This window comes from Electrophorus electricus, chromosome 8 (assembly GCF_041902795.1).
Source record: "Electrophorus electricus isolate QZ-2024a chromosome 8, ASM4190279v1, whole genome shotgun sequence".
Taxonomy (NCBI): Eukaryota; Metazoa; Chordata; class Actinopteri; order Gymnotiformes; family Gymnotidae; genus Electrophorus; species Electrophorus electricus.
Window position 1 is genome coordinate 21,289,090 of NC_137504.1, and position 72,089 is coordinate 21,361,178.

General features: G+C 44.7%; 3 protein-coding genes across 30 annotated transcripts in view; 1 reads left to right on the plus strand and 2 right to left on the minus strand.

Moving 5' to 3' along the window:
* Window positions 1-25,822: 25,822 nt before the first annotated feature.
* Window positions 25,823-33,371, minus strand: ca4a (carbonic anhydrase IV a). The gene is made up of 8 exons (XM_027010256.3): window positions 33,116-33,371; window positions 31,527-31,574; window positions 31,169-31,333; window positions 29,082-29,227; window positions 28,799-28,891; window positions 28,337-28,403; window positions 28,064-28,227; window positions 25,823-27,897 (listed from the first exon to the last, which is right to left on the minus strand). Exons 1-8 carry the CDS (start codon window positions 33,174-33,176, stop codon window positions 27,712-27,714), a joined length of 930 nt encoding a protein of 309 aa, XP_026866057.2. The 5' UTR covers window positions 33,177-33,371; the 3' UTR covers window positions 25,823-27,711.
* Window positions 33,372-35,340: 1,969 nt separating this feature from the next.
* Window positions 35,341-36,709, plus strand: LOC145659011 (lysophosphatidic acid receptor 3-like). Its single transcript, XM_081719622.1, has one exon. It carries the CDS (start codon window positions 35,341-35,343, stop codon window positions 36,307-36,309), a length of 969 nt encoding a protein of 322 aa, XP_081575748.1. The 3' UTR covers window positions 36,310-36,709.
* An 8,058-nt stretch (window positions 36,710-44,767) lies between these two features.
* mtmr4 (myotubularin related protein 4) overlaps window positions 44,768-72,089 on the minus strand; it is a 52,083-nt gene continuing 24,761 nt past the window's right edge. For 10 of the 28 annotated variants that reach the window (XM_081718732.1, XM_081718743.1, XM_081718742.1 and 7 more), the window contains 18 exons: window positions 65,653-65,742; window positions 60,221-60,376; window positions 58,974-59,003; window positions 58,307-58,389; window positions 57,535-57,701; window positions 57,253-57,349; window positions 55,734-55,847; window positions 55,377-55,567; window positions 54,049-54,177; window positions 53,694-53,805; window positions 50,408-50,603; window positions 50,112-50,297; window positions 49,781-49,951; window positions 49,172-49,326; window positions 47,619-48,963; window positions 47,390-47,527; window positions 46,915-47,003; window positions 44,768-46,742 (listed from right to left, as the gene is read on the minus strand). In XM_081718732.1, coding sequence (XP_081574858.1) covers window positions 46,565-46,742; window positions 46,915-47,003; window positions 47,390-47,527; window positions 47,619-48,963; window positions 49,172-49,326; window positions 49,781-49,951; window positions 50,112-50,297; window positions 50,408-50,603; window positions 53,694-53,805; window positions 54,049-54,177; window positions 55,377-55,567; window positions 55,734-55,847; window positions 57,253-57,349; window positions 57,535-57,701; window positions 58,307-58,389; window positions 58,974-59,003; window positions 60,221-60,376; window positions 65,653-65,742 — 3,627 coding nt within the window. In that variant the 3' untranslated portion in view covers window positions 44,768-46,564. Of the gene's footprint in view, window positions 46,743-46,914; window positions 47,004-47,389; window positions 47,528-47,618; window positions 48,964-49,171; window positions 49,327-49,780; window positions 49,952-50,111; window positions 50,298-50,407; window positions 50,604-53,693; window positions 53,806-54,048; window positions 54,178-55,376; window positions 55,568-55,733; window positions 55,848-57,252; window positions 57,350-57,534; window positions 57,702-58,306; window positions 58,390-58,973; window positions 59,004-60,168; window positions 60,377-65,652; window positions 65,743-72,089 lie in introns of all 28 variants that reach the window. The other 18 variants (XM_081718735.1, XM_081718749.1, XM_081718750.1 and 15 more) reach the window with 12 other exon arrangements.

The following is a 72,089-nucleotide window of genomic DNA, read 5'->3' on the forward strand; positions in this document are numbered from 1 at the left end:
TACAAGATATACGTTAAGAGAAACTGACCACGTCGATCATGTCCTGATCATGGAGCTGCTTGGTGTCTGAGTAGCGAGCAGCAGCACATGAGCTGGTTACAACTACTTTAGTGTTACCGTCTTTTGTGTTGTGTGTACATGACCTGGAGTGAGTAACTGATGTTTGTCTAATTAATATATGCCAGTTAAACACTGTATATCACTAGTTAAACGTTTATTAGCCTATGATGCGTGATCTGGTATTAAAAGTTTGATACTAGTATCAGTGTTTCCAGTAGTATTTCTATGTATAATTGGTTTAGTATTAATCTGCTCATAATTGAAACAATCCATAAATGTGAATTTATGTTTGCTGGTATTAGTTTTTAAGCTAAGTGATATGCTACTAATACTAAGCTAAGGTAATGATGTTCTTTCCTGTATTATTTCAGACCACAACACGATTCAGTTGTCACTAGCTTGTCTGAGAATCATATGGTGCTTCAAGCCTAGTAAATTTCCAAGTTTACTCTGAAACATCTGCATTAGTTAATGGGGCTGGTTTATTTATAAAATTATCGAATATGTTTTATTAACGCGATATCAGTATTTTATTTTTGTGAATATCGTGGTGACTGTCAGTACCACTATATTGCAACACATTCCAAAATATTAAGAAAGTGGCAACGTCAAGAAAGAAAGAAACTGCATCACAAACACCACCAAATAGAAGCTGTTTAGACAACACCACACTCCAAACACCACCACATAGAAGCTATCTAGACAACACCACACTCCAAACACCACCACATAGAAACTGTTTAGGCAACACCACACTCCAAACACCACCACATAGAAGCTATCTAGACAACACCACACTCCAAACACCACCACATAGAAACTGTTTAGGCAACACCACACTCCAAACACCACCAAATAGAAGTTATCTAGACAACACCACACTCCAAACACCACCACATAGGAGCCCTAAGTAGAGCACCATCAACATACATCTAAACTCACTAACAGTATTAGGACACTAAATAAAGGGCTCTCCATTCTGCAGCAGTCATTTGTAGATTTTAAACAGCATTACACATTAACAAACAGCAAGCAACAACCAGCCAGCCGATGAACTCTTTACTATGTCAAAAATAGACGAGACTGAAGAACTCTATCAGACCATGAGAGAGTTTGAAAGGAACAACTGGTTAAGGGAGATAGTCCTTGACACTATCACCCTTGGATTGCTCACTGGAGGCTTGGGCTCGGACATTTGTGAAGCTGCTTTGTGACAACAACTGTTGCAAATCAATTTGACTTTGACTTTGACTCTTTGTGGATGTCATTTACATTTATCTTTAGTGGATGCTCTTATCCAAAGAGGCAAAAATGCTTTAGTTGTCTAATTAAAGAAGAGTTTTGATGCTTGTCTTCCATAAATCACAACGGCTTGTGGGTCAAGTCTGGCTGTAGTTGAAACTCAAAGGGATCAAGGCATAGATTGGGTTTTTGACCTTTGCCTTCAAGTAGGAGAGAGCAGGTCCATTTTTGGCGTTGTAGGCCCATCAGAGTTTTAAATCTGATACGAGAAGCTACAGGAAGCCACCAAAGTGAACGCAAAAGTGTAGTGACATGGTCGCAGTATTCTTGATCAGTTATCTAACACCATGGGAAGACAAGGCAACAGTGAGTAGCAGTAATCAACCTGGAGTGGAGAAACCTCCTTGGTACCTGGCTGTGTTGCTATGCAGTATCTGGGATGAGTTGCAGCTGTGCATTTGTTTGTTTAGACTGAGTGAGTCCTTTAAGTCCTGTTATGATGTAAAACTGTATACTTAAGGTTTTTTGCTATTACCTTTGCTCTGGCATAGGTGGACGTTTGTCATACAGGTGTTTGTGGAAGATTTGTCCACTGACACAAAACTACCGTTTTTTTATGTGTGTTCTTTAACAAAAGACAACTGCCCCTTAGTACTTTATTTTTACAGGCAACTTTAGTTTGGGAGAGGCATTATAAAACTTGTTATTGATGCTTTATATGCACATGATTTAATATTTGCACTCTACTGTGTCCTACAGAACAAGGCATTCATTAAGATATGAATGTTACGGTTGGTTGCCCGGCTAGCAGGAGGGACACGCGCACCCCTGCTAGGGATCAAACCTCTTACCTGCCCAGCTCACAGTCTCCAGAATACTGATTAGGTTCACCTGTTCCCTAATTGCTTTCCCCTTTATTTGAACCCACAGATTCCAGGAGAAGGGGCTGCACATTAGTGGTCCTACGACTCTTCAGTTAAGAGGTCTCCGTGTTCCCATTAAAGGAAGATTGTTGTTTTTGTTAAGTGCATCCATCACTGAAAGTCCAATGGAGAATAAAGAGCATTACTTTGCAACCCTGCCTCTCGCTAACTCTGAGCTGCCAATGTCACAGTCGTTACAGAATGTGCAGCCGCCTGGACACGAGGCGAGTAGCCCGATTGGGCTCACCTGCTGGCTGCCCAGATGGCGGCTATGGAGCAGCAGAAGCAGGAGATAGGGGAAATACGTTCGCTGGTTATGAACCTCGGGCAGTATGTTAATCGCCTGACCACGAGGCCGGAGCAGCGAGCAACCCCACCCACTACCCCACCTGTACCAGAAGGAATAAAGTGCTTAATCGCTACTACTGAGACGTACGGAGGAGAACCAGAGGAGTGTGAGGGCTTCGTCGTTCAGTTTGGCCTTTTTTTTGGATACCAACCCCAACTGCCTGATCATGCCAAAGTGTCTTTCGTGATCACCAGGCTGACTGGGAAAGCCCGTACCTGGGGAGCTGCACTCGTGACCAATGCCTCCCAGCTACTGGATGATTACGCAGGTTTTATTCAGGAGCTTAAGGCGGTATTTTACCATACACGTCAGGGAAGGCTATGCGGACAATTCTTGCTACGCCTAAGACAAGGACTCAGATCCGCGGCGGATTATGCCATGGAGTTCTGGACATTAGCTGTGGGAACCTGCTGGAATGAGCCTGCCTTAGTCGACGCATTTATTCATGGTCTGAGAGCGGATCTGCAGGCGGAATTAATGTGCAAACCAGAGGTTTGCTCGGTGAACGAGGTGGTACCCTTAGCTATCACATATGACTGCCTCTTGCAGGAGCGACACAGGCAGGGCTGCCACAGTGGGAGGAAGTACCCGCGATCGGGCAAGTGGAAGCCTTGGTGGAGCCAAAGCAGCTAGGTGTAGCAGGGATGCGAGGCAAACCAGGAAACCGAGGGAGGCGCCATAATTTGGTGACTCATTTCCCGACCCTTTCTATGTGTAGACTATCTGTTAAGGTTATACATCAGGGTCGTTGGCGCTAGTTGACTCAGGTGCAGCGGGTAACTTAATGGACTGGGGCTTCGCAAGGAGGTTAGGGATAAGAGCCATCCCCCTCCCCGCTCCGTGAAGTGTGTGGGCGCTCGACAGAGGACCCGTGGGGTCGGGGTTCGTAACTCCTGTTACTCCCTCTGTGTTCTTCTCAAGGCTGGAGGGGAGCGTGTGGAGCAGGTTGCCTTTTACCTCCCTTTCTCATTCAGTCACACTAGGACTCCCATGGCTAAGGGCACATAACCCCCATTTGCAATGGACAGAGAACTGTATCCTCGAATGGGCATCCACCTGCAGAGGACAGTGCTCACCTCCGGACGATGCCTCTTCAGTCCACGTCCATCAAAAGCCCAGAAGCAGGGGACGAACTCGCCGCGCCCCAAGAGTATAGCGACCTAGCGCAGGTTTTTAGCCCCACGAAAGCCGCACAGCTTCCTTCACATCGTGACTGGGATGTCATCACTCTTAACGAAGGTGCTGTTCCACCCAGGTGTAGGGTTTACCCTCTCTCCCAGGAGGAGGAATGCACGATGGGGCAGTACATCAAAGAGGCTCTACAACAAGGTTACATTCGACCCTCTACATATCCGGCGTCCGCAAGTGTCTTTTTCGTGAAGAAAAATGGATGGAGACTATAGGGGGCTCAATGAGTTGTTGGTGCAGTACCTATACCCACTCCCCCTAGCCCCAGCAGCGCTCGAGCAGCTAAGGGGAGCCCGGTTGTTCACTAAGTTAGACCTACGCAGCGCGAATAACCTCACAGGGATCAGGGAGGGCGATGAATGGAAAACTGCTTTTAACACATCCTCTGGACATTGAGTATCCAGTCCTGCCATATGGCCTAGCCACTGGCCCTTCCATCTTTCAGGCCTACGTCAATGACGTCCTGCGAGAGTTCTTGGGTAGATCGCTCGTCGCATATATCAATGACATCCTGATCTGTTCCTCCTCCCTGGACCAACATGTGCGTGACGTACGGGCTGTCCTCCGCACCCTCCTGCAGAACCACCTCTACTGCAAACTAGAGAAGTGTAAGTTTCATCGCAAAGAGGTGAGCTTCTTGGGATATGTCATCTGCGAAGGCAGTGTGCGTATGCAACCATGCAAGGTGGAGGCAGTGACAGGCTGGCCTAGACCACAAACTCGCATCAGACGTGGGCGTAGGTGCGGTGTTGTCCCAACACAAAGGAGAAGCGGGACAGCTAAAGCCCATTGCCTACTTCTCAAAAAAAACTAAGCCCAGCAGAGAAGAATTATGGCATGGGGGATTGCGAACTCCTCGGGAAGAAACTAGCATTTGAGGAGTGGAGGCACTGGTTGGAAGCAGCGCGATGCCCCTTTCTGGTCATTACAGACCATAAAAATTTGGAATATCTCCGAGCTGCAAAGAGGCTTAACTCCCGACAAGCTCATTGGTCGCTATTCTTTACAAGGTTTCATTTCCGTGTTACCTATAGACCAGGAGGGAAAAACAGGAGGGCGGACATGCTCTCCCGGCAACACCATGCAGAGGCCCGGTCAACCAGCCAGGAGCCAATTCTTCCACCTACCCATTTCCTGGCCACACTAAGATGGAACCTAGACCGGGAGATAGAGGCAGCGAACCCACACCTGCACTGCCCACCAATCCGTCCCTTTTGCCGATCTGCCACCGTCAAGCTCTTATCGCGTGGGCGCACACCTCCGTGGGGACAGGCCACCCCGGATCTACCCGCACGGCGCAGCTACTGAGTGCTCGCTATTGGTGGCCTGCCGTGAACAAGGAGGTCGTCAGGTACGTTGCGTCTTGCGCCGAGTGTGACCGCAGCAAAACTCCATGCACGCCCCCTGCAGGTAAGCGGCTTCCATTACCCACACCCTCCAATGTCACAGTCGTTACAATGAGCCTATGAACAGAATACTGTAACTGTACTTGGACCTTAGACATTAACAAACATGAATATTTACAATAATCAATCCAAAATTAGGATTTTTTTGAAAAAACACTACAGAAAAAATTCCACTTTTGTGAGGTTTGGGGTGGGGGCACACTACAACATACAGTAAAATGGAAATCAGTTCTCCAGGACTTCCTGAGGCCATACCGTTAAACACTGAACGTGTTTAGCCTGCAAATCAAACAATGTTTAACTCTGTAATAAAGCCCACCCTGTTAAAAGACAATGAGGTAGGAGGCCCAATAATTACTCAAGAAGACACGGCATGAGACACAAATCCCATAGAAAAATTTCACCTTGAATTTTAGAAGCTGAGATACTTGATGAATTCTGATCTGCAGACCAAGATCAACCCTTTTTTCCTATGAAGACCATATAAAGCAACAGCTCTATGTCACGGGACGCCCCCCCCCCGAGTCACGTGGTAGGGCCTGCTGCATGCAGGGGGTTCACCCTCGTTTGACACACACCTGCATGGGGTTTAACGAGTGTTTGTCAGTGTGTGTTAGTGCACGCCTCATTGTTGGTCATTGTTGATGTTAGTGTCGATGTCGTGTGCTTACGTCTCTGTTAGTGTTAGCTGTGAATGCCACTGCCACTGTTAGCGTTTAAACTGTTTGTGTGTTCATGCTCACCGTTGTTACTGTGTGTGAGTGCCGCTGTTGTAGTTCATGTTTTATGTCATTAAATGTTTTACTACGCCAAGGGAGTCTGTGCGTCCTGCTCTGAGCCCCGCTGCGCTCGGCCGTTACACACTAGTAGTTTACTTGCACTGAACGCAAGCAGGTCATGAGTAGTAGCATCACAAAGAAACAAATCCACCCTCTGAAAGACGTAAAAGAACCATTTAACGTTGACAATACCACAAATTTCACCCTTATAAAACTAGTACTTAAGGTGTTTGACATCAGCATTATGTATAACAGACAGAACACACTAGCAAATATGAAAAGCAAAGAAAGACAAATGGTTTTTAACAGTTTATATGCCCATAACCCTGAGGCTGAGAAGGGCTGACATTAGAAACACCAGAGAAGAGAGAACATGTAGTTGCTGCAGGCTTTTATCTTGTTCTAAATAATAATACAGGCGAAATGTTTTTAATCCACTAAATATGTATCTCCCACTACCTGAAGAAATGTTTAGAAAATGAGGACAGGTAGTACATGTGTTGTGGAGAAATTACAAAGGATGTAAAGCCATCAGTATATAATTGCTGCACCCTATGGTACAGCATAAAAAAAACAACAAACAAAACAAAAGCACAAACCAATCCTGTAACAAATATGTGTGAGTGTATGCAAATGGTTGTTGTCTCCGTAATCGCATTACCGCTAATCATAGAGGTATCGTCTTCAGTGATTTGACAACAGCTGTGATCCACAATTCATGCCAAAAAAAGCTTAGCTTGGTAAATTATTTCCTCATATCTGCAATTGGGATTGCAGTGAGCTAGAAATGAAAATGATCATTCCTCCCTGAGCGAGCACTTTGATGTGCCTTCCTGTATGATGGCGCACGTAGACATGTTTTGTTTCCAGATGTGACTGCCGAAACTTTTGAAGTAGATCAAAAGACTTCCGGAGGGAAAGGTGGCCAATTTCAGCACAGAAGTGTTACGGATCGAAAGACTGCACACACAGCAGTCTCATGCACACCTACATCAGATAAGACGCTCCACTCCTTAAAAACATAAACTAAACCTGTAGGACTGACATAATGAGGGCAGGTTATTAACATCACTGTAGCAACAGGAGGTGGGGATTCTTGTTGAAGTTATATTTATAAAGTGCCTTTCAAGGAACCCCATTTCACTTTACAATTAACACACACTCAGCTTGTACATCCACTTACACACCAGTGAGAAGCAGCAGCCAACTGCACACAGCGTACTCTCAACTAGAAACCTCAGGTGCAGGGAGGACACAGGATGACACCCAGGACAGAGCACCATCCACCACTGGGCATGCCCATGCACAAGAGTAATATATTTGGGATAGTCAGTTCACCTAACCTCCTTGTTTTTTGACTGTGGGAGAAAACCTCAGAGGATACCCACACAGACACAGGGAAACTCCACCCAGATAGAGACATGAACCCAAGACCCTGGTGCTGAGGCAAAAACACGAACGACCAAGCCACTGTGCCATCCTCACAGTTCTTCCTGAGCTGACACCAGAATCTGTTAAACACGACACGCTTGATAAACCATTTCAACATTACACAGGAACGTTCTGTGTAAACAGTGCAGATCAGGCCATACTAGGTTAAGTGAGGCTCACCCTGCCTGCCTTCTCTGTAGGCTGGATCCAAACAACCTGGCCACTATAGAGTCTTATGTTGTGATTTGGAAGTCAAACAAAGCCCGGCAGTTCCCGGCAAGGGAATCTTGACCTGTTTGACTACTGGATGAGAGCATGTTGAAGAACCTGTTAATGTACTTGAGTACAATCAACAATTCAAGTACAATCAGACAAAATCTGTGGTTGGTGTGGCTGCACCAGTGATTGTTGGTGTGCTGGTGTGTTTTGCTCCTGACCTGAGACCAGTTTTCCAAGGTCATCTTAATGGTTAGGATCACGAGAAGCTATAGCTACACACCCCTAGTGGACAGAGTGGTTCAGATCCTGAAGACAGCAGTGACTCTGAGGTTAACACCACTGGCAGTTAGTGTGACGCTACCTGCTCCCTGCAAACTTAACTTAAAAGTTCAATTCAAACTTAATTTACTGTTTTACAGTTTTTTTTTTGCAGTGTCTCTCGAGCAAAGGCAAATTCACCTGCACAGGACACAGGGGATATGGCTGGTCGTGGGCCCCAGGTATAACACAACACAACACAACACAACCCAACACAACACAGTGCAATGCAATGCAACTCAACACTCAAGGTTACTCGAAATGTCACTCTTGATATGCATCTGAGAGACTCTTCCTTGATGGATAGCAGATCACAGTTTATTTTTAACTAATGAGAGTTAGTTACTCACGGTACTGATGTTTGACACAGGCTGAGTGGGGCACAGACATAGCACAGTGGCAAAACTGGGGGAAAGCAAATGAAGGTTCCTACACTCTGAGGAGATGATTTCCAGGAGCATTCATGCCATACACACAGACAAATTCTCTGAATCGTATGAAGCTTTGCCATAAACAATAATGTTGACAAAAAGCAGATGCAATCCAGGGGCCCCAACAGCCAGTCAGTGCATCAAACTGCTCCTGCCCTTGGGTGCCCGAGGTGCTTGCCTCTCAGCACCTCAGGTGAAAGAGGTTTGTCTGCATCTCCAGGATTGTTCTTTACATGCTGCCTTCAGATCACCTGCCCATCTTCCTCAGTGCCTTTTCTTGTCTTTGTAGTGCCTTTTTGCCTCTTTCTGGTTGAGCTTTGAAACTGGAAAATGGGATATGTAACTCACACACAGTACATATATGGTGGCATTTTTAATACCGGTTAAAATGGCTTAACTCTGACCTCAAAGGCTTGAGTGCTACATGAATTCAGAAAAAAAAAGACATGGCATTCAATGGCGTGACATTCAGTGACATGACATACAATGATGTTAAGTTTGAAAAATACAAACCAACAAAAAACTAAACCCTGACATTTCACAAGCAAGAGGAGTGGGATAGCAAAATAAAGGAGGTAAGCTGTATGAAAACTCCAGCGCAATTTGAACTTCAGCCAGTGAAACAAAAATAGCTCAACGGAAAGACCTAGAAACAATTAGCTATTTATATTTATGGGTGAGCAGCTGGGCAGCCTGCCCTCACCCCTGTATGTTAGGTACTGATCCAGGACCAGCCTCTCCCTCCCAGAGCCTAACTTCTAGCATTAAGGGCCGTCTTTGTCACACTGATTTGAGGGCAGTCTAAAATAGCAAATTTTACTGCTACTGCTACTTGTCTTTTGGAATGCAGTGGTGCGCCAGATCATTCATGCACACACACACACACACACACACACACACACACACACACACACACTCACGCACACATTCATGCACACACACACACACTCACGCACACATTCATGCACTCTCACACACACACACACACACACACACACACACTCACACTCACGCACACATTCATGCACACACACACACACACACACACACACACACTCACGCACACATTCATGCACACACACACACACACACACACACACACGCACACACACACACACACTCACGCACACATTCATGCACTCTCACACACACACACACACACACACACACACACACTCACACTCACGCACACATTCATGCACACACACACACACACACACAGACACACGGTCACACTCACGCACACATTTATGCACACACACACACACACACACACACACTCACGCACACATTCATGCACACACACACACACTCACGCACACATTCATGCACTCTCTCACACACACACACACACACACACACACCCACTCACACTCACGCACACATTCATGCACACACACACACACACACACACACACACACTCACGCACACATTCATGCACACACACACACACACACACACACACACACACACACACACACACACACTCACGCACACATTCATGCACTCTCACACACACACACACACACACTCACACTCATGCACACACACACACACACACACACACACACACTCACGCACACATTCATGCACACACACACACACACACACACACACACACACGCACATGCTCCCACAGTGCTATACTGCAAGGCTAGAGGTGAACCTGATAAATATTGATGGACTGAATGATTTAAGGATTCAGACTGCGTGAAGATTTTATTTTATTGTCACTTCTCACTGCAATTGGAAGTGCCGAGTTTTTAGTGACTTACACGTTACATCATTAGATCTGTTAATTATTTAACTCTATTTATCTATGAACTCTGTTGTAATTCGGTTGCAGGGTGAAGACTTGGGATAATTGACACTAATTATCTGGGGTTAATTAGTTCATTATTGGGGTTATTTATGGACATTGGGGACAGGTCAAGGACATTTAGCTGTGATTCAGGAGGCTGCTTTGTACATAACACATTTATTTTGAAAAGTCCTTGCACCAAATGTCTTTATTTGGTGCAAGGGCATCAGCATAGATTAGACTTTCAGTTCAACAGGCAAAGTGGCCCCCTTTTAAAAGTTTCATAACCTCAGTGCAGCATGGTAGGGAGAATGGTACCATGGTACCATTCTTGTAGGTCACAATTACACCCAGTCTGCATCAGACAGATCAGCTGAGTGGAATTTGGAACAGTTGGAGAACCTGAAACTAATGCAACACCCCAGTGATGGCTAATGCTGTTGTTGTCTCAAGGAAAATCTTCAGGCAAATCTTGAACAAACTAATTAAATTAGTTTGGATGCCACATGTTTGAGCCCTTTGATTGGATTGAGGTCCACAAGAATTCCTGACTACTAATGTGAGGAATTTTGTTTTTTCCCCTCTGTTTCTGGCAATGCTGTAGGGCTGGGTTCAAATGTTTTCATAACTAAAGCTCTTATGTAAGTTTCTTCAGGATATAAACCTTTTTTTTCAGGCTTTTCTGGGCCGTAGCTTAAAACCCTTCCGGGCTTTGTGTGATCAGCACATGACCCAGGGCTAATGTGTAGGTTCTTTAGGCTGCTCATTATATATTGAGGCATGTGAAATCAAAGGAGTCCTGGAGAAAGACAGCTGATGCAGCGTGGAGATGAGGTGGGGAGTTTAGGCACTTGATGCTGGAACTCATTCTTCACACCCATCCTTCTGCACCACCCTCCCCCCACCCTTCTCACTCCCCCCGTTTGGGTATAGCACGACGCAACTGTTAACACACTCCTGTGTTGCCCTTCTCAGTAGGGTGATCAGTTATCCTAACGGCTCGTGCTGGGAAGGAGAGAGCCAAAGATGTAGGCCAGCCAGCAGACTTAAGCAACAAGTGTTTGTAGGCAGAGAACAAAAAAACACTGGAGACAGTGGAAAGAGCTACTGTTTGGGATCCGCCCAGTCTAGTCTTAACTAAACTTGCAAGGCTATCCATTCAATCTGGGTCAGTGTGAAGGACTCCTGTCTGGAAAACAGCGTCACTAGAGGTGGCGGATATGATAAGGTCCTGTATCAGTGCTGTTCCAGTCACTGGTCACTGTGGGGTCAGTACAAAAGGAAAATTAATCTTGCCCTGCTAGAAATATCTTAAAGAAGACTTTTAATAAATTGTGATGGGATCAAATTACCATGTGATGCCAATGTTCAAATAGCTGATTTATCTGTCTCCATGGGACACAGCAGTTTAGCCATTGCAACGATGCCAAAACGCATCTGTGATTGATTGTGTTTTGATTACAGTTCCTCTTAAGCATATTTATGTGTAAGTTATGTGTTTGGACATTGGTGCTTAGAGGTGTGTTTGAGTTCATGAGAGCATCTATTTTTGATTTGCCACTTCAGACGATTAGCCTCGTGTTCCCTTTGAAACTTGACAGCTGCTCTAATTCAGTGCTAAATTTATTTAGTTGGACTAGATACCAGATGTGCTTACAGGAGAGAAGGACCGCCTCGTCTCAACAACCACAGCGCAACACACACACACACACACACACGGGTTCTGTCGCTTTATCCTACGTATGGAGCAGTCCTCAATGGATACTGCGTGTGTCATCTGATCTCTGCTGCTTGTTTAAAATCCAAAATTCTGTACAACTTATAATTACTGTATACATTTGTTGTGTTTGTAATCTTAGTTAAACTTTATTCAAAGGATTTATATGAACCTAGCAGAGGGTTATTGTTGTTTTCTAAGTATAAGTGTAAAGCCTGACATATTTTAGACTACCCCTGGTCTGGGAGCTATGGTAGGATATTTCAACACAATAAAACAAATGGAAATAACACCGTCACACCTAGCTCAATCCAACCACCGTCAGCAGGATGAGACTCATTTCCGGATGGACAGAACAGTACAAGAATCATTTCTGTTGTCAATTCTTTATTATGGAAATAAGCACGGACAAACACTACAATAGTACAAATGACTATTTGTAGAAGATTTCCTACTTATGGCATTCTATACATGGCGTTTATATTATCTGCTGCTGTCTTTTTTTGCTTTCCTATCGCCGTACATGGCAAACACTTTCTGCTATGTTTTATCGCTGTTATTGTGCCCCCTTCTACCGTTCATTAAACCTCCTGACGTGCATTCTTGGTACCACCTGGGGTAAGCTATCATAGCTTCCCTGGGGAGGCCCGTGACTGATTGGTCATCACTGCAAAACAAACCAATGAGGTTAAAGTTTCCCTGTTACACTTAATAGTCCCACAACTAGCCCCCAAACCACCAGCGCTAATTATAATGTTAATAAGAAGAACTGCAAAACTGATCTCAGTTCATCATAGATGTGCGATCTTTGCATCAAAGAAAATCGAGGTGAATGATCGTATAAGAGATGATCCACTTTGGCTTCCTTTTTCCTGTAATCAAAATGTTAACCTCTGTGTGCATGGACTCTCTCTAGAAGAATGTTTAGATACAATTATATTCTGCTAGATTTCAGGCGGGACCCAGTGCCGGTGAATGATATGTGCAATGTGCATGTTTAAATGCCACTTGCCACTGAGTTTTCTCTACATACTCTTTGTGTTCAGGTAAGAGGAAGTAAATCTGAAGGTAGTCTGATGCGCAGTCTGTAGTCTGATATACAGTCTGTAGTCTGATATACTGTTATGTCTTCATTTTGGTTTTTAGGTAATTTACTCCCGCTCCCCACCAAAGCTAAATATGAGTGAAAGATGTTTTCTGTGTTGTGAGCTGATGTGATGGAACAGAATGGTGAGCGGTCACTCAGGGGACTGTTGTGGATAAAGCGCTCTCTGTCAGTATGCGTTCAGGATCTGTCTCTCCGCGGTGTAAGGAACTTACACGGAACTGGATAAAGCATTTTAAAGTTTGTTTTTTTTTTCTCCACTGTGTATGTCATTAATAATATACATATATGTTTATGCCCAATACCAAATACAGAAGATAGAAACTCTCCAAAAGTCTTAAGACTGACAGAAGACTTTCCAAAGTCACTTATAAATTGTTAGTCATGCATAGAAAACAGCCACGTGATTTATGATTTCTCACTTTGTTATACTCAAATTGTAAAAGCAATTTGAACATACACCCTTCAAGTAGAAAAACGACCATGTTATTTGTGCTATTCAAGAAAAAAGAACAATAACAACCTGTCAAGGTTTATTGATGCATTCTTGACAATATGAACAATTCAGCTACATTTAACATCCCATGTCTGTTCATTTACTCCAAGTTATGTCCTTCCATTTATTCCTTACAGGCCTTTATTTCTTTATTCCTTTTTTGACACCTAATAGTTTGAGAAGCTTTTTTGGTAGCGTGAGTTACAGAGACAGTTGCTATGTTACAGTATCACATTGTGTGTTATAGCTACACTGCACTGAAATATCCGCTCACTCATACAATTAGACTCAATGTTTTTATCAGACCAGGAACAAGCTGATTTTTTCAGTACCTAATGACGGGGAAATACAATGTGTTTAACAATGATGTATAGATTTGCCTGGGAGACTGAAGGGCGGACGCAAATGCTGAGAAGAGCAGTCCAAGGTTGAAATGCCAGCAGAGTCAGTAAGGGAAACAACACAGGAGTATATTTTGCACATGTAATACCAAGAAACCACGAAAACTAAACACGGGAATCCAGAGTAAAACTAAACAGACAAGCAAGGCAGCGCATATAACACAGAGGCAAAACATGGCATGATACATTTAAAAATCAATGACCAGTAACGCAACATGGGAAACACAGGGTTTAAGTAATAAAACTAATGAGGTCGAACCAAGAAAAAGATGAAAGTGAAGATAGGCGGTGACTGGAGCCGAAAATAGCAAAACTGGAAGCAAAGAAAAACAAAGCCACGAGACAGGTAACCAAAGGGACCGCGAGGCTCTGCTCGAAATAGCCTGCAACATACTGTATACTGCATACTGCACTCAGTATATACTATACACTGGAAACTATATTCTATGAGTAAATGACAAAGCACTTTTGTAAGTCGCTCTGGATAAGAGCGTCTGCTAAATGCTGTAAATGTTCATTTTGGTCGCACACAGCATACTGATTTGGGGCCCATTCAGTATGCGAGTAGTATACAGCAGTCTATTTCGAACATGACCAGAGTGTGCGCTGCTGCCGTTTAGCCATGGCTTTTAGTAAGAGTTCATAAGTGAACTTTAAAAACTGCTCGGATCCTTCCTCAAGAGCATTGCCACTTGTTCCTTCAAAAGTCGCATGTTCAGGTTTCTTGGGAGAGACTGGATAGGAGAAATAAATATTACTAATATTACTGCTAAAAGATAAGAAACCATCACTATTCTTCCATATTGTTATGTTTCTGGACTGCGACAAGATGCTTCTGCTAACTTTCCCACTAAACATGTTGGGAAGAAAAAATGCCTACAATGGGGTGTGCTGTGGACTCACACCAGGAGGACGTGTATGTCCTGTGTGTGGATTGTCTGTGGCGTTTGTGGTGTTTTTTGGCATTTTTCATCCTTTCAGTAGTGCCTATGTATGGTTGCACACTTATTTTTGTATGCGCATACAAATGTGCATGTGTGTGTTTGTGTGTGTACAAGAGAAAGACGGCATACAGTATGCATCCAAATGCTTGCTTGTCTGAGATCTCTCTGGGTCATGGCCATTCACACATAGTGGCAGCACAAAATCATTGTTATCTGCATGTCATCCTTTGGCCCAATAATTCACATGGTAAGATTAGCAAAGAATGAAGAATGAGTGCCCTTCTTCTTCCTTAACCGCTCTTGTGTCTAAAAACACAATCCCATACTGAGAGTGAGAGAGACTAGGAATGTGAGAATCTGGTCTGGGAATGTTAAGCCGCAGGTGGAGCATGTGTTAGATTGGCTCAGAAAGAAAAGAGCATGTGTTAGATTGGCTCAGCAAGACACCATTTCAGAATAGAAAACTTGTGTCCGCCAATGCACCTCTCTTGATAAATGTGTACATGGGATATGCTCCTTCCTGACCAAATGTTAATAGTATTGAGCCACTAATACACTTTAAACGTCTTGCATTTGACAATGAGTTGATAAGATTTGTGTAACCCTGTGCTTTTAACTACTAGAAGCACAGGGTAAATCTAGATCTAGTTTATGTAGATTGGTTCTTTAAGGATTTTGGCTTTAAAGATTCTATAATCTTAATTAATCTAATCCAATGTACTATAGCATAATACATACAATATATCAATACGTCATACATTTTTGTAAAATAGTAACAATATTAGTGATGTCTAACACACTATTATCACTATTAGGTTTTTCTTGTAAGACAGTTGAGTGGTTTGTGTTACCTTGTAAAAGCTTTCAACTAAATGCCATTAATACCCAGCAAGACCAAGAAAACACTAGAGCAGTTGCTTCAGTGGATGACTGTCTTGAAGGATGTTTCATCTCTTTGTCGTCAGTTGTCATTAGTCATTTCAGGTATAGACTCTTGGCCAGAGAGAGTGAATTCAGGTATCAAAGAGACATCTAACACAAGTGACTCAACATGAGCGGGAGGTTCTGACAGCTCAAGTCCACCTAAGAGAGGTAAGTGATGCAGCATATAGCAGCATCTTCCATTCAGCAAGCACCCTTTAAGATAATCAGCTCTCTTTCTCTCCCTCAAGAAATCGTCATCTTCCTGAGGAGGTTCTTGAGGCTATCACAGCCCATCTGTGCCTTCGTTGGCTTGTCCAGCTCTATACTTGTTGGGGAGCTGGTATGTTAACAGAGCTACTAGACAATGGTGTCCAGCTGCATCTAGCTTTGCAGAAGTCAGCACATATGTAATATAGCTAATTGTAATGCCAAACATACCTATTTGTGAGCAGGATAATTGCTCTCACTCTTAGATAATCCCATGCTGGCGTAGGATATTAATCTATTTCTGGCTTGCTCTTGGTAAGGTGCTGCACCTCACCACTTTTGATGGACATCACGCCAAATGATACTGAGCTGATGTAATTTCTCAATGAGAGTTCTGAAAGCAGTCTCATACGTAGGGGTCCACTCCTTACAAAATAGCAAGATAGAGGTCATGGGGCCCTTTAGATATTAATTCTTATAGGTTTTCCCAGTAAGGTAGAACAGTGGTTTACTTATCTTTGAATAGCCTTCAACAAAATAGCAATAATACCCAACAAAGCCAAGAATACATGTGAGCTCCTTTTGTTTGGTGGGGCAAGGCCAATATATCTCCTATGCGTTAGTGTGGACTCCACTAGCATAAACAATATGCCCTATGTATTTAGCTGATGTTTTGAAGAAATGAAACTTATCTGATGGCAAATTCAACCTATATTCCTTTAGTCAATTCAGTCTCTGAATATCTCTCTAATGTCTCTGAAAAAATCAGAAGAAATCAAGAAATACAAGAACTTCATTTAAGTGCAACTCTCCAGTGCATTTCTCCATTAGGTGCCGGAATGTCCGTGTCTTGTGTTTGTCCTCATCATCTTCCTCTGCTTGATAACTCAAAGACCTCAGATCCATGACAGAACTATTTTGTGCCACTGAGACATAAGGATGTCTTTTGTTTGTTAAGACGCATATCCATCTCTGAAGGTATGTATATTCAGCATCCTATAACCAACACGCAGCCTAAATTTCCTCGGTCTTTCATTCTGTATTCTAATTTGAGGCTTCTCTGCAGTGGTCTGACCAAATGACTATTTACCAACTTCAGGTATGGAATTTAGATGACTAATGACAAGCCTTGTCCGCTCCTCAAGAATTACTGAATCAACAAGCTCAAAGGTACGATTCTTCTGTAGATCAGAGACAAAACCTGATGAGTACTGTCTGCCTAATGGCATGCCACAAAGAGCAAAAAACATCTCAGCAATCACTGAGAACAACTGGGATCTTACGTGAAGCTTTATGTAGAATATTTTTGAGAGCTGCTTCAAGAAAGTCTACCAGACAGTGGAAAAGATTCAGATGAATTGATAACGAAACATGTGGAAGGGCTAATCTTATTTGCTCTAATTTGACCAAAACACAGGTCATCTGCTGGGATGTGATCTGCATGGAATCAGACTTGCATGTAGTCTGACATGACAAGTCTGGTCATTGAACCCACGAGCGACATCCTGAAAGAGTAGCATGTACCCAATGCAGACATCGTCTATTAAGAACTTTGGTTCTCACATTCGACACCAGGCTGTTAGAATCTGTTTGAGATGTTTGTCCCTATTAAAAATGGAATTTGCCTGCTGAAGTGACAGAAATGTCTAGTGCTATTAATGCTGACTTTATGCTAGTGGCTAAGGAATCTAGGGATTTAAATGAGGATTTGGATGTATCCAAAGCAAGGAACATATCATTCCCCACCACCTTCTACTTCAAACAAAACATTTATATGTTGTATGGGGAGAGAAGACACAGTATTAGAGAAGCTATCTGCAATGTGTCCATCCTCACCACACTCAAAGCAGAACCATGGTCTGATGGACTGTGAAACAGATAGCATTCCAGATGTTATTACATTGACATCTTGGCAGCTGGTTTTCACACTAGCACCCTGAGGAGTTTCACTGGTCTTTCATCAGTGACAGAAAAGTGACTTATCTCTGCAGCCCAGTAACGTCTTTTATAAGATTTCATCAGTTTTCTTCTTTGATTCAGAGACTGTTGTGTTCACAAGTTTAAGTGGAGTGCCATATACCATGTGTACAGAAACAGAAGCACTGGAGCTTCCCAAGTGTTTTTCTATCCTGTCCATTTTAACAGATCGCCAATCCTCTTCTGGTCTAATTAACAACAAATGTTCAGCAAATTATGGTGGACCACTCTCATCTCCAACTGCAGGCCCATAAGTAATACCCGATGGCAGCAGAAATTGTCTCAAGGATTCTGTGCAAGGACTCTGCTGCTAGAAATGACTTTAGTAAGAGTTTGAGTCTCCGAAAACATACAGAAGTTTTTTGACATGCATTTTGGTTGGGGGTAAGAAATGTAGCAAAGAGTTCTTCCCCCAACTTCTGCCATGCCAAGTGCAGACTCGAGCTGGGCAAGGTAAGAAGTATGGCCTGGTAGACTGCTTACACTGGTGGGGTTTAGTCTTGAAATCAATCTCCCAGATTCGTAGTTTATCAGCACTCTACCTTGTGGCTGATATGGCTCACCAGGAACCCAGATTATTTTTGAAATATCTCCTTTAACCGAAAAGGTTTGCATGATGGACTTTAAAGTGGCGGCAGTGGTCCATTTTGAGTTCAGTTTATAAAGGGAAATATTAAAATGTACTGAAAAATATTAAACGCAGTAATTAATAACAGTGCTGTTATGAGTATTTCAGTAGTAAAAGCAGTAGTTTAGTAGTGCAACTCTGTATATAACAGTTTCAATAAGTCATACAATATGCTATTATTTTGTAATGAAAAAAAAAACTATTTGGGGTGAAGAAAATGGTTTATAGAAGCACAGGATAAATTGAAAACTTCTTTATCTAGTTAGGATATTTAAGGAGAGTGGCTGACACAAAAAATATCCCCTTCACCCTAAGGATGACTCAAGATCTTGAAAATTTGATAGCTGTGTATTTGTTGTGTGTGTGTGTTTATCTGTAATTAACTCTAAAATCTAAACTCTAATCTAATAATTTAATGTGATAATCAAATCTAATTTAATATTGCACAATACATATAGTATATCAATGTATCATAAATCTTTGTAGAATACTAACAATATTAGTGATGTGTAATAATAAGATCATATTATTGATCTGTACTAGCCATCTTATATTTATGAAAATAACAGTAGTAAGAACGTGACATTGTGTGAATTCAGGGGAGCGAGACACAAGTAGAGGAGGATTTGGCTTTATTTAAGCAAAACAAGCTGAAGGTAAATCAGGAATGAAAGGCTAAGTGAACAGAAACAAAATTACAGCTGAACACAGAATGAAGCATAGCAGGAATAGTGTAGAGTAACAGCATTGTAGGGAAGGACCTATGATTTAAAATAGGCAGAGGTCAATTAGAGACGGGTGCGTGAGGTTAGTGATAATATTCTTGTGAAGGGGAACGGTGACATGAAGGGAGTAAATGGGTGGTGTGTCATGACGTGGTGATTAGTGTTCGTAAGGGTGTGTGTGTGTGTGTGTGTTGACACTGCTTTGTGTTTGGGTGCCAGGTGGTATATGACAAAAATATCTAAAATCATTAATAATGCAATTGTTTTTGCTCCTGTTGTTAGTTAGACACAACAACAAAAAAACAATCAAACAAAAAATCAGCCAAATACAACTCTCAAAGTATAAATTATTATTGCTTATCAAAATTCTATCAAAATAAGCTTTAGTATTGTTGTTCTGCTTCACAAAGGCCAGTCGTACACACACACACACACACACACACACACACACACACACACACACACACACACACACACACACACACACACACACACACACACACACACACACATACATGCACACACGCACGCAGACTGTTTGAGACTCAGGTAAGTATAGGTACTGCTGCACTGCTCTGCATGTTCAGTGGAAGGTCATTTGGGAGTACTTTTTGAGAATACATATTCAATATACTGCACTGTATGAAATGTACTGGCTCAGATAAATAATGGAATCACTCTGTGGTGTAATACTCCTTAATTAAGGAATCACTCTCATTGAAGTAAAAATCTTTAATTAAGGGAATCATTCTCTGTGGAGTAATACTCTTTAATTAAGGGAATCATTCTCTGTGGAGTAATACTCTTTAATTAAGGGAATCATTCTCTGTGGAGTAATACTCTATTTAAGGGACTCATTCTCTGTGGAGTAATATTCTTTAATTAAGGGAATCATTCTCTGTGGAGTAATACTCCTTAATTAAGGGAATCATTCTCTGTGAAGTAATACTCTTTAATTAAGGGAATCATTCTCTGTGGAGTAATACTCTATTTAAGGGACTCATTCTCTGTGGAGTAATATTCTTTAATTAAGGGAATCATTCTCTGTGGAGTAATACTCCTTAATTAAGGGAATCATTCTCTGTGGAGTAATACTCCTTAATTAAGGGTAATACTCTAGATGCAGTCCTTTAAAGCTTTAAAGACATGACACATTGAGATCTGGAAAAGTGGAGATAAGTGGAGATACACAAGGAGATAAATGTATCTAACCTATATGTTTATCCAGCAGCAGTGGAAATGTTGAAAATAAATTTAATAGCAATTTGTTGTCAATTGCTAGATAAATGCATTTTCCCACAAACATTGCTCAATTCAATTTACTCCTGTGAAATCTGAAATCGCTTGAGCATGGAAGGGTGGGACTGAATGATGTTTGCAGGGTAGTGGAGGTGTGGGATACTGGTAGCGCGAAGCAGTTCCTGGAATTTGGAGGAGCTGGCCCTCCAAGAACCATCCTCACAGAGCTCTATAATGAGGCATCAGCTTTACTTATTGAACTACACTGACCACAATGACTGAGGAACCTGTGCATATGTCAGTGTCTAGAGTATTTATCCTTACACCCTGCAGGATTAGCGTTTGTTTAAATACGTTTGGAAGAAATGGATCATTTCTTGGCATTTGAAGATAGTGAGGGACAGTCAGGAGTGGTTTATTTCACCATCTGGGTGCAAGGACAGAGCAGCTTTATGCTTGTCTTCTATGAATGGGTCAAGCCACTGCATCGGGATTTGACCTCAGATAGGGAAGGGTCTGGTCCACTTTTGGTATTGCAGGCAAACATCAGGGTACTGAATCTAATGTGGGCAGCTACAGGAAGCCAGTGAAGGGAATGCAGCAGTGAGTGAACTTTGAAAGACGAGTCGTCCTGCTGAGTTCTGGATCAGTAGCAAGGGCATGATTGTATACATAACAAGACCAGTCAAGAGTTTCAGTAGTCCAGTCTCAACATGCATCTGGGTGACCTCTATAAAGAAGTCAAATCCCCTGAATTTTTGCAGGAACAATATGCATGACCAAGTCAGATTGGCAACATCAACCCATAATGATAACTGGTCATCCCCAATTACACAGAGGCCTTGTGTATCCTCAGAAAGGGTGATCATGACATTCTCAAAGGGAAGATGACAACAAGTACCTGTAGTTTATATGTATGTATACGAGCTGCATCTTGCTGGGCTTGACCTTTATTTGGTGGGCCGCCCTAATGAGATGCTGGAAGACATGCTGAGATTAGACTGGAATCAAGAGTGTCTGAAGTTGAGCGAGAATTAATTGTGTGGCATCAGCAAAGCAATGGTAGAGGAAGCCATTACCAAGAGAATGAATATAAGCAAAGAAGAGTAAAGGGCCCCAGACTGAGCCTTGAGGGATGCCAGTAGAGATTCTGCATGAAAGGCATGAGGATGAACAAGCTATTACAAGATTGAGGGAGTGGACCAAGGTTGTGGTTAACTTTGTCAAAGACAGCAGATATGTCATGGCAATAATGAAACTATCCAAAATAGGATGAGGATCCTGAGAAACCTGTGCTTGTTAATGTCCAGTACAATTTCCCATGACCTTCCCATGTCTTTGTGACATCGTGCTCCTTGAGTGCGCTTTTGTTCTGGTGAAAGTGGGCCATCGTTCAGACCTCAGAGACTGTTGGTGGGGCTCCAAGGGTCATTCATGGAGCTCATATTCCTTAGTTTACTTCTGAATCTGCATTGCTCACATTCATGTAGAACTGGCTTGACCTTAGTCATGCAGCATCCACAGCCATGATTTCTAAAGTACAAGCCTGGTCTCAGAACAGTAGAAAAGACAATTGGTTGGTACTCTCTACTGTATAAACTCAGATTCAGGTCTCTTTCTGTTTATTTAAGTATCATTAGGTCACCATGGCAATTGGACACATATTGCCAACACACAGCGGTGTGTTGCAGGTCACCTTTAATGCACGGGTGTGCGCATGCTTGTGTTCAGCATGGCAGTATCAGTGTGTCCGGTGTGGACGTGACACATGAGACGTGAGTGGGAGGCAAGATCACACAAATGATTCTGGCCTGAAGTCCAGTGGCTATAACAGTCAGCCTTGCAGCTTCAGATCCCTAAGGGTTTTGCTCCTTACTTTTCACTCTCTTTCTACACATCTTGTCTTTTCTTATTCTTGTGCCTTATTATTTGTTTCATTCTTTTACTCTATTGTGATCCCACTTTCTCTCTCTCTCTCTCTCTCTCTCTCTCTCTCTCTCTCTCTCTCTCTCTCACACACACAAACTTTCTCAGGTCCTGGCTCCACCTCCTTATTTCACTTTGCTTTGTGGCATCTCTGCTCAAATTTCATCATTATTACAGAGCTGAAGAAACCCCAACTGAAGTCTTCTTTCCTTACTAGCCCAAGAATGTGTGCTGGATCAATTTCATTCTCAATTTCAGCTCCGTCTGTGTGTCACTACAGAAAAGCAGCTCCTTTCTAATTTCAGCTGATCTGAGAAGAGGTTCTTCCACTTAAAGCTTGTCTATTACCCTATAAGCGGGGTCACAATGGTGACCGTGGTTCACCAGACACGGGTCACCTCAACCAACAACTTTTAATCTGGATCGCTTTACCTGAATCTGCACTTTCTTCTGGGATTAAAGTTGTTATTTTTGTTGTTTTAATTGACTTGGAGCAACTTCAATTCACTTCAAGACCATCAACTTCTCTGCTTTGCAAGAGGAGGGATAGGTGGAATGCCATATTTATGTAAACAAGGAAAAATGAAGCAATCTTTTTGTTTGTTTTTACAGTAGTCTATGAGACTGTTATTCTGTATTTCCTCATAAGTGTAAACTAAAGTCATTTACTGGGAGTAGTCACCTACCTTATCTCTCTCACTATCTCTTCAGTATCAAACTATGATTTATTATACTGGCATCCCTGTGATTAAGACCAGAATTTGTCTGCGAATCAGCTGAATGATCTGTAAACCACATGTAGGGAAAGCATTCATTTAATGAAGGAAGACTGTGTTGACATTTGGATCTCTTCCCCTGTGTTGTGTACAGATCTTATACTTTGTTCTTGACCTCACAGTGTTCGGTAAAAGTGAGTTAAAGTCACTGATTTTGAACACTGTGCCTTATCACGTTGGCTGACCTTGCAGCCCTTGGAAAAGTACTCCTATCACCTTACTCTTACACCTGTGAATCCACATGGTGCTGGTAATAACTGTGTGCGTGTGTGTGCACGTGTGTGTATGTGCGCGTGCATGCATGCGTGCATGCATGCGTGTGTGTATGTGTGTGTGAATGTTGAGGCCACAGCATTTAACAGGTTTATAAATATCTCAGAGTTCAGAGAAGGGTTAGAAAGCTCTTCTGAATTTGTTTCTCAAATCTCAGTTGCAGGTCAAAGATCATAGGTCAGTGCCCTGACTTTTGCACACTATGCCTTGTGGTAATTCCTTTCCTACTGTTTTTCATTTAAGACTTTTTCCATTTTTCTGTTTTCCATTTTCTGTCCATTTTAGTTGGATAGGCTGTAATGCCCAGTATTCCTAAAGCTGTAAAAAAAAATAAAAAAAATAAAAAATAAAAAAAATCTAATAATACTGTATTGTCTCTTTTACTTGTGTTCTTAAAAATAATACATATTACTCTTTTGCTGCTGATCTCAGACTGGTTTTGCCATTTCTATTATGATGGGCAATGGCAGGGATTTGTGGGGTGGAAAGTTAGATCGGGACAGAATGAAAGCCTTTAAGGGCAACTTGTTTTGAATAAACACAAAGAAAAAACCTTGGCATTTTCAAAGCTCCAAGTAGACCAGACATTTGTTGTGCCTCCCCGCCAAAAAAAAACAACCAAAAAACAAAAAACAAACTCTTTTATCTGATTGGCATGTCTCACTAACGACAGAAAAGGGACAGAACGGCATGACAGTGGAGAGAACTGAGCTGAGTGGGAGGCTGGAGCAGAATATGACGCTGGGAATGCGACACGTGTTTCTGGGATCAGAATGACAGTCAAAGCAGCACACAACCTTTATGTGGTTCAAGCAAATGCTGACCCTCCACATGCACTCCAGCTTACTATTACAAGCAGGACCCACGCAGACAGACAGACTGCAGCTGAGAGAGAGAGAGAGAGAGAGAGAGAGAGAGAGAGGAGAGAGAGAGAGAGAGAGAGAGGAGAGAGAGAGAGAGAGAGAGAGAGGAGAGGAGAGAGAGAGAGAGAGAGAGAGAGAGAGAGAGAGAGAGAGAGAGAGAGAGGAGAGGAGAGCGAGAGAGAGAGGAGAGGAGAGAGAGAGAGGAGAGGAGAGCGAGAGAGAGAGAGAGAGAGAGAGAGGAGAGAGAGAGAGAGAGAGAGGAGAGGAGAGAGAGAGAGAGAGAGAGAGAGAGAGAGAGGAGAGGAGAGCGAGAGAGAGAGGAGAGAGAGAGAGAGAGAGAGGAGAGGAGAGAGAGAGAGAGAGGAGAGGAGAGAGAGAGAGGAGAGGAGAGAGAGAGAGAGAGAGAGAGAGAGAGAGAGAGAGAGAGAGAGAGAGAGGAGAGAGAGAGAGAGAGAGAGAGAGAGGAGAGGAGAGCGAGAGAGAGAGGAGAGAGAGAGAGAGAGAGAGAGGAGAGAGAGAGAGAGAGAGAGAGAGAGAGAGAGAGAGAGAGAGAGAGAGAGAGAGAGATATCTCGGTTTCACCATCCGCCCTTTTACCCCTCTCTTTGAGAGAGCTCTTGCTTTTTCTGCTGTTTTCTCTGCACAAAAAAGGCTTTTGATACCAGTACAACTTCTGCTGGAAGAAGGAAGAAAAGAGGATTGTCTCCAGGGGCATGGATGGGCTTTCCTGTGTTTCAAAGTCCAGGAAAGTTCCAGGTGCATTAGACCTCTGAGAGACCCATGAAAGGCAGAGGCTTCTGTTCACTTGGTGTGCATGAGAGCTGAAGTGCAGCACCAGAGACGCTGTTGTTGTCTTGCACCACTACTCTTAAAATGCAGAATAAGGCATATGAGGCCTTTCTAAATGCAAATCATAAATCATAGATTATAAAACAAATAGCTATTATTTAAGATTCCCGTGTAAAGAATTATTTAACTCCGAATTATAGCAATGGCTGCTTCTCAGTAAAAGCATCAGTAAAAGCATCTTCTGGGGTATTAAGAAGATGTATTGAACAAGCTGAACATGCGTCTGAAGTGTTAAGTGTTACGAGTTAAATGCTGCCCATTGTTTAGGGCCCACAGCACTCAGTAAGAGTCAATTAGAAAAGGATCGGTGCATGATCCGTGTCACTGAGCATCAGACGTAATGGAGATTTGTGCAGAAATGTGAGACGCACGTGCATGTGCGTAAGAATATCCGAACGAATATATCCACTACGCTAAATACAATCACTATTCCTAGTTAACTAGTTTCATTAATTTGAAAGGATACATCAATTAATCAGTTCTAAAAAGGCGGTTCGGTATTTTAATACTGTATTCAAGGCATTCTCTATATCTCTTTTTGCAGTGATTTGGAATCATCTGCACAAACAGCATAAAAATTCTGTTGATAAAGAAAAAATATAAACGCAAATAATTCTTCCATCAATACTTTTGGCTTTTATTTATTTTCATGCAATCCAGTTTCTAATATAATACTTAGAATTTCATTTAAAATGTTCAAGCATCTGTACAAATAACAAGACATAATAGTGTCATATATAAACTTAACACAGGCATAAATACATTCAGTGTGTACAAAGGACACAATATGGGTTTTAAAAAAATAGACAATAACGTGTGCCGTACATTCTTAATTTCTGATTTGGTCTGATTTGTACTATTTCCACCAACACCAACCCCCACAGCCAGATTAAAATACAGGTCATAGATACACAATAAAATCACATTCAGTGCTTCCGAGACCCATAGTGACCCATAGAGACCTACAGAGTAAATTAGAGACTAATAGATCACCATAGAGTTCCTTAGAGATCCAAGGATGCCCAGAGACCCATAAGAGCTCCATCGAGACCTATAGAGGTCCATAGAGACACCAAGTTTGTTAGGGAGCTATAGAGGCCTGTAAAACCAACCATTTATGCAGAATATCAAAGCAGGTTAAGTGTTTCTGTCATCACCCCTAAACAGATGGACCAGTTGTTACATGTTTTTGCTAGCCTAGACTGATGGGGAGTTGTAGAACCATGTGAATAAGTGTTCCTCAATCCAATTCTCAGAACCCACCAGATGGTCTTCATTTTTTCTCTGTCCCAGCTCCCGACACACCTAAATCAGGCCAAGAAGCATCGTTCGGCGACTTTCCTGCTGTGCTGGACTCCAGCCTGCCCCTGCAATAGGAAGACTAAATACTTGGGACAAGTGTAGTGGGATTTGGGTTAGACACGTGGGCCTTGTGGTGTGCCCTGAGGACTGGCTTGACAAGGCCCACTACGAGAGAATGGAAGGTGGAGGTCTGCTTTGATCTTGTGTGAAATGTGGATTATTTTACAGTTTCTTCACACCATTAAAGGTCTTTACAGCTAACAGTGCATTTCAGTAAGTAATACATCTATTTGCGTTGAATCTGATCATATGTGCTTTTGCTTCTTGAGGTTTCACAGAAAGGAGTGTGTGTGTGTGTGTGTGTGTGTGTGTGTGTGTGTGTGTGTGTGTGTGTGTGTGTGTGTGTGTGAATGATTGTAAAATGATCTGTTCTCAGCAGCAGGAGTAGAAAGACCTCATGCTTGACCTTTATTTCTGCATCATTGTCTGCAATATTTGAGTGATGACAATAAAACATCCCAGTAAGGTGTGTGCAGTGAAGGAAATTGCAGTAAGGGGTGTGCACAAGGACTTTGTTGTTTGTGTGTCTCTTTGTAAATGCATCAAACACTAAAATGCCTCTACCCTATAAACAGGACATAGAAGAGTGACAACAGAAGAGAGATCACATGCCTGATCCTTCTGTGTGTGCGCACGTGTGTGTGTGTGTGTGTGTGTGTGTGTGTGTGTGTGTGTGTGTGTGTGTGTGTGTGTGTGTGAGGTCCCTGACTTGGTTATACCTCAGACAGATAAAGGCCATGCATTTATAACCTCCCTGGCTCTCCATGGGGGCTTAGTCCTGTAGCTATTGATAGCTTAGAGACCAATTCCTATTTCTGTCAAACCTTGTAAAATACTGCCATATCATGAGCTATTCCCTTATGTAAAACCAAAGGCTCATCTGCAAGACAGTGACCAAGAACAACCAAAAAAACCCAAAAAACCCCTCAAACAAACGAAAAAGAAACAAAGAAGAGAAAAGGGGATTTGCTGTGATGTCTACAGGAATCTGTGAAAGGACCTGCTTCACTTGATTCCTCCATTTGGCCTTTGTTTGTTGGCTTCTTGATTGGATCGGAAATCGTCTTCGTGTGTTGTGGTGGAGGTAGGCGTGGCTCGTTGCGTTCATGCACGGTGGAGGTGGGCGGGGCTTGGAGCGGGACATGGCCTGCCCTAGTTGAGCTGAGACAAGCCCAGAGCTGCACTAACAGACACCAGGAGGGGAGCCAAGCTGCCGACAGCTACGGAGCTGCTGGAACAGGAGCGGTATACGGGGCGCCCTCTACGTGGCTGCACTGGCCTGAATGTTTTCACCATGGGCATGCCATCAGAGTACTTTAAGGACGAGAATGCTAAGAGCTATACAAGGAGACAGACATAAATGGCAGAGTTAGAATGAATCCCCAAACTGTTTAATAGCTTATTACCATTAATCGCATGCTCTTAGAGTAAGACTATTGCAGAAGTGCAGTTGTCAGTAGGCAGTTGTCATGTTCACAAGCATCCTCTGGGTAGTCAGTCTCACCTGGTCTCTGCCAAGGGGTATAGGATGTTCAAACACAGTCCATATCACTGCCTCGGAGCAGGTGGGTGTGGTGAGAGACCCGTCGTAACGGAAATACTGGGTCATATTCGCCTCAGACAGTATGAGATTGTGCAAGGAGATTTCACTGTTGGTTGTAGCTGTCCCTAGGAAAAATAAAGATTTGGGTACATTCACACATAACACAAATATATAAATAGTACATTGAAACAATTCAAATAGTAATGACGATGCTAGAAAATACACATTACTCACTATCATTTTCCATAGCCTTCAGAGCGTGTATGAACGCATCGTACTTTCGGTTAGGACTTTTTGATTCCTGTCACGAGACATTTAAAAAGCTCATTTCGTGGGGAAAAACAACAGAACTTCATTAAACAGAACATACAGGCTTATTTGTATGACCGGTACTGTAATACTGGCTTTACTTTTTGAAGACAATATACTCATGGAAGACAATGTACTTATTCATCATCTGAAAATATGTTGAAATATTATGCTATTGGTCGAAGATGTGAATTTGATGCAAAGTTTCGCTTGTGAAAGTCTACAGCACAAAATTGCTCACTGTGGCAAATTCCACTTAATATGAAATTAATATGATTTCGCCCAACGTGACATGACATGACTTGATGAAATTCCGTGGCAGCTCCTGAAATGTAGTTCAATTTCCTCATCCTTCATAAGGTTATAATAAAAACCGAAGAGCGCTACCTCATAGAAGAACCCCAGAACAGCCACTCCACTTGGGTCCTTTATTGCTTCATCCAAAGAGGAGAAATCATTTCGCATGTGCACAATATGCAACTGGAGAAAAAGAAAAAGAAAGTAAGAATATCACCATTTTTGTTATTTTAGCAAAGATAATCCAGTATCATTAGTGTAAACAACACTTCGTCGTATCTTCTTTGAATTCTAAAGTCTTTAGAGGAGTTGACATGAACGGAAGCAGTGTGCAGAGCCAGGGAGCTTGTTTTGGAGTGGAAGCTCATTTCACCTCCATGGGGTACTGCTCCCCGTCAAGTGTGTGCTCAGAGCCTGGGCCACCTTTTTCTCCCCAGTGGAAGTGGAACTGCACAGCATTGTAAATGCCTTGGAGATTCCCCCCGCTCACCGAGGACCCATGGGGCAAAGTTACCTTTACTGTGGAAGAGAAGAAAAGGGGTGGGGCTGAAACAGGGTCCGCCTCTGGGTGGAGCATGCATTCCTATGTACTCAAGCATTCTAAGCAGCTCACTTGGAGGGTTGAACTGTGATTTACTGGAATCTGGGCTTGATCGGGTCATTTGCAGGTAAGGGGGGGGGGGGGGGCGAATGCACAGTGCAGAGGATCAAAACTCACTTATGTAGGAGTTTTCCAGATTAATTGTCTCACACACACAAGAAAATATGTATACTCGCAAGAAAAGGTTAAAAACAAAGCTGTAAATGACCACAGTAGTAATCCAGTAGTGATTTTTAAAATTTGGACTAAAGATATACAAGTGTAGTTGAGCCTAGGTCTGCGAAACCGCTTGGACCACTCTCAGTCTAAGAATGAGTAAACTGCTAATGAATTTAAAATGGTAGCCCTTCCCACACAGATCTGCGTCATACCATGAAATCAACATAGGGTGACAAACACAAATAATAAACATATGGTTATCACAACAATACATGCGCAGTCCTCATCAATATCATGGCCATTTCCAATGACATAAGCATGCACACTTGTCTCACATAAACATATGTCTAATATAATAATAAATGAAAAGCCAGCATGATGTCTTTTCTCTTTTACAGGTATTTTACAATGTTCCTCCCCTTAGATCACAATAGACCCTTCTGGACCTGGAAATGAATGGGATCAACAATGCCGCCTTTCCTCCCACACGGCAAGTAAAAGTCTCTTTATTTTCTTTGAGTGTTTTTAAATAATAAGAGTCTCTTTGAGGCGTGAGGTGCTACAACAATGCTGATAACATGTTAGGCGGTCCTAAAATCATCGCAGGGCTTAGGCCCACAGCAGCCTGCCAAACCGTGGACGGTTCCTCCTTCCCCTTGCCTTGTGAAGGCCATGTGGCTTTGCCTTTTCTCTGGAGACGGTTAGCCTACATCTCCAGTGTTACCCTCTGGGTGCTATTCTAAGGTTGTCTGTCATCTACACAGCTGCTAGTTGACCCCCTGCCTCACGCAAATGTGAGTTGCTGGGGGTTGGGGTGGGGTGGGGCGGCTGAGGGGTCTGTAGTGCAATAAATACTGCAGGAGGGAGCCTGTGGAAGAAAGATTTTGCTCTCGTTCCCATGGGTGCTGGGTTCATCTTCCATCCATCATTCCAAATGAAGACTAACTTTGGTGTTGGGACAGGTGCTGCATGGTGGGGGGTGAGTTGGTCCAGCAGGACTGATAAACTCTGCTATAAGAAGATTCTGACTATGCCATTAATGGCCCTTCATGAGCTTTAAAAAAACTGCGTACCACGGGGTTCAATACAACAGGCTGAAATTAACGTCCACTATACTGATATCATTCTTTAAAAACATCTTCTAAAACTGTATATAAAATGGGTACATCATTTGACATATGGTGGAATGTCATATATCCTTAGCTGGGTGCTAAGCTACGGCACTTGATCAGACAAAGAAGGAAGCTGGTCTGTGCGCTCATTCTCATCTTACCCTTCCATGTGTGCTGAAGCTAACGCAGCCACCGTGACCCTGTCTCCAGCAAATTTCAACGGTGCTTTTAAGAGGTCAAGGGAGAGCCAAGAAGATCTGATCATGTCATGGAAACAAGGAAACCTAACTTTTGTAACTTGCTCTGGATAAGCGCATCTGCTTCTAGAACACTCCAACCCAGCATGCACGGGGAAGGTGGTCCTGCCATAACCACAAAGAACATAAGCATCTGAAGCCTAGATACTCTCCCATAGGACTCAACATGTTCGTGCATTATGTTAAAATCTGCTGTCACATTGCTGTACAGACAGAGGCCTTTCATGTTGTGGTTTAAGATAAAATGCACCACAAGCATTTTGTCACGAGACTATTGCAGAAACAGTATCTGTCAATGGTGTTTACTGATGCTTCCCTGTTGCAATCTTACCAGAGTGGCCGTCGTTTCTGAGCACGGCTCTGAAGGCTTTCTGGTAGCCGGTGAATACGAGTGGTGTGAGCCGGGTGTCCGGCCTTGAGCTCTTGGTCACGATGTTGATGGGAGACTGCCGGTGGCTGTTGCAGTCCTTATGCACTTTGTACCAGATGTCTGGCCCTGCACACAGCGCGCGCAGAGTTAGTGAAGAATGCAAAGACCGGCACATTTAGCTGGCTGGGTTCTAGTAGCACGTGAGTGTGTTCACAAAACGAATGTCCTTGTTTTGAAAAACCCCTTTATCTCTTCATTCTCCCTAAACGTCTTACAAGCGTGTGTGCACACATGTAAAAAGCTCAAACATTGTCCTTACCTTTGCACGTTGAATTGCAATTCACCTGGGCCTGGTAGCACCAATCACCTGGAAGAGTGAGATTAATCATATCAGAGTACAGGTTATAGGAGACTATTATTCTGATATTTTTGGGTCATGAAAGCATGTCTAAACCATTGTAACCATATTCATTTTTAACTTGTCACATTGGATTCTGTTTCTTTATATACAGCATGTCTCCAACCTGCTGTGTCACTTAGGCAATATTTCAATACACATCGTGAAGAAAGAATTAGTGTAGCGTCAGTTACTCAATTCGTGATGCGGTCCTATTTCCCGCCAAGTAGCTTCCTGCCCTGTTAGGTAACCGCTAGTACAAAAGCCATCTCCTCGCTGCTCTAGATGTGCTGAGACTGTCAAAGACAAGGTGACTGCCGTTGTCGAGCGAAACACGGATAATTCGCATCTATAGTTTAGGAATTAACCAGATACTTCAATCAGCACGAAAACTAAAATATATATCTTGCAGGGCTTTTTTTCCCCCCATATTAATGACATTTATCAACTATTAAAGAATGCATTCAGTGTCAAAATGATATGGGCTTAAGTTCTATTACAAGCACAGGTAGTTATCACTGATGATGATTATCATGATTACAAAAGTCTGTGACACGTCGGTCAGTCTGTCATCCGCGTTACATCATCCATTTTATTTGAGCGTTAAGCGCAAATGCCGTAATCGCAAAGAAATGAGCGTAGCATTTTGTGAAATCCAGGGCTGGATTCGGATGAATGACAGGACACTTTCAAGTAGCTCGATGAATGTGCCCTGCTGGAGAGCTGTTGGCTGTGAGCGGCACTGGCTTATATTAGAGGCAGCTACGCACGCATCTTCACACGACCTACAACCGTAAAGCTCCCCTATTGGATCCTATAGGGAGGTGTGAAGGATCGCCGAAGTGCATGGATACGGTGTATAACATTTCGGTGGCTCTTTTCTTACTGCGCTGTTTTTCGGTGGGGCTGCGTAATGCAGACCGTTGTATCTCTCTTTTTTTTGCACTTTTCAAATGGCTGAGAAAAGTTTTCAGTACAGTTTCGCTGAAACGAAAACCCGTTATATAGGGATCCTTAGCAGAGGAGTCTCGGATATGTATGTCCTAAGAATGAGCAGGGGGAAATTTGCTAGATAGACGGTCGCAGGTGTCTCAAGCTTTACGCATATACAATGATGCATATACAATGCATTATAATAATGATGTAGAAGTCGCACATGGAAGTGAGAGGTTTGACTTCGTACAAAAGTTATTACTCTCATACTATAGCGTACTGTGCCCCACTGATCAATAAATCAATGGCGATATCAGTTTGCTGAATTCCTTTAAATGATAAATTAATCTGTGTGGTTTGAGAAAGCCAAGTAACGCATGCACTGAACTAGTGAACCGCCAACATCTAAGGAAAGTAAAACACTGAACTGGTTCACTTGTATCTGGACAATTAAGCGGTATTGATATAAAGTGCGGCTTGATATTTTGGGACATTCGTCAAACAAACGTTGTAAAATAAACCCAGACTATTATAACAGCCTGAAATAGATTGCTACATAACAGGGGAAAAACACTCACCTACACCGGTGCATATTTTCAAAATCGATGCCAGGAGAAATGACGAAACGAGACACAGCATTCTTGAGCTTATCCGATTCGCAGCGACACCCGACTCACTTGGACCGTTTTGAATGTGACCGTCTTCTTTGAGTGGTCTCACACTTATTTAGCACCCGTTGGTGTGATATCAGTGGCGCCTCCCTTTTGGGCTTACCTCAGTTACAACTGCTAATAGCATCACCTCGAACCATGTACATGCACAGCTCTGATCGCATTTTGTTTGCGATTAAGACCGACAGAAGAAGGAAAGCAGACTATATATAACAATGTGAAGGCACGCATTAAAGTATAAACTATACCTTCCCTATCCAAACAGACGCAACCTGTTCACTTTAGGATAACCTCCTTCAAGAAAGTAGTCCCCCCCCCCCCCTCTCTCTGGCGCAAGAGTGTAACAATATTAATTATTTGTCTCCTAATGAGATAAACGGGTGGGTGGGTTTAACTGACTTACAGCTAAACACTACTCTACTCGTTTATCCAATGAAAACCCATAACTATTTCTACATATATGCTATGGTATCCTGTTTCTGGGAACCCTTTTTGGGGGGAAAATGTTAGGACGTTTGTAATATGTGATCTCCAAAGCTTTCATATTTTAGTGAGATGTCAGATCACGCTGAATTACGTGATTTGGACATCAGATGCAGATATTCTAAAGTCCTTAGAAAAAACCCGATTTGATTTGGTTGAAATGTGTGGATTTTTGTTAGGTACTGTGATAAAATAAAACAATTATAATGGGTAAAACAGTAAAACTACATGTAGACCTTTCAGCTGTATCTGTTAATTCTCATGGAGTCTGCATCATCTTTCAATATAATATGCAGTCTGAAATATAATGAAAACAATTTAATTACCAAATATAAAAATGTATATTGTATACTGTGCTGTTTCCTCCTTTAACATTTCACATTTTTTGGTTTAATGTGATTCTTACCTCTGCTCATTCATAGCAGTTTAAAGGCAGAATACACATTTGGTAAGCATGTGGTATTTTTTGATAATTAGGGTAATACTGTGTACAGTAAAAAGACTTCCGCTTATTTTTCACAGCCACATAAATATATTCATTGCACCAAGTAACTATATTTCATGTACTATTACAATTTACATTTACTATTGCTAAGCATTCACAAATCATTTCGCACAAAAAGCGGAGGTTCCCTTAATTCCGTTCTTCCACACTTTTTTTTATTTAAAGGGAAAAAAAACAAGGGTATTTAAAGTTTCTGTATTTTTGTTCCTTGAGGGGATATACGTTCTTAAAATTCTCAAAACCACTCCGTTTAAATCAGCTTTACAGTCATATAATACATATTACGCAGTGGGGGTGTATTGAATAAAAAATGTCTGAACTATATAAAAGTTGTGACCACAGCTTTTAATAAGGTCACAACTTTGCCACTTGCATGAGTAAGGCTTTGCGCTCCTGTTGTTACTCTTTGTTCACTCCTGCAACTTTGTGTACTGCAGTGATGCCTCCTTGCTCAGCACTTCACTCCAGTTTAAATGTGTGGCCTTCAGTTACGACTCCAGACTAACCAATAACGCTCGAGAAACCATTACACTCTCAGTCCACAAACTCTCAGTCCACAAACTCTTAGTTAAATAGCCTATAGACTCCCTGTACACGTGCTTTGCATCACGTCTCTGCGACTCCCCCTTCGATCTGTATTCAATTGTATGCCTTGTCACTTCCTGGAAAGTTGTCCTTTTGAGAATGTACAATCTCTTTAGCAACTAGCATTGCTGCCATCTACGGTCCGACCATAGACATTGCCGCTGTTGTGGAGTGAAATCTAACTACTGACGATTGTCAATTACCACTGACCATAGGAAATAAATGTTTGTGTTGTTGTTGTTTTTCATTTTTAATTTTATTCAATAGACTGGTAGTTGCGTGAATTCGCCTAGGTCTTTAGCATTTAGCCCCGCAAAAAAACCAAAACCGTCTTGATTGTTTTATACCGATACTCTTATGTAAGCTAAGCCGTTTTACGGATAAAGTGCTCTATCAGGCAGACAACGGAGGCACGCGCACCATTCTTATCGTGGTTAAATATTTGGTGAAAGCATGTGACCCACTGGCATTTAAAGAAATGTTACAAACACGTTTTCAGTTTTGTGTAACACTCTATCGCGTCATCCATAGATCACCGGCTTCAGCAGTCAATACTGTAATGGACTGTCTTGTGGAACTAAATGTAACAAATGGAAGCACTTGGGATCTCAACATGATTGTCGTCCTAGAGGAACTTCTGATTACTGCCAGCTTTATATCGCTGATCCTCAACGCGTTTGTGATCATTATTCTGATTTACGCGCGACAGTATCGCCGGCCCTTCACAGTACTTCTCTGCAGTCTTGCAGTCTCCGATCTGATTACAAGCTCCACTTCTGTCTTCGTCAGTATCCAAACCACGCTGCATCCAAGTAACTCCGTCGTCACCACCGACGTCCCGCTTCCAGTCTATGCGCTTCTCACAACAGGTATTTTGTCGGGTACATACGACATGTTGACAATCGGCGTAGAGCGATACCTGACGGTCTGCGATATACGAAAGCGGCGGATTCAACTTAAGAAACGGATTTTGAAGATCTTAGGGGTCAGTTGGACACTGGCCTTCGTTTTGGGTAGCCTGCCTCTGTTTGGCTGGAATTGCGCGGACAGTGGAGAGACTTCAACGTTATATGGTCCCCTGTGTATGAACTACCTACTGTTTGTGGTGGTTCCCAATACTGCAATTATATTTTCTGTTCTCCTAATAACGTACACAGCAATGATTTTGAAGCTGCGTGAACTGAATTCAGCCACGTCATTACATGCCATTTCATACGCACAGACCGAGTCTCGCGTAACCAGGACAGCGTTAACAATTTGGGTTTTAGCGTTAGCGTCGTACACTCCTTTTTTGGCCGGAGTCCTCTGGGATGCGTCTCACCGTTCCTGCCCAGAGAAACTTAAAACAAGTTTGATTGTCTACAAAAATGTGGCGTATGCTTTTCTAGTTTTAAACTCTATTGGAAACCCAGTGGTGTACACATTTAACATTCCAAACGTCTGGCGTTTAATAAGGCTAATCCGCAGAAAAAGGACGAACAGGGTGAATATCGGTATTAACACCGTGACAGAACGTCGCATGTTTTAGAGACTTTGACATAAAGTCGTGAGACTACTCATGATTTAATTGGAAATGATTTGCACATGCCCCAGTTTTCATCTTGGCTATGTAAAGTACAGAGCGAGAAAGTTTTAGCAGGTTGTGTGTGTATTTCAGCACCTTGGCCAGGGACCATGGGAGCTTCGTGCACGCGCAGTATTTCTTTTTTTCAGTTACGTACCAGAGTTGTCTCAGTTTTAATCCACATCTCTGTCTGAAGAGCGTGACTGTAAATCTGAGATTTTAATAAGAGGTGCACATATGTAACCATATTACAATGTTCATTTCTGCAGTTACTATCAGTATTTTCTGTGCTTTCTAGATCGTACGTGGTGTACAGATTCATTTCTCACACTAAACTCTTTCCACTACAACATGAAAGAAAAAAATAAATAAAACAACAGAAGACAGTTTGCTTTAGTATTTGAACATAATAAATATTAATTCACAACAGGCCTCACACCTATGCATCGCCTGAGAACACAACACCTAGTCTGATAGCACATCAGAAGAATTGCTTTAATGTAACGGTGAGCGGTAAGGAGGCGGACGCATGTACGGAGAAGAGCAAGATTTATTAAGGGCAAATCCAGAGTCGTAGTAGGGTCATTTTACCAATATGGAGATTATGGGAATACATGATGAACCAAAAACACAAGTACACGAAGGCAAACAGAGGAAGCAGGCAACAACAGAAACTAGGAAACAGCACACGGGCTAACAAACGCAGGCTCCGAAAAACAGACGGGCTTTCTAACACATCCAAACACAAATACACCCATTCAAATAATGAACAGCAAAACTCAAAGGGCACCAGACAGGGTTAAAATACTTGAACTAATGAACACTAAAAAACAATTCTGCTTTTCTTTTCTGTATTCATGTATCATAAGCAACAGTTTATAAACTCAACGCGCATCCAAAAATTTTAAAGGTGGTATAAATCCAGACCATGTGGTATAATTTACATATACTAATGAATTAACTTTGTTAAGAAACATATGTTGCAAATATGCCCAGCTTTATTAAAATAATTTAATGCGTGTAGTAATAATTGGATGCGTGTAGACTTTTATCAGTTATCTAATTGTCACAGATTAGGAGTCACCAGTACTTGTTTAATTTTTTGACTTGCAAATATCATTACAACAAATTGGTCAATTGCTTATTCTATTTAGCTTCTGTTTGGCTCAGAATTCATTGTGTTTGTGTCTGGGCGAGGCTGATTGTGTTCATGCGTGGTGGAGGTGGGCGGAGCTTCCTGTGTTCATGCATGGTGGAGGTGGGCGGGGTTTGGAATAGGCTGGGGCCTGCTCTAGTTAGATTGGGACAGGACCAGAGCTGCACAAACAGACACCAGGAGGGGAGCCAAGCTGCCGACGGCCACGGCGCTGCTGGAACAGGAGCGGTATACGGGGCGCCCTCTACGTGGCTGCACTAGCCTGAATGTTTTCACGATGGGGACACCAGCCCTGAACTTTAGACTGGAGAATGCTGCAAGCTATACAAGTCAATAGTAACAGAGAGATGACTGGATAGATGTCTGGCTGCCCTAAAATACTGAAACATATTGCCAACAGCTGCAGCTAAAATGTGGTATGGGCTATGTTTTTAAAAGAGCTCTGAATAAACATTTGGCCTTTGAGTCTCTCGTCTCACTTGCTTTTCACTGAGTGGAATGTAGTGCTTGATCACAGTCCAAATGACTGCCTCAGAGCAGTCTGGAGTCTTTATAATAGTAATAGCTCACCAGGTCACTCTCAGACAGAATGAGATTGATGAGGAAGGTACCAGATACCTTTGTCTTAGTATATGGATCAGGGGGAAAGAATTCAGTGACATCCGAGTCCTGTTTTGTCAGGGGCAAGTCAAGTCTCAGTTCACCAATGAGTGACTCCAAGTCTACACTACCACAGAGACAGCATGGGATGTAAAATGGAAACACTTAAAGAGCTTAGACGCCAGAGAACATGTCCAAGTCATGGAAATTGTATTTTAATTACTCTAACATTGGCAAAACCCATCTGTGTGTGTGCATGCATGTGATAGATAGAAAAACAATTCTCAGAAATATACATGCACAGAGGAAGAGAAAATAAAGCACACATCAGTGGAACTCTCGCTTTGGTTTGGAATGCACATAATCACAAAGTAAATACTGAAGCATGAACTGAGCTTGCCAGCATCTTGCACATTTGCCAGAGCCTCAATTTATGCATTATGCTTTCTGTTTTTACTGCCTGACACTTGGCATCGAACATTAAAGCACATTTCACAGGTGAAAAATCACATTTATGCACAGTGGAGCCAAACATTATTATCCAAGATAATTCAATTAAGATTTATATAAGCATGTAAATCCAAGGCCAACTTTAACCATAGGGTACTTGTTCCATGTTTCACACCATTTATTTTTATTCGTGAGCTAAAACAAATCCTGGGAAGACAGTTTCAAACTGTGTTTTAAACATGTGAGCCTCAGATTTATAAGATTTTTTAAAATGACTGGAAAAGCATACCGTGTGATTTGTTGGTCATTGAGACCCCACCACGGTTACTCCATAACGCCATGACATACTTCATCGCATACCACTGGCACCGATTTGACTGTTCAGCTCAGGATCAAGGCACACTAGCTTAAACTTCCTTATCTGCTCCTAATTAGAACAAGAAGTTGAGCAAAGTGTGAAGAAGAAAGCTGGCACAGCCAATCTGCTCGGGTCAGGAAGGGCCTCATCTTGACGTATTCTTTCTTCATATGGATTATGTGCATCTAACACACACAGAGAGAGACAGAGAGAGAGCGAGAGAGACAAACTTACTTCTGACAAACCATTTGTGATATCGTGGCTCAACCACTCTGTTCTGATTGAGCAAATCTTGGAGCGGTTCAGCGGTTCTACACATACCGCCCGTCCTGGAGTCTTCAGACAAACCCTTTTCTCGTGAGCAACATTTGAAATGTCACAAATGTTAGAAATCAGGTGTGTTTGGAATGTTGAAATGTGATTTCTAAGCTCTCCAGGTGGGCAGAGCTCAGCATAAGGTCTGTGTAAAAAATACTGTGGTCATTAGTAACTTAACTAGCCAGTTAGTAGAAGCCTACAGTAGATTGCTACTGTAACATTACAGCTTGTGATGATAAATCCACCTCCACCATTGAACACTATTTGACGACATCTAGTGGTCGAGAAACACCTCCATGTTTCCACCAAATGTTAGTTAAAAGTGGGCCTGCAGCTGCTTTCCAAACCCACTGTAACACAATAAGATTACAAAAATGAAACATCACAAATCCTCAAATAATAATAATACTTGCTTACAGGTTGTGTGCCTGAATCTAATGTTCGGCCAAACAAAGTCGGAAGTAAGATACCCAGCAGCAAACTGCGCAAGTGTGTTTGGTCTTCTGTGAAGTGCCGGAGGGAACCACCACCAACTTCTTTATGGTTCTACCTTTGGCAGAACATACAAAAAAAGATTTCACCACACAATGCAGGATACAGTGTTTTTTTGACAAGAGTACAAAACTGAGCAAACTCTTCCCAGCCTCCAGTATTTGCTGTTCGCTGTGGGAGGGTGCGGTAAGCTTGTCCTTAAGACAGACTGTGTACAGAAAGCTGTATATCACTAAAAGAAAGGAAAACAACATAAAAGCATAAATAGGTCCCCTTTCTAAAAATCTAAAAAAGTCTAAAGACTAAAAAAGTCTAAAAATCATGTTATTCGCCCTTTCCTTTGGCACATATTTTGTGCTTGAATAACAATGAATGCTCGGGTTCGCGACCAAACATGACTGCTTAACAAATCTGTGGCAAACTTTAATTTCTAACAGAACTGGATAACTAGGATCTATAAGATCTTGAATTTAGCTAGACAAGTAGGTAACAGCGTGAGGCGTAGGGGCCAGATATAACCCTCAGGCGAACTTCATTTGGTACTGCATGGGTTCCCTCTGTTCTGCTCTATTTTTGTGGTTATTACAAAAAAAGGCGATAATTCGAGCTGCTGCTGGCGTCCAGGTTCCTCTCCTTTTCCATCCTGGATAATTTGTGATTCTCGTGATCAACACCATTTCAGCGTGAGATCAGACCTCTGTGGGGTACTGCTCTCTTTCCACCGTGTGCTCAGACCCAGGGCCTCCGTTGTTGCCCCAGCGGAAGTGCAGCTGGACCGCCTTGTAGACATGTGGGAGATTCCACCACTCAGCATGGCCCTGCGAGGCATCTCTACCGTAACTGCCGGGAAAGAAGAGACCAAGAATAAGACGGACCAGCCCCTTCCTGTGTCCTGTCAATACCTGGCATTCACACGCGGCACAGGGCAGGTACCTTTCTAGAGTGAAGCGGAGATGAGAAAGGAGCCAGACGGCCAGGAATAGTAAGCGCTCACGTTTTCACACTCTAATGGTGTGGAAACACCAGAGCACTTAAACTTTTAAAGGCAATGTCAAGCACTTAGCGACTAGAGTTTGAGAAGAACAAACTCATCTCATTATATCTTCGATACTCCCAAATGTACAGCCAAATGCGGATGTAAAAAATAAAATAAAATTCTCATAGTTTCTCATAGTCCACAGACTTACCAGTGTGACTGTTACTCTTTAAGGTGCTGGTGAAGGCCTTCCTGTAGCCGGTGAACCTGACTAGGGGGAGTGTGCACTCTGGCTTTGCTTTCTTAGTCAAGATGTTAATGGGAGACTGTCTGTTACTGCCACATGTCATTCACCTCACTGCAGCTCCCTGGAATTAGCAGGAATTGCATTACTGAATGTAGGCATGCATGTACATATATGTCCTTGTACTTGCAAAACCAACATATATAAATGGGCTTAGGACAGTCCTATATTACGAGGTCTTATGCATATAGTTTTCCACCAGATAATGTTCATGGTTTCATATATAGGTCTTTGAGTAGACAATATAAAAGGGAAAAAAAATTAATCTATAATCTTAATCTATTGCCTTCATAGACATGTTTAAATAATTATGGTTATCACTAAAATGTTCAGATCCAGAATCTGAATCAAATTATTGGCTTGCTTGCATGTAGAAGGACTTTGATTACAAAATAGCTCACGAAACACAACAGAATTTGCAGTCACAAACATCAATCTCAAGAATTCATACATAGGAGTCACACAGGCATGCAGATAAACTTTTGTACTCGTTCACACAGACATGCATTCAAATATATGAAAAACAATATAAAGATTTGTAAGTATAAAAAATGTGGGCGTGCAAATAATGTTGTATAAAGTGCAACAATGATTCTTGGTCCACTTCCCAGCTTTGCAAGTGAACAGGTCATGAAGACTGGGCAGGATAGCAGACGTTTTTGATGCTGACCTGATGATGTATTGTAGATGGGGAAGGTCATGTTTGGTCAGAGCTACACCAGATTGTTGGAGGTGGTAATGAATGACCCTATGTTCACTACATAGCAGCTCAAGGTTCTCAATTGTATTTCTTTATGAGACAGCAAGTAAATCTGTATGAATACAACTTTTTCCATAATGATGTCGCTTTTTCCCTATAATGTCCCGAGCAGTTCTGAAATGCTTTTGAGTAATAACAATGTCCCTACTACAATGTGCATAGAACCATGTTCTGCAGTAGTATAGGGTGGAACATCAATTGCAATCTACAAAAATACAGGTAGATTTGAAAAAATGCTTTGAGTGTGCAAGGCGGCCTTGGAACAAACCCTAGAATTGGCTGAAACTCTACACCATTAACTGCTTTCATCATTTCACCCCTATTAAAATCATCACATACTTGATGTGAAAAACTTCTCAAATAGAAAATCTGAACCCCCTAAAGTTCAAATTTATTGTGTACCGGCTGTTATAGACACTGTTATATACACTTATGATTTGTAATATCACTAACAATAAATCACTGGTAAGAAAATGAACAATTAAAAAAACACTCAAAAAGCGCCACCATTTACTTGTTGCTGCGCTGAACCATTGGGTGGAAACGGTCAAGAACACTTACACTTGTACACAAAGATAACGTCACGGTGCGTCAGGCACTCAGCCAGAGGGACAGCCCATTTACACACACACGCCTAAACAATTACTGTCCCACTCCCACTGAGCATGCATTTAAGTGGGACAGTAGCAGTGCATGTTGGAGAACACCTTCTTTGGCGCTTGATGGAAATGTGACTTTATATGGCTAGCTAGAACTGGTCTGATTTGAGGCAAAATGTTTATGGACTTTTATATTTTCAATATCATTTGTTAAGAGACTGGAATGAATGTATTTCATACCATTTGCAATCAGAGTAACTGTTCAGGATGAACAAGGCAGCTTCTTTTTCTCAGGCAAAATGGTCCAAAAAGAGATTTAACTGATTCTGAAAAGACAAAAATTGTAACAAGTCTTTCTGAGGAATGCAGCAGTCTTAAAATTGTTAAGATATTAGGGTGTGATCACAGGACCATCAAACCTTTGGTGGTAAACAGTGAACAGGGTGGCAAGAAACGTGTTGAGAGAAAAAGATGCAAATTAACTGACAGATTTGAGAACAATTTGAGTGACTTTTGGTGGATGGGCCTGTGGCTGGATCAGAGCTCCACTTCGACTCAAACGCCAGCAAGGTGTAGGTGGGGTACTGCTATGGGCTGGTATTATTAAAGATGAGCTAGTTGGAACTTTTTGGGTTGAAGATGGACTCAATCAACTCCCAAACCTACTGCCAGTTTTCAGAATACACTTTCTTCAAGTAGTTTTACAGAAAAAGGTCTGCATCTTTCAAGAAGACCATGTTTATGCAGGACAATGCTCCATCGCATGCATCGAAGTACTCCACTGTGTGGATAGCCAGTAAAGGCCTTAAAAATGAAAGAATAATAACATGGCCTCCTTCCTCACCTGACCTACACCCAATTGAGAATTCGTGGGCCCTTCTTAAATGGGAGATTTACGGTGAAGCTCTCTAAACGGTATCTGGGAGGCTGTGGTTGCTGCTGCACAAACAGTTGATCGTCAACAGATTAAGAAACTGACAGACTACATGAATGGAAGGCTTAAGACATATTGGGTCACTGATTTTTTTTGTTGTTGTTGAAATGTCAAATGTTTATTTGTAAATTGAGTTGTTTTATTATTCTCACTTTACTAGATGAAAAAACAGTGATCTGGGTAAAATTTCAGTTTCTCATTTAGTTGCATAATTCTGTGCACCAATATTTGCATAATAACTGCACACATGAATATTCTCCTAAGAAAGCCAAAACCTCACTTTTTTAAACATTAAGGGTTGTGGTTTATTAATATTTTTGGAATGAACGAGAGCACTGTAGTTGTTCAAGAATCAAATGAATCCTTAAGAATACAACTTATATAATTGTGCACACAGCATATCTGATGAACAGTAACTAGCTGTGTTTATTAAAAACTATATTCAAATGTTACCCCATTTGCTTATGAGAACTCAGAAAAGCACAAGACACACAGCATTTACAAGTGTTCCCTTGTGCATCTGCGAAAGATATACCACTTTCTTCTGTTGAGATCTTTGAGTCATAATTCACATTTGCATTCCCCGTGATAAGGGGTCAATTTCAGAATGCTATCAAGAAAACAAAATGGTACTCAAGCCACCTTTAAAATCATTTTTTTTTTTACAGCTAAAACTATGTAGCTCTCCAGATTCTAAACCTGATAGGAATGTTTCTGCCAAATGAAGTACTTTGAAAAAGCACCTTTAAAAAACAAAACAAAACTGCTCACCCCTAAAGAAACTGTTCTGCTGTATACTGCATAGCAATATATCCATCACCAAAACATTAATAAGTAAGCTACAGCTAAGTACATCATAAAATAAGGTTGAAACGATCCTGCAAATGAAAACAGAACTTAACAGCTGTACCTTTATAAACAGAGCAATTAAAATGATCATCACCACAACCTTTACGTGGGATATTGGCATAAACAGCTTGGGCCCTACAGGCCTGGACACTTTAACCTGCCAAGTCCTTGTGAAAGCTCTGTGCAAATGGCACAGATGTGTTTAGTCATGTAGCCTAGACAACACAAACACAAGGCCCATTCCTTTTAGTAGAGTTAAATATTTGTTCAAAGCACAAGAGCGCGGGGTGAGAATGTTAGGCGTGTACAGGCTCGTCTACCGTCGCCGGTCTCAGGCCAGCTGGCTGGCGCATCTCTGACAGACTGCCTCAGGAGCCTGTGGGCTCTCGAACATACCCATCAGAACTGTAACGGCGCGAGACAGGAACTAGCCACATCTGTGTCAGGCCAAGGACATCGCACGGGACATGAACAGGATCAGAATGCTTGTGTTTCACTTCAGGGGTTTATTCATTTAAGTATTAAATAAAATACCTAATTTAAATAAAGTATTAAAAAGCCACGTTTAAAAAAGTGGCTTTTTAATACTTTCAGGGAAATACCCAGGGGAAAAAAGTTTACATAGATCTCGTAGACATATCTTTATTTAACCCATGGGATTTGACATGAACAGTGTATTCCTTTACAACAATTGTTTACTAAGTGACAAATTTTAGCCACCATTACAGATAACTATATATTACACTTCTGGATTAATTTTTTAATGTTCTAAATCAAAAAATGTTCCTTCATTTTGCCAGACCTTTTGAAAGAGCTAAGCCCCAGCGGAACCTAAAAAAATATTAATTAGCTAGCTGACTATTTGTACCATTAAACATGTTGTCATTAACATGATGTCTTTCATGAGAAAAGGTGAGCCAAGACGAGGGGGAGATGGCACTGTTTTTGAGGAACACCATTAAACAATACATACAACAATCTCAAGGGACCATTTCTGACAGAAAATAAGGAAAATAAAGTTGAGTGTATAATGCTACTGCGCAATGTTCAGATTGAGAGAGACATGCATCATTAAAATGAAACAAAACAAAATAAAAAAATAAAAATCCATTATACATGTCCATACAAGGCATTGGCTCTGGTTTTAACCTGCAACCTTTAAGTTCTGTCTGAATCTTTCCTTGCCCAGGAGGAACAGTACAGCATTGCTACAGTTTCACTTAGTGTGTGGAGCGCTGCGTGGTTCCGGATTCCGGCCGCTCTTCCGCATAGTTCAGGAGGACACAGAGCACCGAGGGACAAGCACGCGACCCACGTGGAGGACAAAGTCAGTCAGTCTCTCCCTCTTGTGTGTACAGGCTCCTTTACACTGACCCAAGATAAGCGTTCCTTTCTCAAGGCCCTTAATTCAACCAGTCAGAGAGAATGCATTAAACTGGCCTTAGATCAGCATCAAACATGTGCCAACACAACTTTTCAGTACCTTCCAGCACTGCACGGACGGACAGACGGAGACAGACACACACGCGCACACACACACACACACACACACACACACGCACGCACGACATTCAAGCTTAGCACAGGCACAGCGCACCAGTACGGACCACAGCAAGTAAACAAAACGGCAGGTTCTCTCCCTTTTGCTTGTGTTTGGTCTCAATTTCCCTCAAATTTACAACAGTTTATAGTGCATAAAATAATGATACAAAATTAGAATTCTTTTAAATACTGTAGCAGCAACATTTTGTTTCTTTTAAACCAGAAGCCTCCATCTGAATGTATACTAGGCTTGGGAATCACCGGCTTTGAAGGCAGGCGACAGATTGTCCTCTAAAGTGTAGGTGTGTGTGTGTGTGTGTGTGTGTGTGTGTATACGTACATGAAAGAGGGTTAAATTTTTGTGACCATGATGCACATGTTTGTATGGAGTTGTATGAGTATAGTGAGGTGACTCATTTTTGAGATGAAACAGACCCACAGTGTCACGCTGGGGGGAATTTAATTGCCCCCCGGTGGACTGGTGGCATTAGCCAGCAGGTTTACTGGTAGGCTACACCCAATAGCTTTCCTCAACCATACTGGGTATTAATTAACCTCCTCCATAGGATTAAACAAACAAACAAACCACAAAAAACAAACAAACAAAAAAAACCAACACAACCCAGCACTCATCACCTTCTCTTGCTTTCTCTTCTGGACTCCGTTTACGTGTCCATATATCTGACTCGTCCCTCTCCCCAGTCCAGTGTACCCCTTTCATCCCAGCACAGCAGCCCGCGACGGCCCCCCAAGAGTGCTCCTCGCCAACCAGTGTGAGCGAGGGCACCACTGCCAAAAACATCAGGCACGTCTAAGGGCACCCACGCAGGTGGCCTGGGCAGCCCACAGGGCGGGAATCCCGGCGGCCGGCACGACGGCTCTCAGCTGGAGGCTGTGGCAATGGGCTTCTTCAGCTGCTGGGAGCGGAGCTCACGCGTGCGGCTCTCCTGCAGCAGGTCATAGCAGGAATTGCACACCAGCACAGGGTCATACAGCTGCTGGTCAGGAATGGGCAGCTTCAGGTGGCAGCAGTCTTTACAGAATATGTTTCCACAGTTCCTTCAGGACACACAGACACGCATACACGCAGACACACAGTGTCATTGCTGTTTGAACACAGGACTGAGTAGCAATATGATTTGCATAATCATCTGCATGATGTATTCTCGTGAATGATTCATCACTATAACCAAATCAGATGAAATGTCATTCGTGGTTTGTGGGCCCTCACCTGCAGTGATGGCGTCTCTTGGCAATCCAGAACTCGCTGTCACAGTTGAAGCAGTGGGAGGCCATGTGGTCTGGCACCCATCTGGTAACCTGGGGGACAGAGAGAAGCCCTTAACATTTCACGATCAGCGCTGGAACGTGAAAATGTAAGAGGTAGCACTGACTGGAAGAGATTAAGGAAAAATCAGAAGTTGATCTTTTGCTGCTGATCTGAAGTCAGTGTTGTGTCATGACGGTTTAGACTAGAGGTTTTCAGCACAGTTCTTGGCAACCTACAGCCAGTCCAGGCTTTCGATCTGTTCCAGCTCCTCATATGTCCGAGGCAGTTAATCACAGCTACAGAGCTCTGGATTACGTGGCCAAGGTGTGCTGAGATCTGGAACAGAGCAAATATGTGGCCTGGCTGGTGGTCCACAAAGTGGTTTTAGCGAGCTGGTCTTAGATCAGCGGTGTGAGAGAAGCAGAGGGGCAGAAACCTGTTGTAGGTTAAGAGGGAGGCTGACCTCGGTATCCTTCCTCTCTACATGATCCCAGCTGCCCTCGCTCAGGCGGTCCTCACTGTGGTCGGACAGGGAGTCTTCCTCCTCGCCGTCGTCTGACTCCCGTAGGCACGTCTGCAAGGAGAGAGAGAGGTGACGTTGAGGTCGGCTCTCAAGTCGGCGCGGAAGGAGAAAAAAAACAAAACAAAATGCTCGCGGCACTCACGATGTCATCCTCGTAGTCAATGTCGGGCTCGGAGGGCGGCGAGCAGTACTGCCTGCGCTCCAGCTTCATCTGCAGCTGCTTCACCTGCCGCCGCAACACCTCCACTTCCTGCTTGTAGCCGGCCTCGATCTGGCGCAGGCGCTGCTGCACGGCGTCCACCGCCACCGGCAGGCCGTCGTCGTCCAGGTAGGCAGGGCTGGTGGCCGCCGGCGGGCCCGGGGGGATGCCCGCGGGAGGCGAGGCGTAAGCCGCCGGCAGGATCTGCCGGAAGGAGGGCCCGAGGGGCGAGGCCGAGGAGGAGGCGCAGAGCGCTGCACTACGGACAGCCGAGATCCAGCCGGAGGCCGTGGGGCCGACGGGGTTGCGAGGCGGCTCGTGGTGGCAACAGTGCCCGCCGGCGGGGCTCGCGCCGTGGGCGCGGAGGAGCCGGCCGGCTAGCCGGCGACCCTGGTAGGCGCCGTGCTGGAGGGTGCCTCCGCAGGCGGACTGGACCAGGCCCTGCACGCTGTCCCAGTGCGAGCCCAGCAGGGAGAGGTCCGTGAGCTGGCTCTGCGAGATCAGTCGCCTTGCCACTTGCGTGCACTCACCCGTGGGCACCATGGCCATGGCGATCGCCCGCTCCTTCAGCGGAACGAGCTCCGCCCCCCTCACGACGGGAGTCCTCTTGTCGTTTGGGGCGGGAGCCTGGGTCTCGCCCGTGCTGGCTTTGGGGACCGGGGATGGCTCGGGCGGGGTGGGGCTCTGCTCCGTTAGCGTGTCGGTGGAGTCCTCCAGCGGGGTGAAAGAAGAAAGCTGTTTGATGGCTAGAAGCTCAACAGCAGTGGACGAGGGCGAGACGAGGGGCTCACTCGTGCCCTCTGGGTTCGCCGTCTGGTCACGGACAGGAGAACCGAGCGGCTCCACGGCAGCAGCAAACGAGGAAGTGACTTTAGCGGTCCTAGGATGCACTTCCTGTGGTATGGGTGGGAGGGGAAGGTTGATCATTTGAGGCAGGGCTTTGGGCAGGGATGGAGCTTGCTCTAACGATAATGGGTGGGGCAACGATGGCAAAGGTTGAGTGGTTAAACAAGGCTCCACCCTCGCATCCACGCAGCCATCCTCACTAGGCTCGAGAGACGCACAAGGTGGCGTCTCCTCACGCTTCTCTGCCTCTTGGTCCTCGCTGCCCAGTCTGGGGTCGGAGGGGCTCTCCGTCAACCCGCCTCCCTGGGCTGTCATTGGCTCCAGAGGTGGCCGCTCCTCCTGGCAGTGCTTGTTGAGGTTTGGGTCACTGGAGGTGCGGGTAAGGGCCATGCCGTTTTCAAAAGCAGACACCAAATTGTCCATGGACCGTGTTTTAGGGAGCCTGTGTGGGAGAAAGGAAGACAAAAAACAAAACAAAACAAAAAAAAAACCCCAAAAGCTTTAAACTTGTGTGTCGTGTTTACTTTTTGGGTTGTTGTACATAGGCTGTCCACAAGAAGGCAACATTTGCTAACAATTGGCTTCCAAAAACAAGGCAAGCCCTCAAAACTTTTCAAAATGAGGAAAATGGGAGTGGAAGATCCACTGACCTGTCGAGCGAGCGTGACGTGAGCTCCTCCCCCTGGGAGGAGGGGCTTAGATAGATTTCCATGGCATCCTCAGCTGCGGTGCATGGGGACGAAGTGGGCAGGTAAACAGCTGTCCACAACTGCAGTGCTCGCGTGTGACACACTGGCTGCAGAACCTGTCACAGGGGTCAAGTGTCAAGTCACAACAAAAGGTCATCATGCTTAAAAAAAATTAAAAAATAAATACTTTTTTTTTTTTTTTTTAAAGGGTCTACTTTCTTCTTCTGCCAGGCAACTGTCAAGTAAAAATATGGGGCATTATTAGACTACACAAACTGAAGGCTGTTCAGAAGGCGCTGCCATCATGGGTTCTTCCAGGTCAATTCAACCCTGAAGGGTTTTACTAACATTCCAAACAGTGCCTGGCTTGTAAGAAAGATTCACTGTAATATTTAAAGGCAAAAAAAGGGTCTCTGATGTGCAGCAACATGTGAATCAAAAGCTGAAATGGAAAGAAAAACAAAAAAACAAAAAAAAGCAAACCAAAACTATCAAAACTGTTTCGCTGGGGACCGCAGACTGATGGATCCCTGCAGATGGCCTGTGGTTGGGTAAGCAGGAGAAACTTACCATGTCATGGCAGGGGATGTAGAGAAAGTTCTGAAAGTTCTTGTTGCCAGCACGAAGAAGGGACCAGACGGAGCAGGTGCGTTTGTAGATGTTCCGGACCTCACGCTCGCGAGCATTGTTGCACAGGAATGTGCCATACAGGCAGGAGTAAGTGTGCTGCGCCAGCTTCACCTGATGGTGAAACAGCCAATAAAGCAGAACCGCAGAACACGTGAACAAGCAAACTCGCAGGCAGTCGACAAACTACATGTAGCGGAGTTAAAAGACACACGACTCAGAAGAGTGGACGGACTGAACGAATTATATCTAATATTGTGGGTGGCCCACGCACCAAGAAGGCCTCGGTGAACTCAAACAGGCAGGGGAACTGCTTGAGGAGCTGGTGCACGCAGTCCAGCCACTGCAGGAAGACGGGACACTGCTCGCTCACGTCCTCCGCGTTCTCGCCGTGGCCGCAGCGGTCGGCGAACTTGTGGCCGAAATCCAGCCACTCCGTCTCCACCAGCACCTGGAAGCCCTGCGGAGAGGTAGGGACCAGGGAGCAGGAACGGTGTGACCAACTCGTACACCTTGGGAAACTGACTGAGGAACAGGATTTCTGCCCCGTCCGGCTCGGCGATCCACTACCTCGATGGTTCTGTAGTAGGGGTCCAGCAGAACCTTGGCGAGAGCCACGATCTGAGGCGTGCGGTCCCAGCCGTCGGAGCAGTGCACCAGCACTGGACGCCCTTCCCTCTCCACCGCAGAACACACCAGAGTGGCTGCCTTCAGCATGACGGACAGGTGCTGCAGCCAACGAGTGCTCTCCAGAGCAGATAGCCAGCTGGGTGCAGGAAGAGGAGCGCAGAGTTTTAGGACTGGGAAGAAATCCCTTGGACACAGCAGAATGCTGCAACGGGGCTGTAGTAGAAATTCCAGGATCCATGATTTGTGTTGTGTTGCTAGGACTTCATTAGGGTTGATTACTTCCCACTTCCCACTGGGACTGCGGGAGATGGATGGAGAATGGTCTACTGAGTCGCAAGTCAAACAAACTTTTATTGATGCTGTCGCCTCTGACCTAACGGTGTATACTACATCCTGTGTAACCTCCAACACCTCAGCTGCTGTTACTGCTGCTGCTCAGCACCAAAATAAAAATGTAAAATTATTAATACAAATTAGCCTCCCCTAAAATTATGGAAGGCTAATAATACTCCATCTGGCTTTAGTTTGTAAACTGTTTACCTAAGGTGTCCCAGATCTCCTGGGCATATTTTCCCAACAACCTTATCATAGCACTGCCCCCACAGTCTTGTACGCTAGGGCACTAGGCATGTGGGGGGCAAAACCTCAGCCGCCTCTCTTACCCTGATGAGTCCAGATTTACCCTGTTCCAGAGTGATGGGCGCATCAGACCTTCCATTGCTCCAGAGTCCAATCATAAGGCTCCGTAGCAAATTAAAGCCATTTTGCCAGTTAGCCTCACTGACGAGTGGTTTTCTTAAGGCTACGCAGCCGTTTAGTCCCAATCCCTTGAGTTCCCGTCGCATTGTGCCTGTGGAAATGCTCTTACTTTCACTATTAAACATCCCTGAGTTCTACTGTTTTTCCACGATTTGATTTACCCACACGTTTAAGTGATCGCCGATCACGATCATTCAAGATTTTTTTCCAACCACATTCCTTCCTCGAAGATGATGTTTCCCCATGTCCTTCCACTATTTAATAATGCGTTGGACAGTTCTTAACCAGATTTTAGTAGTTTCAGCAATCTCCTTAGATGTTTTCTCTGCTTGATGCATGCCAATAATTTGACCCTTCTGAAACAGATCAACATCTTTTCCACGACCACAGGATGCATCTTTCGACATGGTTGTTTAACAAATGAGAAGCTACTCACTGCATCAGTTAGGGTTAAATAACTTGTTGCCAGATGAAACAATCACCCGTGCAGTAATTATTCAATGGTAGGCTTTTACCTATTTGCTTAGTTAAATCCAGGTGGTGACCTTTTTTTTTTTGGCCAGGCAGTGTATTTATGATAAAAAAAATTACATCAACTCGCCACATTTTTACCATTGTGGTGTGTTTCATAATGACCTTGGTGATCATTTTATTGCTTGCATTCGCAAAAGCGACACTGTAAAACTGCCTGGACAGTTTAGTTTGAACAAGATCTCAATTTTCTCAAATTTTTGCTTTTTTACCTGGCTGAGGTAAAAAAATATATAAAAAGCCCCCATAAAGAGTCCTTGGTTGTCTCATGATTTGGCAGTTCTGCTTGTATCTAAAGTGCACCACCCCGGATCACTTTTAGACAGACTTGTAGTTCATTGGGTTTGGAACAAGGCAACACGAGTCGTGCAACAGTCAATATCCCAACTACTTCACTGAGAAATCTATACGTAGTTTATAAGTAGTTACTCCAATGCGCAGCCATTAAAAACCAAAACCATGAGACAATTAGGAAATAAATCTTCAGGCAAGCCAGTCAAAACAATATTCTGGTTACAGATAGGAATCATACAGCTTATCTTTTCAATCAATCATTTTAGAAGCCATGTCTGATTCTTCCAGCTCTAGCCAGCTAAAGAAATGCTGCTTGCAAGCCCAACTCGTACCCTCCTCTCGATCAATACCTTTCCCTCACCTAGAGCGCAGTGTGGGTTTCATCCAGGTTGTAAATGCGTTACAGCTACTTTGAAACTTTCAAAAATGATGCAACATCTACACTGGATGCCAGAGACTGCAGCGATATTTACTGACCGAGCAAAAGCTTTTGATTCTGTGGATCAGGCCATCTTATTAAAACAGTCAAGGCAGCATGGGGGTGTCTGGTCACGCTCTGTCATGGTTCCCCCCCCCAACTACCTCTCCAGTATTGTGCAGCGAATAAATTCAGACCTCTAGACATGTGCCTAAAGTTGTTGCCCAGGGTTCAATACCTGGTCCCACCCTCTCCTCAGTACTTAATGATATTCTTCATGTTAATGACTCTCGTATTTACTTATATGCTGATGCGAGCTTGCATCTCCTGATGCAGTATAAAAATCACTTCAGGATAGCGTCCTCGAAGTTCGGCAGAGATTTACAGCCTTTGCCGCTAAAGGCTGCCAAGATTGAAATTGCGGTTTGGTCAGAAGGTCACTGTGCTCCCTTCCACTACTGGCATTACTACTAGTGATGGAACCGTTATAGAGCAGCTTACAAATACCTAGGTGTACAAATACCTAGGAGTTTGGTTAGACAGCACCTCGTCCTTGTCGAGCTACATCACATTGCCATCAAAAGGTTAAAGCACTAAAACTGGATACATCTCTCTCTCAGATGCTGCTGATCGACATTAACATTACCATGTTTTACTTCGTTGTGATTAGACTTTGTCTTTTGTTGTCACGTTTGTTCACATTCCTGCTCCCCTTTCCACGCAAGTATCACTGCAAATAATTTGATCTTGCCTGTTTAAAATAAAAAGGCGGGTCTATAGCCCAATAATGAAACAAAATGAGTTTACAGAACGATACATAGGATGCCAGTGTAGGTCTATTTTAGCAACAGCACCAGGGCTCGGAGTCAAAGCTAAATATCCTCCATTGCTAGAATGCGATGTTGGCTTATTCTTGTTTAAAACATTGAAAACCGCCTTTGTTCTTGTGAGCGCGTTTCAGAGCATGCATGAGCGAGTGTGTGTGTGTTGTGTGTAAAACTGGTGACTACACCTTGAACTCAAATGAGCAAAACCATCTCAACTACTTTGTGTTATGCTTTCTTAAAGAGGAACTGAGAAATAGAAAGATCACAAGACGAGTCTAGTAAGACAACAGAGAAAGGCATTAAAGGAGATAAAAACCTGAAATAAAACAGAAAAATGTGTGAGGTACAAGTGGAAGGTGAAAGTGAAAAGGTCAAAAGGCCATCAGAGCATACTTACTTGCTAGGATCAGGGATCTGACTGCATACAGCTCTCAGAGACTGGAAACTGTTCCGAATGGAGTGAATGTTGGCCATACCCATGAACATCACCTCACAGTTTGGGTAGTACTCTAAGGATCACACATACACACACACACACACACACCTCAGATCAGCCAAAGGCATGTAAATGTCATCAGCTGCCATCTACCTAGACATACTACCCACACTAAAATTAGACAAGCCAAAGGGAATTCGTTCACTAGCGTCACCAGCAGGACTAATGATTGATGAATCACAGGGGCCCTGGGAGGACGTCCGCGGCACGCCTGCTCCCGGCACGCCTGCTCACCACGCCTGAGCCGCGGGGTTACCTTCGCACTCACAGCCACCGCCCTTGGCGCGGTTGGCCACTGCGGCTGTGTAGGAGCGTGCGTCCAAGATGAGAAGCTTCTGAGGAGCAGAGCCTGTATCTGGACCGACGCCCCCTGTGAGGGAGGAGTCTGAGAGTGGGTGGCCAGGAACCAAGAGAGAGATGGGGAGAGAGAGAGAGAGAGAGAGAGATACCAAAAGAAGTTTGTTTAGAAAAGAATCAATAGTGTTTCCCAATTTAATCACTGCAGAGAAGCCACCTGGCGCCATGACAACACAGGCGCATCACTACGGCGGGCAATTTACTCACTGCCATTATCTCAAGAAGGATTTTAGAGGATCTGGCAGATCCTAGCCAAAAGAGCTTTAACTCAGCAAAAACTACTGCATCACAAGCACAGGAACAAGCTAAAATGACAAATAAACCGAAGCTCAACAAACCTGATTTAATTCTACGGTTGAGACACCACAGAGGCAGTGAATGTCTATAGTTACATTTTTCATTCGCTGTATTTTATTTGTGGATGTTTTTGGATCAAAATTTCCATCCAAGCCAAATCTCCTAAACCAGCGTGGATGGAATAATTTCCTCATTCCCACCAATGACAGACTGTGTAAGGGGAAGAGACTGTGTGTCTCTATCAGAGCTACATGTGGGGTTCCCATAAACACAGCCTACAGTTTTAGGCCACTTAGGCTGAAAGTGTGGGGTTAGGAACAAAAAAGAACTTTCTACCCCATATCTTCCCCAAAGAGTGAGGGAATGAATGCGTGTAGGGGCACGCCTTTCTGTGCGTGTGTCTGTCGCCATGCAAAAGTGAAAGATCGAGACTAACTTCCAACTGGTCCTCGCTACATGGTTATATTCGCCTATATGCTGTGAGAATCTGAGGGACCTGAAGCGGTTCTGTAGTTTGGTGGAGCGTGGATTGGACAGTTGGGAGTTAAAAAGGAGGGACGCGGCAGATTCAGGGCTCATGCCTCCTGCTGTTCATTCACTGTCACTGGAAGGACAGTCTGAACAACCAAAAGGAAAAACAGGGCAGAGCACCAAACTCCTGACTAAATGCAGCATTTCTGCAGACATAAATTATTCAATAAAACAGAACGAACACGAGCAACTAACTGCCCACGGTTAGCAAAGCACAAAAAGTGATCGTGTTCCAAGGTACATTTTGGGGGGCGATTTGAATATTCAAAAAGGATTGACCCATAGTGCTGAATATGCATACTGTTCCGTTTCCCTTTACCCAGGCCTCACTGTGACGATGTTGCCTTTGGATTTCAGCCCCCTCTGGTTACTGTAGCCACACCCTTATGGGCATCTTACCGAAGTCGCTGTCGCTAGAGTCGGGGGCGTCGACACGGTGCCGGCAGGCTCCGCCCCCCCGCGGCCCCGGGTTCAGCAGGCAGGCTTTAGCGATGGAGGTGACCAGGTACTCGTCCTCGGTGTTACGCCAACCCCACCAGCTGATCTCAGGCTGACTACAGCGTGCTATCACGGCACCGTTCCTTACATGCCTGAGAGAGACCAGGAGGGAGAGGAACAGAGCGCACAAACCACTTCTCTGAGCCAAGATGAAAAAATGTAGGAGTCCAGGGAACACCTACACACTTATGTTTTACAATGAAGTATGCACACAATTGACCGTTTCACCTGTGTAGAAGGGGTGTGTGTGAGACTTACCTGTAGACCACTACAGGGATTCTCTTCCAGGACCTGAAAGAGGCCACGCTTTCTAGCTCTTTATCGGTGATCCACACTGGGACCAGCAGCTTCTGGGGATAACTGGAGCAGAGTCTAGAGAGAGAGAGAGAGAGAGAGAGAGAGAGAGAGAGAGAGAGAGAGAACATGGGTGGGGTTAAGGTTACACATGTTGAGAGAGAGAGAACATGGGTGGGGTTAAGGTTACACATGTTGAGAGAGAGAACATGGGTGGGGTTAAGGTTACACATGTTGAGAATATGAAGTGGAAGATGTGCGTTATTGTTTGTGATTGCACTTATCGTTGTCAGAGATGGTGCTTGTAAGCGTTTTGCACTTCTAGGTTTCAGCACCGATACCAGTCTTTCAACAGTACTCTAGTTTATTGGCATCTTGGACACTAACCTGCTGTTCTGGCTAGGACGTTTTCTATGAGTAAATGACAAAGCACTTTTATAAGTGGCTTTGGATAAGAGCGCCTGCCAAATGCTGTAAACGTACGACGCGGAACTCTCACCTGTCCTCTCCTACCTGAAACAAAGTCGATGACAAAACGCCAAGCTCGCAGGAGTTACGCATTCTGCACCCATTTCCTTAAACTTTGTTTCCAACTTCGTTTCTATTTTGTTTTTCCATGTTTCACTGACGAAGCGTATCTCGCAAACCAATCACTCTCACTCTCGCTGACTTTGAAAACTTCATCTGTTTCCTTCTCTCCCATCAACAACCTTTTTCTAGAATCTCCTTTACGGCTCCATCCCCTCGGGGGTTGCTCCAGGCACAGATAGGTGGAAACAAATGCGCACACAAGAATATGCACAACTGCACACACAAACAAGCAAATTAAAAAAAATGCAGGACCACAACCTGTAAATGCACATGTGCGCGCACACACGCACGCACACACACACACACACACACACACACACACACACACCAGTCTGTGCAGGCAAAGGTGTACTGCTGACTCATAGATCACAGCAGGTCCTGGCCTGTTTAATTAGCCACCTCCAAGGTGCCTCAGAACCGCGTGAGCGTGCACACAATCTTCCTTACTAAATGACTACCTCCATGTCCACAGGCTAAACTTCGCTCTCTGTGGCAACGCCCCCGGCTGATGTGATGCGTGCGTGCATCAGGCAGACGGTTGAATTAGAAGAACCACGCAGCAGTGTCCTTCAAAAAAATATCACGAACTTCATCCCAGTTCCAAAGACCTGCTCTATTCCCCTGCGTGTGCACACACCATCTGTTGCTCCAAGTTCTCTTCTCACAGCAATAGCAAATGCAAATAAAACAAACAAAACCCCACCAAGACGACACAGATGTGTTCAGAGGCTGATCCGAACTGTCAGATCCACTCATGCAACAAGCACGCTCCCTCAAGAAGAGCGTGAGGGACAGGCCGAGAGTCTGAGACGTTAAGAGGAAAAGTGGTTTGGAATAAGACGGCGCCAGTTCAGACATAACGCGGGTGGGGGCGCTGTGGTTTGCTGCATACTTGTAGTTGCTGTTGATGTCAGACGCTCTCCAGGCGTCCTGCATGTCGAAGCCCATCCTCTTCACCTCCATCTCCATCCTGTGACGAACGTGATCGCCTGAGGTGCGGTGGTTAAGAGACACTGCGTTACACTCGACTGAATTCATCAACATTAAAAATATCCATTTACCTTGCAACCGGGCAAACTTTGGCAGCAACGACGTGGATGCAAATAAAAGAAAATCTGCTGACGAACTTTGAGGTCCGACGGGCCGGGGCTTTGTCGCGTGCGTGCGTGCGTACCTGGCCGGCACAAGTGCAGATGCTGGTCCTCGTCGTCGGCACAGGCCCCTAGGCACCAGGCGTGGTATGCCAGGGCAAACAGGTCTTCCAGCCGTGTAGGGGGTGCTGTGGCCCAGTTGAGCCTCTTCAGCCACTCCTGACATTGTTTAAACGTGGAGAAGTGGCACCTGGCAGGGCCAATATTATGGCATCAGCAATCGCAACATTAGGAACAGATGAATTCTGGAAGTTAACATCAGTTAAAAGGAAATTCATCATTTCAAATAACTTGTAACGTAAAGATTCTAGCATACTGGTATGGAAGTATGCAAATGGTGGTGTTCCCACCATCCCACCAGGATAAAACATTCACCTGGGTTACATAATGGAAAACCCATAACATGAAAGTACCTAGCATAACCAGTTTCAGTGTTTCAAGTACTTTTAGATGTGTGCGTGTAACAGAGCATTCAAACAGAGCATTCTGTGTGTGTGTGTGTCTCAGCGTGGAGCTGTTCCAATTTGTTTTCTGTTCAGACATACTCCACCTAAGACACACCCCCAACTCCTCCCACTTCCCCAAGTCACAGAGGTGATGAACAGCACATCTTAAGAGTTTCTACAGGCCCAAAACCGTGTTTCATCTATGCAGTAGTGTGAACAGGGGCGTTAAATTAGAGGGCAGCATGGGACAGAAGGCTGGGGTGGGGGGGGAGAGAGAGAAACATGGATGACCATATTTTTGAGGGTCTCCGCACCACACTGCGTTAGAGGCGTGCATGCGTGTGTGTACCTCACGACTTTGGAGTCCTTGCAGACGATGTGCAATTGAAACATCTCTCTGCTCTCCACGCTTTCAATCAGCCTCAAAGGCACCTGCGACAGAGCGTAGCCAGCGATCACATGACTGACAGGAGTCAACAGGAAAACCCTCACACACAAACCAAAGTGACTGATCATACACAGAGGAAGTGAACAGCTGCACACTGATTAAACTCCAGCTCGGCTGGGGACAGGAGCTGCAGGCACGGTCCTAGACTTTAACACCACCAGGTCTCAGCATCGGCAGGAAGCGTTACGAGACACGGCTGGACGAGTCTTGGCCACGCCTCTTTTCCAGCGTCCAGGGCGAAACGCAGGACTCCTGATCTTACTGTGGATCTCGACTGGATCCAGGACACAGAGTCCAATCTAAGAGGAAGGATCTCTGCTAACTAAACAGACTGGGATTTTCTTTAGGTTAAAACCTAAAAAGCACTGATCTAGTGTTGAGGACTGAGCACCAACACACAGGATGGGATAACTGATCTGCCCCCTTATTCAAGGAATTCTGTACTGGCCCTGGGGGGGGGGGGGGGGGGAAGGGGGGGGTGTTGTGAGAAAGCAAGGTAGGTAGAGAGAGAGGAGAGAGAGAGAGAGATGTAAGGATGGGTGCAGTGGAAGAGTGAAGGTGTACTCACAGAGATCTCCGTGTCCACACCCGGGTACATCTACCACACACCAGGGCACAGACACAGAGGGGGGTGAATGGGGGAAGAGAAGTAAGGGGGTCAGTGAGAATAAAGGCAGGAAGACAAGCAGGGGGCAGGCAAGGGAACAAAAACTACTAAGCAAAACAGGACAAAATGGAAGGACAATGCAAAAATGTGGACATGTCAGGTGCAAGCTATACATGGCATGGAAGTCACTGGCAGTGAGAGGAGTTCACACACACACACACACACACACACACACACACACACACACACACAACGGCAGGACGAGGTTCACGGGAGCAGATCCATCTCCGGAATTAAAAACGTGAGGGTGGACTGCAGCGTCAAGTCTGATACCATTTATTGTTTTTTTCGGCCAGTCACCTGGCTGCAGAATGAAAGGGGGAATGACCGGCTGTTTGGATAACCAACAGAAGCACCACAGATGAATCGCACACACCAGGAGCTCAACTGGTTACGTCAAAAACCCGGTCATTATGCTGGGAGATTTGAGACAATAGATATGGAACACTAACGTCACTGCGTCATCTTGGTCAGTTACCAGGAGCGGAACAATTTGACTGTCAGGGAAGGAATATTAGAGAATTCACCCAGCCAGTATGGCCGGTTTTTTCCTTCATATCAAACAAAAGGGCTCATACACAAAAGGGCGCGTGCTCATAAAGGCATTACGTCAGTCCAGACACAGGTGAAGCCAGAGGAGTCGTGCATTAACAGGGACAGGCTCTCAGCAGGACCGTATGGTCCGGGGGGAGCACAACGGGACCACCGGGCTTTGAAAAGAAGGTTCCGTGTCGCCGGGCAAGGAGAATCAAGGAGGTCTCACCGGCCCCCTCGGGGTGGGGTTTGGGAACCCAGCTCATGCCCGTGACTCTGGCTGGCCATGGGGTTAGAGTTACCGCTGTGGGTGGTCTAGCATACTTCCAAACAAACTGTGGACAAAGTGCATGGAAGACTGTTCCGGTCTGTCCCACTTGGGCAAACTAATTTCAGCCGCTGACTTGACTCTGCTGCTGTGCAGCAGAGAGCCTGACGCGGCCTTGTGGTTGTGGAAATCTCGTGGCGTTTGCCTTCTTTGGGTTTTTCTTTCATTTACAGATGGACGGTGCATACGGCGTGGTGCGTGTTAGTGTGTTAGTGTTTTAAGGTCCAATATTACTTCATCAGCTAATGTCAGTGGCGCGTTGAGGGGCAGACTCAGTCCGGCACACCATTGCTTCGTGACCCAAGCGTGCGTGTGGGGCTCGTACGTTGATGATGGAGTCTTTGAACTTGATGTGAAGTCTGTAGTTGGAGATTGCGATGATGGCGTCATCGGCGCGGCCCAGAAACTCGACCCCCTCCCCCTGAAGGACTGGGAAAGGTACCTGGACACAAACACGCACACAGTGCCACATGAATGAAACTTGATATTTGATCGTTTGCATTTAAGGAGAAACCAGGATTTTGTTAAGCATTATACATCAAGGTGAAATTTCAAATTACTACAACAGGAAAAACAGCTGCTTCTGTAAAATTCTTCTGAAATAAACCAGCATGCCCATTCCAAAAACACAAAGTAATACTCTAAACAACCCTGAGTGTTAAACACCTAGCTTTACAGAAGGAAACATAAAATCAATCATTGATGAATCAAAAGTAAAGTGAAGCCGGTAATCCACTTCCAACACGTCAGTACTGAAGCCGGTAAACCACCCCTAACATCAGTACTGAAGCCAGTACACCGCCTACAACATCAGTTCTGAAGCCAGTACTCCACCTACGCCAGTTCTGGGTAAACCCAGTGCACGAAGACTTTTTCCACACTACACACTCCCTGTAGCTCCGGAATATTCCGTTCAGACAGTCCCTGAGAAGCAACAGGACAAATGTGGCTTTAATTTAGTCCACGCATGATGCCGTCCTTACCTGTGTTTTATTTTTTTTTTTACGGTTACCTGACTGTACGTTGTCATCAGGGAACCACTCATGGGCTATGGGTAAACGAGGCCTCTTGTGTAATGCCCCAGCGCCCTGTTTGCATGAACTGGTGCCAATAAACAAGTTGTCCCGAGAGGAGGTCAGTCTTTAAAGCTCTCGGATTGAAGCAGCAGTGGGGTGGCTGGGGTAAGACTAAACAAAAGGCGTGTTTGTGCGTGGCGGCCAGCTCTGGGCACAAGGATTTTAAACATTTGGGTTTGGTGGGAACGAATTACGGTTGGACAGGGGCAGCTCTGATACATTTCTGCCAGTGTGGGACAAATTTAACCCGAGTGGCTGCAGAGTGGAAACTTTCAGTGTGTGGATGGGAGCTGACCCTCAACCCTGCAGTACAAATTAGGGATGATGGCAGAGATCTTTACCATGGTTTAACCATGCTTTACAAGCAACACTCTGGCTAATTAGGCAAAAAAAATATAGAACATAATTCAAATAAAGAGAAAATATTCGAGACACACACACACACCATTGTCAAAAACTAAGTTAAGTCACGTTCAGTTTCTATGAGTCAACAGAGAACAGCAATACATTAACATGTCAAGTCAGCTGGCTCGAGAGCACCAATAATATTAGCTAAATACATCTCCTCCGTTAGTTAATCAAATTCTAAAGCACTTTAAGAATCTAGCCTAACGGTGACAAAAAACAAAACAAAAACAAAATACAATCGCCCCGTAGATCTGGGTCTTCACTCGGAGTGCGTGTGCAGAGATGCTGCAATTATGATTTCCGTGTTCATATTAGACAGTGGCATGAGCTCACGATAATCGAACCGCCAGACTGTGATTGTAGGGGAACTTCAGTGCACATGCTAGGTGTTTTCCTTTAATATCCGCATGCTAATGGACTATAGGTACCAAGCATCAAGTCTCAGCTTCCAGACACGGATCCCTTACGTCTGCCGATGAGAAAAAGGACAGGAAGACGCAGGGTTGGACGCCGTGTTCCTGACGGACAAGGAAGGACAGGCGCGCTCACGCACGGGATTTAAAATAAATAAATGCAACCGTAGAGAGAGCGAGCGAAAGAACAGCAGAGATGGAGAGGAAGAGAGCGCGCGCGCACACACACACGCGCGCTAGGGAGCGAGTGAGAGCCCTTACAGTTAATCCACTTATCTTCCCACTTCTCTCATTCAGTCTCAGTAGGATTCCCCATGAATCAGCACGGACCTGCTTAAGTGTTCCAGACCCAAAAATATCAGAGTAACATCCATGTTGAAAGGACACAACCGGAGTACATTTACACATTCCTGAAGCTAAAAAGACAAAACGGGGTGCTCGGATGCGTTACAGTGTAAGGGTGTGCATGAGAGGGAGTCCGGAAGGCGCGCAAGAGATGGACGCAAGCATGCGTGAGTGCGGCCTGCCAAAAGGGCCTTGGGCTGGGATGCTCAGATATTTCAAAAGAGCAAACGATGACTAAATCACCAGAAACCTTCGGCAGAAGGATCCATCGAGCTGATAAAAGATTGGTGTTTCTCCCATGTCTCTTCCAACATGTCCCTCACACATACACAGAACAAACATAAAACGACATTTGCCAATCACCTTGGCACGACCCCAGTAAAATAAATGCAACCAATCAGTCAAAAAGAGCTTTGAAAGCGCTACAGCAGGCAGAGCTGTGATTGGCTGTCTGGAAGGTCATTGGGCAACAGAGCTGAGTGGGTGGGCACAGGGCTCAAGGCCCACCGCGCGCACTGCAACATGACAAGCATTCTGTACTGTTGCTCCCACCATCATGTTTTTACTTAAAATCTGAACAAAAATACAAGCCGTTTGCTGAAATGGTTCCTTAGGATTCAAGACAGTCCTGAATCTCTTCTCTCGCTCACGTGTCCACCCAGGACACGTTACTGCCTCTGTTCCAGACGCAGGCCTGCTGCTGCTGGTATCGCTAGCGGATTTAGGCTTCAGACTCTTCACGGAACCCGAAGCCGGAACGTTCCCGGCGAAGTCTCTCCGAGACTTCGGCGCTGCGGGATGTCGTGAGCTTCCGCGATGTCCCGCGCTCCTGCCCATCGCTCTTTTCTCGACCGTGTCCGCTTCGTCCCTCCGTCGTTCTCTGCGCGAGCATGAGTCTCCCACCCTTTACCTCTCGCTCATGGGCGTCCGGGGTGAAGAAACGCTGGGCTGGCGTGCGGTACACCGATGCAGGGAGGTGAGCATGATGTACAGCTCGGGTCCCTTCCACAAACACCCATAGCGCACGTATACGAGCGTGCACAACCATTTAGCTGTGCAAGGCTGCAGCTTTTATATACAGCAGAATAAAATGACAGTTCTAGTAATCATCTGTATAGACAAAAGGGGGGGAAAAAAAGCCTCTCAAATGTTACCAATAGAGAACTAAAAAGACTTAAAATAAGCCAAAAAGCTTGTGGTGTGTGCATGTGTCGGGGGGAGAGAAGGGGATGAACAGCAAGAGATGAGCCAATAGCTCTCCTGAACCAAGTCAAAGGACTGATTTATCTCATGATCTCCCTCTGCACACCAGTCCAATTTCCTGCCTGTTACTGACCTGGGGCCTGCGATTTATAGTGGGTCTGGAACAGGACTGCTGTACACACACACACACACACACACACACACACACACACACCTGCCTGTCCACGTGAGATAAGATCGACAGCTTCCGTGCGACAGCGTGGCGGGCGCACTGGCCGTTAATGGCACGCGTCAGTAATGAGTAACGAGAGACGCGCGGTCCAGTAGAAAGGCGTGTACAGCCCCTTCCACGCCACGTAGGACATCTACGGTGGACGGACAAGGTGATCCCGGGATGAGCTGCAGTATGAAAGGGGAGAACACTAGTGTCACCAGGAGAGAGGCTTCCAAGACCTCTCGGAGAGAGACACGCAGATGAAAGACCGAAGGAACAAGAGTTGGCTCGCGGAAAACCAGAGGAAACCGCCCCCTAAAAAAAAACAAACACGTGACGGCTATCTGCAAGCTATAGTATGAGAGAATGACGGTGCGCATGAGATGGAGACAGATGGAGAGAGAGGGAGGGAGGGGGCACACAAACCTGTGGGGGGGGGGGGGGGGGGGGGTGGGGGGGGATCCAAACGGCAGCAGGTGAGCAGAGCGAAGCGCGAGAATGACAGTTATCTGCTCCTAATTAGAAGTCTGGAACTACTGTGAGAGCAGGCTGCTGCTGCCGTGAAAACCTAGACATGGATACGTGGGGGGGGGGGGGGGGGCAGTCATTCGGCTGATTTCAAAAGACGATTCCTTCATTCCAAAATAACCTCACAATGTGATGTGCTGCTTGGTGTCTGGCACACGCCGAACCCCTTCCCTGATCTGTTACAGGAGCAATATGCATGCAGCGAGACCTTGCAGTAAAGGACTTGAAGTCTTAGCTAAAATCTAAAAATAGTAACGCGTGCTTGCAAGTACTCCAAGAGGAACCGCAAGCAGTAGCAATGGTGGAACTGGATAAATCAGTCACTAAAGGAAAACGAAGAAAAATGACTAAAGCAATACTCAAATTATAGTCTAGCAAACATGAGCATCTGTAAGTTACTGAAAACTGGCTTGAAAGATTCGTCCGGGTCTTTGAGCACTAAAAAGTGCATGCAAATACCCTTGAACTGCGCTCCCCAAAACATGTTTCGTTAGACCCCACGTCAAAGCCATCAGCGGTTGTGCCGCGTCGCAACTGGTCCGTTGGAGCGTGGCTCGCCAGAGGTGTTCGTTAAGAAGCGAGTGAGGAAAGCTGAGAGAATGTACGGCAGAGCGCGGGTGAGGGTTCGGCAGGGCCCCCAAACTCTTCTGGTGCAGGAGGCATGCGGGCGAAAACACTACTGGCGCTTCAGACTCGCTCGGAAACCAGTGTGAGGCACAGGTCGCTCTTCCTGAGGGTCACCAACGATTCTTGCTGGCAGTGCCGGGAGCACTTCTGAAATAGTGATGCGGAGTTCTTGTGTGAACATGTACGTATACATGGTGTGTGTGTGTGTGTGTGTGAGACTGTCAGAGAAAGGGGGGAGACTGAGACTGTGTTCCCTGCTACTGCATTCGTTGTTCTAAATGAGCCCTGCATGAGATCACTGCTTGGATGAACTCCAGTGCTGGACCTGCACTTCTCTTCCTAATGATCAACCCCCCTCTCTCTCGCTCCCTCAGCCCTTCTGTTACCCACACACCCCGCTACCTCTGCGCTCTCCACTTCAGTCTCAGTTGTTCTCCAGCTCTCTCTTCCTCCACGGGGCCAGCTAATTCACTCCACGTAATTGGCCGAGCCGGACGAGGCTTCACTAGTGTCTCGGCTACGGGCAGAGGTCGCATACAAGCACAGACGGCCGTTGAGGTTGTAATACACTGGGTTCTGGGTCGAGACTAATGAATCCCCCCCCTCCAACTTGAGCGCAACGTGAAAAGATTCAGCTGAACACCTACAGGAGACGTTTCAACACGTTTTATCCCCCACTTTGCTTCTTCCATTTCTCCCCAATTCACCACTTCTTTCTATCATTTTTTCTGCTGGCAAACCTCCTCCTTGGTTCACGCAGGAAGACTACAGCACATCCAACACTATTAACCGAAGAACACGCACACAGCACTGCTCCCTCTATGCGTGTGTATGCGTTACTGGTTTCGGTCTATTGCTGGGAGAACCGGAGCACTTTTTGGGGGGGCCCCGCCCCGACACTCACCTGCAGACCATCCTCCTCCTTAATCAGCTCTTTCTGGGGGAACAGGTCTTTGGCCTGGATGTACTCCAGACTAGGTGGTCCTTCCTCACCCTGCAAAACAGCAGCACACTGGATTAGGACGACACGCGGATTACAGTTTTCCTTTTAGACATGCACATCTGAGCACGTGCGCGCATGGGCGTGTGTATGACAGGATATCTGAACTTCAGAGCAGATGTGTTGCAGAAAACTCTGCACCACACTGCGTTGCGCTTAATTATTTAAGCACCCCTTCATGCTGCTTCTGCGCCGTCTCTTTCCCTCACACACACACACACACACACACACACACACACACAGGGGCAGAATGATCTCTCTCGATGAACACGTGCTAAATGTGCCTGTCTAGAGCTTCTCAAAGTGACCCAATACAGGGCTGCAGCACAAGAGTAATATCGCAACAGGCAGGCGACAGATGCTGAGTGTACTGCAGGCAGATGTGATCAGACCACGTGACTAAACCCAGAGGAGGAATTTGAATGCTGCAGTTTGAATCCTGCGAGGCAGGCGAGAGGCGGACACGCGCAAAACGACCTGGTGGCTATGACGGTAGCGGATTCCGAGGACGTTCACGAGGCGTACCGTCCGTTGACGGACTACGCTTTAAGCCGGGCGGCAATCTGCCATCGCGGGGCGACTCCGCCGCGGTAGTCACGTAGCAGATCACGTAGCGGCAATCTGCCATCGCAGGGCGACTCCGTCGCGGTAGTCACGTAGCAGATTAAACATTGACCAGGGTGGACCTTGGGCAGCCGTCCACGCCGTCGCGGGAGGAGGTCAAAGGCCTCCCCTTCGCACAGGAGACCACCACAGCACAGGAGGGGTCATCAGTGTGAAGTGGAGCCGTTGCTTGTAGGGGCACTCATAGCCAACTCTAAACAGGGCCTCAGGGCAACCTGACGACATTCATGCGCTGTGAACATGATGAATCTGAAAACCGCTTGCGTAAAAGCCTTGGTGAGAGAAGTGAACGGGCCCAGCGGCGAGCCCAGAGGCCCCTCCGCATTCTCTGAGAGAGTTGTATGCCAAAAGGCCACGGAATTGGTCCAAAAACAACCACTCCTGCATGCACCCCCCAGCTACTCAGGGCTTGCAGAGACAACCCCATTTGTGAAGATTTAATTAGTTGCCTTTTCACAATCATTTTCAATGCCTTAAAAACTGACCTGAATGCAGCTTATTGGGTCTGTTAGCAGGTTAATTAGAAGAAAATTTTTAGTTCTGCACCATTTAGAGTTGAGCACTGATAATCAAATCAATCAATCATCGATACTGCTGTTTGATTCTAGACTGCAGAGCTTCTAGTGAACTTCTAGGAACCTGTCGGAAGGGCCCCGCAACTCCTTATCCAATAGCCTTTCATGCTAACTGGGAAAAGCATATCCGCTAAAATGATTATGGTAAAAAAAAAAAAAAAAATTTATGGTTTTCACAGCGCAGAACATGAGCATTTCGTCTTCCCGACCCAACTACAGACCGAGTGTGCATACAAACTTCCAAAAGGCCGCTTCAACCTGTGCACGATGCCTGTTCCAAATCACATTAGAAGAGAGAGACTTTGTGCGGACATGTCAGTAGTACAACACACAGATGCAAACTTCAAGCCAAGTACAAAACGGGTCAGCTAGCCAAAACTCTGGTCTGGCGTAGTAGCCCTGATGGTCTCTGGCATTTAAATGACCAGCTGCAGAAGTCATACAGCGCACATCAGTCAAGGCTCACTGTGAAGCAGCTCAGGCATTCCAGTCCAGAAGATCAAAAAAGTAAGGCAGGACACCAGCAGGTGCTTTACAGGCAATAATCAGGAGCAATGAAGCAATTGGGTAACGGACACCCCCCCCCCCCACCCCACCAAAGTCCAAACAAACAGGGCATTTCAACTTGTACAGAAACCCAAGTAGACTGCTGCAGTCAGCTGGAGGTCAGTGCCAAAAAGAGTGGAATTAAATGGTTAACGAAACTATATTGAAATTATATTACTATATTGCAATTGAATATTACAACATTTGCATATTGCAATTGGGTCAGGATGCTCATGGCGTAGAGAGAAACGTTGCACTCCATATCGGGGCCTTTGCGAATTGCAGCGTTGTCAGTACTGCAGAGGGCTATTGATCAACAAATGACATATTGTGCAGTCCATGTGCCAAAGTATCAAAGCCTAGAAAGAGTGATGGGACCCTCCATGGGGCAGCTTGAGTATTTGCCTCGCTGCGGTTTGTTTTATTAGTAAGAGAGCGAGCAGCGTACACACACACACACACACACACACACGGCTGGCCACACTCGAACCTCTCATCCTTAGATTCCCCTTAGAGCCAGATGTGAGAGTTCTTATAAAAAACAAAAGGTCAGCAGCACACCGCGATGGGACACAAACACACCTACCTTCATAACACACCACCACACCCAAACAACAGATGTTAGGAGGAGAGACAGACAGACGGCAGAGGTGGAGGCAGCCAGACGGGAGGGGAGAAATAGAGGGGGGTGCAGGACTTTACAAGTACATCTCCAAACCGGCACTAATTAAACCCAGAACCCTGGAGACACTGCCCCAGTCCTGCCCAGCTTTTCTGAAACCCTTTCAGCTACACGGTAAAAGGGGTGGTCAACAGGTTTTAATATCACCACGATACTCTCACTAGACGCCATCACGGTATCGCTAATACTTCTTGAACAAGGACAATTTTAAAAAGGGGATTTAGAGCAAATACAGAAAGCCTGTAAAGCAATTGTATCAATGTTAAATGAATTGCAAATAGCTGATGGGATGTTAGCCTGTTATACCATGAAATTTTCTGTCAATGTTTCTTTTAAATTCAACATTAATTTAGATGAAAGCAATTTCATTTTGGAACTGCTAAATAAAAATGGGTCTTTATTTTAAAACATGGCACTACTACGTGCCGATGCAACTTAAAACAAACCTAAATGACGAATAATCCTAAACACATGTACAGTGAAAATGTCTTTAGGAATCATGATTTTATATTTACTATTTCATCCACCCCTCTCATTAAGCCCCTCACTCAGATTTTGCACAAAATCAACCTCCTGTCATTGATGTTCAGCCAGCACTTAAGTGGTTTAGTGGGCCCTACTTCAAAAAGGCGTAGAGGTCAGTCTGAGAAACAATGACTCAGCATTCCAGCATTATCTAACCGCTGGTCTCAAGGCTGCTCCAAGTTAACCTGCTTTCAACCACCCCACCCCCTGAATCTTATTCTTTCCAAATATCACAACTAACTTAGCACTTCTAATCTTTGTATAAACTCAGAAATCTGGAAGTGTACGGCTGCTCCTCCAATTTCCACTCGACACGGCTCTCCCCTCGTTCCTCTGTCCTTGGGGGAGGTGCTTCACTCCCAGCATTCATCAGTGCCGGGAGACGGCACGGCACGGCGACAGCCATAGCCAGACACCACCTGCGGAGCGCAGAGAAACGGATCGGTGGAGCTCTGGGTGCCGCCAGACACGCGTTAGCTGTCGGGTTCAAAGGAACAGGCGGGACCAACAGGGAGCCAACCTAGCCAGACACGCCAGCTGTGCATGCGGACCAGCAAGGACCTTTCAGTTCAACGAGGCGCTGGGGCCAGCTGTACTAAATGGATTCAACTTGTGATCAGTCAATTAAGCAATTATTTGATCGACATGATACCATGTCATAATGCTAAATTAATTGGATACACTAAATTAAATTAATCCCTTTCATTTAAGACTCAGGAGACGCACACACCTTCAGACTCAGGAGACGCGCACACACACCTGGGCCAACGTGCGATGAAATTCTCATCTGCTTCTTGGCGCACAAAAAACAACAACAACAAAAAAAACGTTAGCCAGGAAATAAATAGGAGGTCGGGGGAAAAAACAAAACAAAAAAAAAAACCTGGAACAACCCTTCATAAGCCGTAGCCCAAACAACTTCATCCAAATTAGCCTCCTGAAGCTAAGTGTAGATGCACTTCAGACCGAGTTAGTCGAGTACATTAAGAGAGATGTTAAACTCCAAAATGTTAGCATTTCACCAGTGTTGAGGTGCCCAAAGCAGCTGTCCCTCCTTAACTCAACACCACACTTGTGGTAAGGACCTCCACTGTGGCTCAAAGTCTCAAGTGTGGCACTAAGGCCCCTGGCCGTTTGGCAGGGGGGTGTACTGTCGCCAAGGTGGACAGCTCTTGTTTGGGTGTTCGATGCAGGTGTCTGCATCAGGTGTCTGCATATGGGTACACAGAAAGCCACCAAATGACCACGCATCACCTTGCTTACACAAGAGTGGCCAAAAGACAGCCTGCATCGATATCCCGGCAACTGCTAACATCCCATAATATTTCCACCACATTTCATCTCCGCAGGATATCAAATACGAAGAGATGCCCCGGTGCCACTTTGTTTTGTCCTGATCAAGCGAGTGAGGAGTGGTCAGAGGGCTGGATGGGGTGTGTGTGGAATGGGGGCGTTGCAGACTGGCAGCTCCTCCGTGGCTTTGGCATGGGTGTTCCATCTGTACGTTCCAGGATAGCCAAGACATAAGCCTGCCTAGGATTCATCTGGGATAGACGCCACATGAACCGCAGTCACAAAGACTGTCCGAATGAATTTGCCAACGGGCTACACACAAAGAACAGAACAGAAGAGGAAGCTGGGACTGCTTTCGCCTGATGATCGCGTGGACGGTCGGGAGGGAGAGATCTCAAGGCGGCACGTCTATGTGGCCAAACCTTTTAGTTCTGCATCATCGAACCTCGAGCCGCCAAATACATGCGACGGCACCAGAGAGCACCGTGGGCTAGCGTCTGCCACCAACATGATTAGCGTCAGCGTCGGGAGCAGTCCGTGTGCCCGTTTTAAACTAGAAATCCTAGCTAGACAGGTGTGGATGTAGAAGCGAAAGACAGATGACTCGAGTGAGACGCAGGGAAGCCAGACGGCGCTAATAAAGCACACGGGCACGGCCAATTAAGTTTGCCAAACGCGGCCTTCACTTCCACGAAGCACAAGAGGGGAAACGAAAAAACTCAGACGCTCAGCCGTTGCTCCGACATCCACCGACGCTCAGCCGTTGCGCCGACATCCACCGACGCTCAGCCGTTGCTCCGACATCTACCGCAAAGCCTTCGGCATCCACACGCTGAAGCGCTAAACTGGCATAAATCAGCCAGAGGGAGTTGGCAAATGACGCTGAATCTCTGAAATTTAATGAATATTGATTGTTTTTTCAAAACTTTCCCGTTCACATATTTCCAAAGGCTCCATTAAGCCGATGAATGGAATTCCAGGCTTTCCATTTATTCTTGGCATGATGCCATAGTGAGTGGGAGATGATGGTGTCTCAAAGGCTTCCAGCAATTGTTCGATCAGCAAATGGATCGCCGCGAGAGCCTCTCTTGTCCGAACAGTTCGATTCCTCCTCAACTGCCCTCCCCCGCTGGGATTAAATTGCATCTAAAATAGTCATGGGCTCTATTTAAACTCATCTGAAATGCATGAGAAAGACTGAGAAGATGAAAAGGTGAAGAGCTCAGAATAATCATAAAATCTCATTTATCACGCAAAAAAAAAGAAAGCAGTCAGCAAGCTTAGTTGTAAAAGCAGAAAAAGGACATGCAACATCCAACAGGTGACCTCCTGTTGTCATGAATGAATTGTGAGGAACCAAACTAAAACGCTTCAGCACACCAGAAGTGTACGGCAGTGCGATATATTCTTAGTCGTCACAATACTGACCTAGAATAATGATATACCAGAGAGCTACAACATGCAAATGAGCCTTTCAATAAAATACACAAACAAATAAAAAATTTGGGCAAGCAGACCATATTTTGCTCAAAATAATGCAGGGCGGTATTTACCAGGTCACGTCAAGAGTTCAAAGTGTATACTGCAAAGCATATGCCCAAATTGTTCATCCCGTTATAAATGTGTTTCTAAATTAAATCCTAGAATCAGTATTACTGTTGAGTGAGTGAAGCATGTACCCTTTAATAGGGGCACAACAAATAATCATCAACATGGTTCATTAAAATTGATGACCAACTTACTTGCCAAATGGTTTAATTGTTGAATAGTTGGTGACATCACTTGTGTTAGTCGAGTTAGTTAACTAATGGTAAAACTAGCCATCTTACTTCAAAGAGAAAATGAAAACCGATCAATTAATTGTTGATGGCGCTGAACACACTAGAGTGGTGTGGAGATGGTGGCAACACCACAGAATTCGGCTGGAGACAAACACACTACTCCGAGAACGGGGATAAACTTTGGGGTATTCCGGTGGGAACGGTAATAAAGTGTTGGTTATCGCCACGGTAGCGGCATGAGTGTGGTCTGCCACGCGGCTTAATCCAAAAACATCCTCGGCTTCAGTGCCAAGTTGAGTCCTTCCTTTGCGCAGT

Bases quoted from the DNA above. Each gene is read 5' to 3' on its own strand.
- ca4a (XM_027010256.3), bottom strand. From the start codon at position 33,176: ATGCTGTGTCTCGTTTCGTCATTTCTCCTGGCATCGATTTTGAAAATA. The intron at 28,228-28,336 runs GTGAGTAATGTG...TATTTTTCCTAG, and splicing joins GAAGGCTATGGAAAATGATA to GGACAGCTACAACCAACAGT. The intron at 27,898-28,063 runs GTGAGACTGACT...CTCCTTGTATAG, and splicing joins TACCCCTTGGCAGAGACCAG to CTCTTAGCATTCTCGTCCTT.
- LOC145659011 (XM_081719622.1), top strand. From the start codon at position 35,341: ATGGACTGTCTTGTGGAACTAAATGTAACAAATGGAAGCACTTGGGAT.